Genomic DNA, 69,094 nt, shown 5'->3' with positions numbered 1-69,094 from the left:
CCATCCCCCATCTGACTGAGGCTGGACCTGACTCAGGCCCAAGAGGGCCATCGGGGGTCAGTGGGATCTGCTGCAGTGCCGGGGTGAGACCTGGCCTCTGGAGCCTGGACCACTTCTCGGCACACCCTGGGCGCAGTCAGGTGTCCAGTCTGGGTGCCGGGCTCTGAGGGCGGCGTGGGGCACCAGGGGTCTCCAGGAGAGACGCAGCACCCAGGGTCACCTCGAGCCTCACCCCACCGGGTGTCCTCCCCCACCTCTGCCCTCAGCTGAGTCCCGCCCCTCGGCCCTCCCCACCGGTGAGGGGACATTTCTGCACCCCTAGAGCGGGGAGGAGAGGCCCCCGCAGTGAGCCCAGCCACCCTGACCCCGCAATCTTCTTGCCAGAGAGGTGGATGGCGCTCCCAGACTTCCCTGACTACCACAAGTGGGGCTTCTCTCTGGCGGCGCTGAACAACGATGTCTACGTGACAGGTGGGCAGGCGGGCGCTCCCCGCCTTGAGCCAGGCTCCCAGCAGCTTAATCCACAGAGCAGGTCTGACCCCTGAACGCAATGGTCGTGAGAACAAACCCTCGCCCTGCTCTCAGTGGGATACCTGCCCGTTCAGTCAAGGCTCTTCCAGACCTTTCCATCTTGTGAAAGCAAGGACACTTACAGTCCACACGAGGGTGCAGGGAACGGTTCTGTGTTCTGTCCTACAGCCGGGGCCTCCCCAGAAGGAGCTGTGTGATGGAGGGTGCCGGGGTCAGTCTTCTGTTTTATGTCTTAGAAGTTGGGGGTCCTTGTAAGGTCTGATTGAGAAGAAAGCTTCCACTGGTGGAGGTTTGAAACCACTGATCATGTTCCGCTTGTTTCTGGGGTGTCCAAGTCACACGGCGAGACTGCGCCACCACGGCCACCCCCCGCCCAGTGTCCAGCAGGACGGAGGCCTGGGGTGGGGGGAAGGGGGCGGGGCCCTGGAGAGCCCAGGCTGGCGGGCGCCCGAGTGGACAGAGCCTCTCCCGGCAGGGGGCTCTCGGGGCACCAAGACGGACACCTGGTCCACGACGCAGACCTGGTGCTTCCCGCTGAGGGAGGCAGCCTGGAGGCCCGTGGCGCCCATGCTGAAGGCCCGCACCAACCACGCCAGCGCGGCGCTCAACGGGGAGATCTACGCCATCGGCGGTGAGGCCCCTCCCCTCGCCTCCTGCCTCCTTCCGGCCCCTCCTCGCCCTCTGCCGCCTGGTAGCCTCTCGCCCCCACACCTGGGCCACCTGCTCCCTGGGCATCCGGGGTGAGGCTCAGACGCGAGCCTTGGTATCTGGCCCCAGGGTGATTCAATGCTCTCCAGGGACGCAAGAACAGGACAACGAGTCAGTCCCCGAAAGGGACCCATGAGGAGCTGGGGCCTCGAGCTGCCAGCAGGGACGACCACTCCCATCCCAGAAACTTGGGCTCAGCCCTCAGCTTGGGGCCACCTCCTCGGTGACGTCCCTGGGGTGAGGGGACCCACCGTACCTCCTTTTGCTGTCACCTTTGCCCACACCACGCCCTCAGCCTGAGCCCAGGGCCCACCTTATCCCCCTTACACCCCAGAGCTGCTGCAAGGAGACGCTAACGGTTAGATAAGTATTGAGACATGAGATGCGTGTGGGAGTTTCCCAAGGCCTCTGGAGGTGACAAGCTGGCCCTGAGGCCGTCCTAGGTGCCCCACCTGTCCTGGCCGGCCCCCTTGCCCTCAGTGGCTGCCGTATCCCTGACCCAAGGGTAGAGGGCACGCGTAGGGCCCAGGGCAGCTCAGGGTCCCCAGGCTCTCAGAGCCCAAGGTGGGCTCCAGGGAGAGCAGGAAGCCCTCCCACCCACGGCTGGTCTATGTCACTGTCACATCCAGAGCGGAGGTGCTGCCTAAAGCTCCATCCACTGACCTCCTCTCTCCCACGGAAGGACCCCACCCCGTGAGGGGTCAGGGGGCGGTGGCCTCCTGGGGGCCCCGCGGGCACCTCTCCAAGCGCCCTGGGCTCTGAAATGTTCAGAGAGGCTGGGCTTCACCGTGAGGCCCCATTGCCCACTCTGGAGTCGGGCGGTCCTGGGTCCAGGTGCCCACCCTCATGCCACTGCTTGGAGGTGAGGCCTTGGGCAGACACCCTCACCTCTCCGAGCCCCAGCTTCGCTCTCTGTAAAATGAGGATAAGTCCCCTGCCTCTCAAGGCCGTGCCCTTCCCCTCCTGGGGCGCCCAGAGTGGTCCCTGCGGCCTCTACAGGGCCCCAGACCCTGCGTCTCCAGGAGCCTTCGCTCATCCTAGCCCCCTGCAGCCCTGACGCCTCCACGCCTTGCCCCTGCAGGCACCGCTCTGGATGCTGTAGAGGTGGAGAGCTACGACCCCTACACGGACACGTGGACGCCCGTCAGCCCAGCCCTCAAGTACGTCAGCAACTTCTCGGCGGCCGGCTGCCAGGGCAGGCTCTACCTGGTGGGCTCCAGCGCCTGCAAGTACAACGCCCTGGCTCTGCAGTGCTACAATCCCGTCACAGGTCGGGGGGAGGGGGCATGGGGCACGGGGAGGGGCCGGGGCCGGGCCACCAGTCCCTCCCAGTGTGGCCGAGGGGTAGGTGGGACCCAGGGGCAGGGCACAGGTGGGATCCCACCTCAGTGAGCGGGAGGGTGGAGGCCCCAGGGGTAGGTGAGGCCGAGGGGGGCAGGGCGCCGGCCGCCACAGCCCCATCAGCAGTGGATGGGACAGTCGAGGAAGGCAGGGGACCAAGGGGGTCACCAGCTCAGAGCCACAGCTCCATCCCAGCCTGGAGGTATAGGGGGCTGGGGGCAGAGTGCCCAGGGCGGGGGACAGGGAGGCCCAGCCCTGGGACTGAAAGCTGTGCGGCTGCTGCCTCTGCCTGGAACTGGTCTCCTGGGGACGAGCAGTGGCCCGGACCCCAAGGCACAGTGGGCGCCAGCGTGGGCTCTAGACTCTGTGCCAGGCTTTGGGCCCCCTCGGGAGCCCTGGCCGCACGGCCGCCTGGTGACGCGGGCTGGGGCGTGTCCCCGCAGACGTGTGGAGCGTGGTTGCCTCGCCCTTCCTCCCCAAGTACTTGTCCTCGCCGCGCTGCACCGCGCTGCACGGGGCGCTCTACCTGGTGGGGGACAATACCAAGAAGGTCTACGTGTACGACCCCGGGGCCAACCTGTGGCAGAAGGTGAGCCAGCCTCACCTCCCAGGGCGATCCCCACCTGGACCCCCGACCCTGCAGAGAGCAGGCCTGGGGACGGTGGGGTCTGGGGGTGTCGCCGCCAAGGGAGGTGGGGACAGTGAATGGAGACACGAGAGCCCAGAGCCCCCCTGAGGATGAGCGCGCCGAGAACCTCGGGCTGCTGGTCATGGAGGGTGCTCTGTCCCCAGCACACAGCGCCTGTCCTCCTCAGGGGGCAAAACCGGGCTCAGTACTCAGGGACCTGTGGACTCAGAGACAGCGCTTCCTTCTTGGTGTCGGCCGGGCCCGAGGGGGAGTGAGTCTCCCGGCCCTGGGGGTGGTCAAGCCAGGGAGGGGATTCCTGAGCTGTGGGGGCGGGTAGCAGCCATTCCTAGGCACCCCGTTCACCCCACCCCCATTGCCGCTACTCCCACCCTCCTCCATCAGGCCCAGGGGAGGGCGCGGTGGGTGGACCCCTGGGGGCAACGGAGCCCTGGCCTTTCCCCCTGTTTCTCCCCGAGAAGGGGGAGGGACAGTGCCCGGAGCCCGCGGTGGCCTCGGCACTAGCTGGGCCATCAGGGCAGCGCAAGGCCTCTGTGATCCTGCTGGCCGCAGCTGGCCCCTGGCGTCAGCGCTCAGCTGACCGGAGGCCCCCATTACAGCGGCGGAACAGGTGCAGGGAGGACCTGCCAGGCTGCCGCTTTCTTCCTGGGTCCCGTCGGCCGGGCCCGTCCCAGCCCACAGCGTGGTTCTGGGTTGGGTCCCAGCTGTGCGGGGCTCCACTTGGTCCTTCCCAGGCCTGGGGGGTTGCCGCCCAAGACCCCTCTCTTCCTGCCCTCCCAGGCTCTTCCAGAAGGGCCCACATCTTTAGCTCTCACCCCGCAGCCCCCATCCAGGGCACCCCTAGGCTACGGGCCGAGGCAAGGGGTGCAGGGGCAGAGCGATGGGTCCCATGGGGCACCAGTCAGGGCTGAGGCCACATCTGTTCCCTCCGAGAGAGAACCGCCGAGAACCAGAAGCGCAGCCCAGCCCTCACCCTGGGAGGGAGCCCTGGGGTCAGGCCTCCACATCTCCCACCCGCTTTGACTCCCCAGCTTCAGATGTGAGCAAATTCAGGCCTAAGAGAGAAAGAGGGGGCCGGAAACATCATCCTGGGAGACGTAGGGTGGAGAGGGGAGCAGTGGGGTGTCTCCACTGAAGGGAGAGTCTGAGGGGTCCTGGAGGGGCAGCCGGGGTGAGGTCCCAGGCAGCAGGTGTGCCGGTGCCCTGGATGGGGTGTGGGCCGTCCTCTCTGCATGTCCCCCTGTCCCACCCCGAGGGCACCGTCACCACCACCCTCCAGTCGCCCACTGGACGCTGACCGAGGACTGTCCACAGGTGCAGTCCCTGCACAGCCTGCATGAGAACGGGGCGCTGGTGTCGCTGGGGGATGAGCTGTACATGACGGGCGGCCGCTGGCAGGGCATGGACGGCGACTACCACGTGGAGATGGAGGCCTACGACCCCCGGCGCGACGCCTGGACCCGCCACGGCGCCCTGCCCCGCCTCTGGCTCTACCATGGGGCCTCCGCCGTCTTCCTGGATGTCTCCAAGTGGACCCAGCCCTTCGGGCCCACCCAGGAGCCCTAAGCCGCCCCTCGGCGCACCTGGAGCAGGCCCACTGAGCTCCCGCCCCGGGGGACGGCCCCCTTTCACTGTGGTTTGTGAACCAGTGTCGCCGTCCCCTCCAGGGCTTGGGCTGGGTTCGGGCTACCAGGGGACGTCAGAGGACACAGCCTTGGTCTCCGCAGCCACCACGCCAAACTCTGAGCTGACCTGCGGGAAGGGCTGGGCCTCTGGAAGCCTGTATGGATGGGAGAAGCAGCTCTACTGCCTGTGGTGTGTCTGAGACCTCAGAGGAAGGAGCCCAGGGCCGGGGGAGCCTTGAGAGAACTCCCGTGCTCTCTGAATACTGGCCGCTCCTGGCTGTGTGTCCCGCTGGTGGCTTTTGGAGGACCTGCACAGGTGAGGGTGACACGGAGGCCCAGGAAGCTGAGGCTGTTGCAGAGGGTGGGCAGCACAGAGCAAAGGGCCTGAGGTGGGGTCAGTGCCCAGCCCTGGGGGGCCTGCTTCTGCCTGTCCCACAGCTGTGTGACCACGGCCGGCAGCCGACCCTCTCTGGGCCTCGGGCACATGGGGCTGCCTCGGGTGGGCTGCCTGCTCTCCCTGCCCCCAGCCTTACGTTGGCACCTTGTTTCCAAAGACTGTTTCTGGGGGCAAAGGAGACCCAGCTTTTTCTGTGTCAGCCCCAGGAGGGCAGCACTCAGAGGCTCTGAGGGAAGGTGGTGGGACGTGGCGGGAGAGAGGGTCCTCCCACCCGCTTGGGCGCTGGGGGCAGAGGGGGCAGTAGGGCTTCCCAGGGAGGCGAGCAGCGAGAGCCAGGACCCCCCCTGTTTCTTGGGGAGATTTGCTTCTAAACAAAGGCTCTTCATCGAAATGCAGGTCCCCAGACGGGGGCCCACAGGGGCGGGGGTCCTGCAGGGACTTCGGGGGATGGCCCTTGGGCACTTTGGTGGCTTGCGCCCAGGCGGCCTCCTGAGTGAGGAAGACCAGCACTTGGGGTGACTCGGGTGGCTCGCGCCTGCCCAGAGCCCCCCGACTTGGACTGGGTCCCCTCGCGGGGCTGGCTCGGCCGCCCTGCTCCTTCCACCTCATCCTGAACAAGGCCAAGTCTGTAGCCAAGGGGATGATGAAGGACCCCCACTGGGTGCTCCGTGGGCCAGCCCCTTTGACACAGGCTCTGTCAGGGGACACAGGGCTCCAGATGGGGAGCTCTGGGTCCAGCCTGGCACCGAGCAGCTGAGGCCTCGGGTACCTCCCACCCCCTCAGGACCCGGGTTTCCTCTCCAGGACCAGCCCACAGGCTCCTCTGTGAAGGCATCAGGGACCCAAGGGACCCTTGACATCCCTGGTCCTGAGGAAGGAGCCCCCGGTCCCTCCAGCTTCTATGGATCCAGACCCACTTTGCTCCCAGACCTGAGCCCTCACAGCCATGTCTTACGGGAGAATTCAGTTGGCCCCAGGGCCCAGACAGAGCGGGGCCTGCTGGGTGTCTGCTCTCTGCACCTGAGGACACGTGGTGGGCTGGTGGCCTGGGCGAAAATGAGGATGAAGGTTTCTGGGATCCTTGAATCTTTCCTTAAGAAAATCTTCTGAATTTTCAATCCAGACAGTGATTGGAAGTGCTGTTTCAAAACAAAGACTGAACGTGTCAAAGTGGACTTATTTTGATGACAAATGGGTAGTTGAAAAGGTGGTGTTCTAGGAGAAGACCTGCTTTCTGCCCCACTTGCCCCCACGGCACTGGGGGGCAGTACTTGGGGTGGGGGAGCATAGCCCACCCCAGGGCCTTGTCCTCAACTTTGGGGCACCAAACCGCCCTTCGTCTGATCAGCAGAGCTGGAATCGGGCCCCTCCAGTAGAGTGATGGAGAATACTTTAGGGAGGAGCTATTTCCAAGGTGCGGGCAGGCTGAGGTGGACCCAGCAAGGGCTCGAGGAGCTCCCAGGGCTACCGACGGTGGGGAGCTGCCACCACCCCCCGGCCTCCAGGGCCGAGCAGAGGAGATGCAGACCCCAGAAAGGGAGCTAGAGGGAAAGGGCTGCTGAGGGGCTGGGGCCTTTGCTAGAGGAACGCAGCCACTGCCCCTGCCCCAGTGCCTCCCACTGGCCAAACCCAACCAGAATCAGAGGAAAGACAGGCCACGGACACAGTCTGTAGTGGCCAGCCTGCAGGGGCAGAGAGCAGGTGGAGAGGGGTGGACAGGGCACCAGGATGGGCACACAAGATCTCCAGCACACAAAGCAAACACAAGAGATTCTCGTGTAAGATGGACACTCATGTACTCATTCAAGCAAGGATGGTCGTGGAGAATCCAGGCCTCCACACCCCTTTTCAAAGCCCCCAGAAATCAAGGCTCATCAGAAGGCTTGGGGCTAGTGCGGAATCTAGAAAAGGGAACAGGTAACCCTGGAACACGTGCAGATGCCCATCACTCTCAGACCCACGGCAGGCGACCACCTGCCTCACTCCAGAACACTTGTATGTGCCGGGTGGGTGCATGCTGTCTTTCCCTCAGACCATGCTGGGTGGTAGACGGAGACACTTCCAGTGTCCTGCAGTGACAGACCCTGTCTGCAGTGACCACAGTGCTCTCAGCCGCCAGGCCCAGCACAGCTGAGCCGGGGGAAGCTCCCTTTGGTCCCCAGATGAGCCAGGGTCTGGGATGCTTCTAGCCATTTCCACTGGACTTGGATTTTCCAGTACCTCCTAGACAAGACCATTTCATTACTGGGCATCTTCCCTGTACCAGGCAGGGACAGGGATTGCTGGAATCAGCCAGCTGACATTTGTAATTAAATGGACGGGTCAAATGACAGTTCACTGTAGTCCATTTAGACCACCGCACCAGTTGGCTGGTTGACCAGGTGGCCCAGTGGAAAGTATGCGTATTGACCTGGACTCTGATAGTGGCTGAAGAACGGGGTAGTTTCAGCCACATACAGCATAAGGATGTCCGCTCCTCCAGGGCTATGTCATTCGTCTTTGATTCCCAGCGCTCAGCACAGCGCTGGACACTCAGGCTGAAGCGTAGCTGCCGTTGCTATGTGTGCAGGACCAGGTACACAGGAGAACAGCCGGGCATGAAGCGGATTAATTGAAGAATGGAATAGACTGTGATGAGACTCTTCATGGAGAAAGTAATTGCCTGTTTGGCACGAACACCCTAGGAGGCAACGTGATGTCCTCAAAGCTAACAGACTGTCCTAGGAATTACCTTGGTCACAATCACATTTAAGAATGTGCTTCTTCCCACAATGGCAAACGGAGCCATTGAGAGCCTACCATCTTGTAATAAGCTGAGAAGGGGGCTAAGGCCTAATTTTAAAATGAATCTCTTGAAAACATGGAAACAATTAGCAGAAAATAACCCAAGAGACCCTCTTAGTGAGAGGTGAGAAGGAATGCTTCCCCTGAGCATTAGACCTGAGGTTGCCCACGGTCCCATCCAGGAAGTACATGCGGGTTCCCAGCACTTGTCCCTGTGCTTGGCACGCAGCAGGAACTGAGTCAACATTCATTGAATTGAATTGAATCTGTGGGCTTCAGAGTTACTACCTCAAGTTGCGGGGCCTGGATCTAGACGAGTTTTCATTTGGTGGCTACGTGACCTCAGGCCGATCCCAAGACCTAGCCTCAGTTTCCTTGTCTGTGCAATTGGGACAATCACGTGACTTGAGAATTAGATGACGTCATGCTGGGAAGGCTCCAACGGACAGCAAAGGTTGCCCGCCTGTATACCGGGAGGCCACACAACAAGGTTCCCATTGTTTTGGGGGGCAGAGGGAGCTTTGATTCCCATGACTTCATCTGCAAAGGTCCTTCCTTTGGAGGAAGAGAGAAGAGTGGGAACAGCCTGACTGCAGCAGGCCGCTGGGAAGCCAGGGCTGAGGCCGTGACATGAAGGCCCAAGAATGAGGATTAGATTTCAGCCAGGCGTGAAGGCGCGTGGGGGAGGCCACCTCGAGCCCCGCCCGCCCCCTCCTGCGCCACTCCATCCAGTCCCTTCTCCCTGGGATCCGTGAACTCACCCTCAGATGCCACCCTCACTTCTGAGCCCACGGGATGCTGCTGCAGTGGAAGGGGCCCCCAGGGTCATCGGAACCTTGTTTGTGGTGGTCGTTGAGCTGCATGCTTTGCTAAGCTCCCCCCTCCTCTGAGTAGAGGCCGTTTCTGGAATGTGACCCCAGAAACCTGCAGGGAGCCCCACCTGAAGGTCCCAGCCCTCTGTGCTCTCCTGCCCCACGGCCAGGATGTGTCATCACCTCCGGAGAGGGTTACTGGAGGCTGCACAGCGCCAGAACGGATTTGATTTGGGCCCTCTGGCAGGCCTATGACATCATGAGGATTGTTCACTGTTTGGGAAAATAACTGTTTTTCACATAGCAACAGCTCCTGTCCTCAATGCTGGCCTTGTGAGGACTGGGGCTCCCTACTGTGAGTTGGAAATGGTGTCACAAGACTATCTGAAGGATCACGTGACGCAAATCTGGTCCCTCCCTCCCCACACGTCCTCACGTGACCCAAATCTGGTCCCTCCCTCCCCACACGTCGCCCTGTTGTTGTGCCCATTGTACAGAGCAGCAAACTGAGGCTCCGGGGGGATGAGTGCCTAAAGGCCCTGAGGTGTGCCTCCTCCAAAGCCTCAGGGGGCCGTGTGAGGACCAGGTTTGCTGAGCAGACCCGCGGCTGGGTGTGACCTGGGCTCTGACCAGGCTCTGCCATGGCCTCCATGGCCCAGGGCCTCTGTCTTCAGGTAGGTCTGAGGGCACCTACCCTCCGCGCCCCCGTGCTGTGATGTGATGACCCTCACTGCTCAGGCAGCCTGGAAGGCAAGAAGGCCTCGCTCGTGGCTCCGCACAGGACCTGCCATGGACTCAGCTCCTCCTAGAGCAGGCCCTGAGGACACGTGCATTAATCCCAGCTCTCAGCCAGGGAAACTGAGCCTCCAAGGAGCTCGAGGACAGGCTGGCCACCCTCAGGTGAGGGGCAGAGCCCAGGGGGAGCCCCTTTCCCACCACATCGGGCTGCTCCCCTGGACTTCCATCCCCCCAGGAAGGGAAAGCTCGTGATGAGCCCCCTGGTTCAAGAGTGGCAGGCGCACACGTTTCTCTGGGCTTCCCTCACAGCCAGACCCCCATAGGAAACCCCACACCTAAGGGGTTCCCGTCCTGGAAAAGACAGAGCTGTATTTTCAATAACCTTCAAGTTCATCAGCAAGAATAGGCAAGACCCTGATGGGCAAAACATGTGGCTGTGAAGATGTGACCATGCCCAGGGGGCCAGAGGGCCCAGCCCGGCCCCAGCCCCGAGCCCAGGCTGTGAGTCCCTAGCGAACCCTCATCTCGCTGGGCTGACCAGTGAGAAGTGAATGAGGTGCTGGATGTGGACAAGCTTTTTCAGAAACATGAAGGTACTGTTCACAGAGCTGCATCTCCCGAGGACAGAAGCCCCTCTCTGCCAGCGGACTGTGGGTTTCAACGATGAAAACACCCCACACTTGGCATCCCATGGTCCCAGATGAAGTCTCCCCCGCAAAATGAAAGTGAACAAAATTTTAATACCTAACGCTGAAGCACACGCCCAGCACACACACACACATGTCATTACAAAGTTCCAATGCCCGGCTTCCTAACAGATGTTCCTTGTGGGACCAGAAATGAGAAGCCACCCAAGAAGTCCTGAATTCTTTGAGAACCTTCTGGCAACACCATCTACAAATTTTGGAGCAAATGGCCTTATTTGTAGCAAATGGTTGCCGATGGAATAAGTTCATATAGTTTATTGAGTATGTATTATAAAAGCCAGTATTTCTCAAATATCTTCTTGGAGAGCTGCAATTTCTATAGGAATTTCAGTTTTTTCATTCCACTGATAATTTCCCCCCCAAATTGAATAAAGATAAAGACAGAATTCCTTTGCAGTTCTAATTTGCCTTTCAGTAAGTCTCATAGAGTAAGTCTGTAGGACACACCCTGGCGGCGACACATTCTCAGGGTGGGAAGGGTGTTTTTCTCTTTAAACCCCCCCCAAAACTACCACCATCCCCCCATCCTACAGGAAAAGAGGCAGAATCACAGGGAAAAATTAACATCTAATACCAGGCTTTTTCTAAAGTATTAAGTGTTTCCTGTCCCCTGGAAACAGTGCAGGGGTGGGGAAGACCGCAGGCGAGGCGGTGAGGCCCTGACTGAGGATGACCCCCAGCCCCTCCCCCAGGCCCCGGCTGCACTTGCTGAAATTGGCGGAGCCACGCTCTGAAACAGGACAGGGGGAGGTCCCCCCTCTTCTCAGAAGAGGTGGAAATCATCCCTTGTGAGGGTGGCAGGCCCTTGTAAGGTGCAATCCTCAGCTGTGCCCTTCCCTTGAACCCCCTGAATAAAATGCACTATTTACCCACCAGGTTCAGGCCCCTCGGGGAGGGACACAGGAGAGCCTGCAGTGCCAGCCTCGGCAGGCAGTCGGGGCGGGGTGTGGGCGGAGTGGACGGTAGGGGTGGAGAGGCGACGCGCAGGTGATAGAACAAACAGCCCAGGGAAGAGTGAAGGGGCTGCTCTTTTCCGGGAGGAGCCTGGACCCCAGGTCTGCAGGGCCTGGTCCACGTGTGCCCGCGGCGTGCCCTGCGCTGATCCTGGTGGGCTGCGGGTAATGTGGTCCCGGGTCGGATCGGCCCCCCCCCACCCCGGCCCCCAGGTCGAGATTGGGCTCAATCCTCCCAGTCCAGGCCTCAGGGCGCCCGCTTCAGTGCAGGGCGCCTGTCCCCGGCTGTAGATTTGCTCCGTGCCCCACCCCCGCCCCCGGAGGCCCCTGCAGGTGCGCCCTGCTGGGGAGGAAGAGCCCATCTCTGACCTCAGGGTGCCCCAGCCTTGGGGAGAAGGCTGCGTCGGAAGGAAGGGGCCGCCGCCTGGGAAAGGGGCTCCAAGGAGGGACCCTGACGGTCTTTGCCCTCCGATGTGCTCAATCTAACATGCAGGGCGCGGCCGGGAGAATGGGGAGGAGGCGTCTCGAGGTCCCCGCAGAAGACGCGCGGGATAGGGAGGAGAGAGGGATGCCCCGGGTCGGTAGAAGGGGCGTCCGGGCTCCCCGCCAAGCAGAAGCGCGGGACAGAGCGCAGGAGGGACCGGGAGTCCCGAGCTGGGGCGGAAACGAGCTCGACAGGAGGGGGCGCTCAGACCACCGCCAGCCAGCGCTCCCCGAGCCCCCTGCCTCCCCTGTACTGCCTTCCTCGACCCCGCGCCCCCTTTCCTAACTCGTGCCCCGCCCCGCAGCGCCCCCTTCCCTCCCCGCACCGGCCCCCCGCCCCCGCGGCTGCAGCGCGCGCGGGAGCCGGGAGGGGGCGCCGGCGGTGATGCGCGCTCTCCGGGCGACGCGGGGGATTCAAGCGCGTTATAAGGCGCGGAGCCAGAGGGCGAGTCCCAGACGTAGCGCTCGTAGGAGAGAGGGACCCGCCGCCCTCATGGCCCCCGCCTGCTGCCCTGCCGGAGCCTTGATGCTCGCGTACGCGGGCCTGCTGGCCGCCGCCGCGGGCCTCGGCTCCCCGGAGCCCGGCGCGCCTTCGGGGAGCCGCGCCCGCGAAGAGCCGCCGCCCGGGAACGAGCTGCCCGCAGGGTCGGCCGCCAGCCCGCAGGTAAGACGCCGCCCGACTACTCGCCCGGGCCCCAGCGCCCCAGAGACCTCCGGGCCTCAGCTTCCCCACCCGGAGCCCGCACCTCCTGAGCTCCAGGGCGCCCCGGAGGCGGAGGGCGCTTGCTTCCGGGGCGGTGGGGAGCGCGGCGCCGCGAACGGGGACCTGGGCTGGCTTGGGTGTCCTCCTTTGTAAAGTGGGCAGAAAAACGCTTAGCTTGCGGGGGAGGCCCAGGAGGTCTGGACGCCTCCTCACTGCACCTCCCCACGGGCGCCTTAAGGCCAGCCGTGACCTTGGCTTTTGGGGTAGTTCTTTGGCATTGAAGCAAAGTTCTACCAGACCGGGGGAAATGCCTTTTCTTTGGTGACTTCTGCGTTGGGAAGTGAGTAAAGTGTAAATAACTTCATTCTCCTGAAATTGGGAAGAACGTATTTGTAAAAGTGTGAGCAAGTTACTGACCACCACCGCACCCCACCCCTGCCCCCAATCTGTTTGGTGCAAGTCTCTCTGGAAAACAAAAACTGCCATGCTGCTGGTTGGGGAGGGTGCAGGGGAGAAAGGGGTGGGGTGCCGGGCCCCCAGTGACGTGTGATTTCTGGTCGAGGCCGGTGATGCTTAGCTCAGCCTGCTTCTTCCTTCCCTTGCTACACAAGAGGGTGCTCAGGTTGGAGGAGGCTGGGGAATTGGGGCCTTCAGAGGGGCCCTCAGTGTGGGTGGGGCCTTTCAGACAGGGAGGTGAGGGACGTTGGGGAAGGAGCTTTGAGTTTCTTTTTTCTGAAGATGCCTGTGGGCAGTGCAAAGGGCAGAGCCTTGCTGGGGCCTCAAGCCTGCACCTCTGCTCTCAGCATCACTCTGGGAACCATGATGCCCCCGCTAAAGGACACCCCCATTAAAGACAGGTGGAGGTGGCGGCCAGCCCTGCCTGCCCCCTGGGAGGGGCCTCCCCAAAGCCCTCGTTCCCATCACCTCCGGCCGCTTCCCATGGACTGAAGGCAAACCCTACCCAGCCAGCCAACCACAACCCCTGGGGGGCAGGGGTGCCAGATGTTGGGCTGTGGTGGCCAGGAAGCAGAGGGGGCTTCACGTGCTTCCAGGTGGGGTTCTGGCCTGGGACCTTCCTTGGGTCCACAGAGGCTCCTTTCTGAGAGCCCCTGGAGGGTGGAGACGTCAGTCGGCCAGGGCAGTTGCCAGATACCCACCCATACTGCCGCAGGCCCATCTCCCAGACCCCCAGACCAACGTGGTCCCACCTGTTTCAGTTCCCCAAACCAAACTGGGGTCTGAGTCCTTCCACAGGCTACTGGTCCAGCTGGAGGGCCAGCGTGGCACACCGTCCAGCCCACGTAGAATCCTCCTGCCACGTGTTTCTACTGAGGGCAGCGTGAGGCCGTGAAGTGAGGCCACAGGTCCTGGTGTCCGTGGAGAGGAAGCAGTCGGGGGGCGCCTCGCGGGGCCCAGCACCCAGGGAGATGTGGGGAAGCCCCAGGCACCCTGAGGCCTTTCCGAGGCTTCCCAGGCTCCTCCATCACAGAAGCCCGTCCCCATCACAGCACACTGGCTCCTGATGGGAAGCCCCAGATCCTTGCAGAGGGGCTGCCAGACCACTGAGTCTGCCTCTGACGAAAGGGCCTGGTGGCTCCAAAACCCCAGGGTCCTTCCATCAGTCACCGGAGTCGGCACCCATGACCTCATCTAAGCCCTCTGGAGCCAATTTCCGTCCCAGCTGGCAGCCCTGCCTGGAGCTCAGACTGTGCGAGGCCCACTGCCCAGAGGGCCAAGGGCCTCTCCCTGCAAGGTACCTCCTGGAACTCTCCTCCGTGTCAGGACTAGTCAGAACGCACTGTGAAGGGGAATGGACATTTCTGGAACCATCACTGTCCTTGCTTAGGTCACGCGTCTCAGAAGTCCTGAGGCAGACGAGTGGTGTCACATGCCGTACAGGCGCCTGGAGTCATATCTCAGTGCTGGACACCCCCCTACCCCGGTCCCCCTAACCGCACTGGACTGTAGGCTTATCATCGCTGAGGGCTGAAATTGGCCTCCCTGGAACTTCGGACCATCGGGCTTGGTCGGGGGGCCTGCTGGTAGTCGGGGGCCCCTGCCTGAGCACCCGTGGAGCCGGTGGTCTGATTCTCCGACTCCCAGGAAGGTGCATTCACTGCAGCTCCCGGGACGGAAGCTGGAACAGGCCTGGTGGCCCAGCAGAGCCCGATTCCCACGTGCTCTGATTCCCACGCACCCATGCCCAGGGGCCTCTTCTCCCGCAAGTCCAGGCTGTGGAGTGGCCTGTTCCCCGGGGGTCGTCCTCCGCGGGGCTGGGGGCCGGGGCTGTGCTGTCTTGGAGGGCGCAGTGACAGGGGCCCGAGGGTGCCGGAGGCCAGTCCTGCACAGTGACCTCCTGCAAAGCGTCCAGGGGAGGCAGACCGGCTGATGGCCGCCATGTTCCAGGAGCCCCCCGTGGAGCAAGTGCGCGGCATCGATCCGCGAGATGCCTGGATGCTCTTCGTTAGGCAGAGTGACAAGGGCGCCAACAGCAAGAAGGGGAGCAGAGGCAAAGCCAAGAAGTTGAAGGTGAGCCCCGGAGCCCCAGCCAGTGTTGCGTGTGCGTGTGTGTGTGTGTGTGTGTGTCCTGGGTGTGTGTGTGTGTGTCCTGGGTGTGTGTGTGTGTGTGTGTCCTGGGGTGTGTGTGTCCTCGGGGGTGTGTGTGTATGTGTGTGTCCTGGGTGTGTGTGTGTCCTGGGTGTGTGTGTGTCCTGGGTGTGTGTGTCTTGGGTGTGTGTGTGTGGGGGGTGTGGGTGTGTGTGTGTGAGCCCCCACCCACGGGCCTTTCCCCAAACCCCCAGTCCACCACCACCACCCCACACCCCTCACTGGCTCCCCCTGGACACCCTGAGCAGTTCCAACGAGCAGAGACCCTCACCCTCGGGCCAGAGGGCACAGAACTGTCAAGCTGGGGCCTAGTGACCCTGAGTTTGGGGCCTGTTCCAACCGTTTACCCTGCACCCCTGGAATGCCAGGCAGCCTCACTGGCTCCCCGCTTTCTCTCCCCTCTGCATCCTGGCACGGGAGGCCTGGGCTGGCCTGGTAGGACAGTCAGGGAGCAAGCTGGAGGGGCCTACGGGCGGGCTGGGGTGACACGGTCTGGTTCCTAGTGGCTGGGGGACGTGGGGGCCCTGGCAGCTGCCGGCCCCCACTCTCATTCAGCCTGGCAGGGACCTGGCACCTGGTCCTGACGGCTGACTCTTGCCTTGAGCCCCAAGGAGGGCTGTGTCCCCTGGGGTGAGCGCTCTGGTCACGGCTGTGCTGCCCATGCTGAGTTTGGGCCTCACCCTGCCCCAGATCTGACCCAGTGACCGAGTGCCGGGTTCTGAGCCTGAGGCAGCCGGGCTGCTGGGCTGTCACCATGGCCTGACCCGTCACCCCCGACGCTGAGCTGGGGGCTCCCCCAGGCTCCTCCTTGCAGGGGACTTCCTTGCTCCTGGGTGGGTACCAGCCCAGCCCAGTGAGTGCTCCTTGAGGACCCCAGGCCCCGGTGCTGGGCCAGGCACAGGGAGAGCTTGCCAACTGCTGCTGAGACGACCTTGAGAGTGGAAAGCAGCCTGGCGTGTCCCTCCCTCCCCTTTTCCCTGCATCAGGAAATCCAGCCCCGGGGCTGGGCTGCAGCCCTCTGCTTCCCCGCTCGTGCACTTTCCTCCCCCCAGCCCTGCCCCCAGGGGCCCCACCACCCTGAGGCCCTGTGCCTGCAGCTTTCACTGCCTCCTCAGGGGAATCGGAGGCCCTGGAGGCTGACCTCCACCCCAGGGGTCAAAGCAGGACCCCACCCCCTTGCCAGGCTCGGTGGCAAGAGCTTGCAGAGGGGGTGCCCGCGGTCCCCAGCCTGTCTGTTCAGATGTCTTCACCGTCAAGCTTCTCTTTCAGCTCGGCCTGCCAGGTCCCCCAGGGCCCCCCGGCCCCCAGGGCCCCCCGGGCCCCATCACCCCACCTGAGGTCCTGCTGAAAGAGTTCCAGCTGCTGCTGAAAGGTAGGGCGGGGCCCCCACCCCACCCCCGGTGTGAGCGGGGCCGGGGAGGGCATCCTGGAGGAGCTGAGGTGGGCTAGACCTTTGTCTGTTGACCCGTATCCCAAGGAGGCTTCTGCTCCGGTGCTGGCCTGGGTCAAGGCCGTGGGTCGGGAGCTTGCGGGGGAGGTGGGAGGAGCGTGGTGAGGAGGTGGCTTCCAGAGGAAGGTGGACTTGGCCCCTCGGTGTTCAGCAGGGGCCTGGGGACCAGCATCCACGCCCCACTTGCGAGTCCGGTGAGCCTAGCAAAGGCCGAGAGATCTAAGCCCGTGGGGACTGTCAGAGGGGGCTCAGGGCCCCGTAAGCTTGTAAAGTGCTCCTCTGATCCCCGCAGTGACACCAGGGAGATCGGAGGCTCAGCCCAGTAACACAGGCCCCCTTCTACCCCCTGATCACCTGTGCCCCCGCCTCTTCTCCTGACAGATCTCTGCCGCTGGCCTCAGAGCCGCATGGGAGGGCACCAGGAGGCCGCCCTCACGGGGCAAGGAGGATGGTGTCTGGGGGCAGCACAGGGAGGAGGATGGGGCAGCCGCTGGAGGCCGCAGGCGGAGAGAGAAGCGCTGAGCGGGGCTCCGGCACCGAGGGCGGTGTCCCTGCACTGTGGCCAGCTGCTGAGTCGCAGCTCACGCTATTGACTAGATAATGTCATTGTGAAGAGCTACTGAGTCTTTTTCCCCCTTCAATTTAATGTACTGTTCATTTAAATAGACCAGCTTCAGCGGCTGAAGAACCTCCATATTATGTGCAATATAGCTGCAAAATTATTTATTTATACCCAGCTTCTTTTCAAAAATGACCAGTCTGGCTTAAACTATTGCATTCCCTGATACAACAAAAATGTAAACAGAGAAGAAACAGCAGCGGGAAGGGGGAAGAAGCGGTAGGATAGGCAGGTGAAGCAGGAGAACGAGGGTCCTGGGTGAATCAGCCCTGAGCTTCCCAGTAGCCAAAGCGTGAAAGGAAACAGGTGCAGCCGCAGGATCAGGAGGCAGTTTCCGAAGACCCGCCAGGCCCGACTGCGTGCGCCCGGCGCGCGGTTCCGGGGTAACCGGTAATGGCCCCCCGCGCTCTCAGCAGCGCCCGGGTTTGGGGAAGGGGTCCGGGCGGGACACGGAAGGGCGAGCGAGGTGGTCCCGGCGCGGCCACCGCTCGCTCTGTGCCAGGCGCGGTGCGCACACGCGAGTGCTTGGAGCCTGAGCCCCGCCCGCGCGGCCCCGCCGCGGTGCCGGCCGTCCCCGCGGAGGACGAGGAGGACGAGGAGGAGGAGGCGGCGGCGGCGGGGGGCGCGGGCGTGCTGGCGCTGCTGGCTGCGCCCCTGGCCCCGGGTCCGCGGGCGCCGCGCATCGAGGCCGCCTTCCACTGCCGCCTGCGCCGGGACGCGTCGGTGGAGCGGCGCGCGCTGCACGAGCTCGGCGTCTACTACGTGGTGAGTCCGGGCCGGGGCGGCCGGGGCGGGGCGGGCGCGGTGGGCCCGGGGTGACCGTCCGTGCGCCCGCAGCCCAACGCCGAGGGCGCCTTCCGCCGCGGCCCGGGCCTGAACCTGACCAGCGGCCAGTACACGGCGCCCGTCGCCGGTTTCTACGCGCTCGCCGCCACGCTGCACGTGGGTGAGGCCCGGGGCTGGGGCGGGGCCTGGGGGGCGCCCCGCCGCGCTTGGTTCCTGCCGCCCGGTGACCGCCCCCGTGCCTCCCCCGCAGCGCTGGCGGAGCAGACGAGACGGGCGCCGCCGCGCCCCCGGGACCGCCTGCGCCTACGCATCTGCATCCAGTCCCGGTGCCAGCACCACGCGTGAGTGGGCGCCCGCCTCCTCCCTCGGGGCTTCCCCCGGCCACCGTCAGGCGTTCCTCCCGCCCCGGCGCGCGCTGCCCGAACCCCGACCCGGGACGTGGGGGCCCGGCCCGCCCCAGCCCCTGCTCTGCCCGCCCCCCACAGGGGACTGACTCCCCTCCGGCGACCCGAGGCGCCAGCGTCGCGTCCCCAGGCCTGTCCTGACCAGTCTGTGCGGACCCTCCCCAGGCTCTCTCCCAGCCCTTCTCCGTGAACTTGTCCAGCTTCCCATCTCTTGCTGGTCCGGGAGGGCAGGGCTGCTCCTTCGGTGTCCCCAGCACCCAGAACAGCCCAGGCAGAGAGCAGGTGCTCCACAGCGGTTGCAGAAGGCATGCATGGGTGAAGTTCAAATCTTCTCACTCTGGTTTGGAAAGCCCTGCACCCATTGGCCTGAACCCAGCCTCACTGCTGCCAGCCCCGCACCTCCAGCTGCACCGGCCAGTGTCTCGCTTCCCATCAGAGCCAGGATTTGCTGCCCGGCCCTCACGGCACACCTTCAGCCCTGTGGAGCCTGTCCTTACTCCTCTTGGGGACCCAGTTCAGATGCCACCTCCACCGGAAGCCCCGGCTAAGACAGCCGTTCTCATGGCACTTTGCTGGTGTCGGGCGCTGCGGTGATTGTGAGCACATTGTGGGTGAAGTTGGTGGTTCTGGGGCAGGGGTCTCAGGCCCACCCTCTTTCTGTTTTGGCCGCAGCTCCCTGGAGGCTGTCATGGGGCTGGAGAGCAGCAGCGAGTTCTTCACCATCTCGGTCAACGGCGTTCTGTATCTGCAGGTGTGTGGGGCAGGCTCAGCTATGGGGGGGCCACCACCCGGACACAGCCGTGGGGGTGACTGGGCAGGGAGGGGTGCTGGTGGGTGCTCAGAGCTCTGGGTGCAGTGCCCTCAGCCTCCAGGTCCGGGCAAGGGTCAGGGCGGCACAGAGCACTCCCGCTAGCCCAGGCAGAGCCAGGCCAAGACCGGGGCTCCTTTCCCCAGACCTGGCCCCCCCATATTGAGGACTGGTGCTTCTGGCTGTAACGAGCCCTTCGGAAGGGACTCAGTGGGCAAGGGGGCGGGGGGCAGTGACAGAGGTCAGCTCTTTGCCCAGGATGACATCACGACCCCCTGGCCCATTGGGACTTCGGGAAGCAGATGCTTCCTACACAAAACCCCAACTGACAGTCTCTTTCTAGAACTGTGGGGATTTGGGCAAGGGCTTGAGAAACTGATGAAAAGATGAGATTTCCTAAGAAAGAAAAATTTAGGTACAGATGTGCGGAATAAAGCTCACATGTAAATAGCACTAACTAGGCCAGGCCCGTTCTGAGCACTTAACATAAATTACCCATTACTCACAGCACTTTGAGGTAGAAAATATTATTCCCCTGTTTACAAATGAGGGAACGAGGGCACAGAAGTGTTAAGTAATTTGCCCAAGCTCGCACAGCAAAGCCAGGATCGGAGGCCAGGCTGTGGCTGCAGGCGGCTCTGGTTGCTGGAAGGCGTTTAGAGGTCTGGTCCCCGGCACTGCTGCGTGAGCTCAGATGGCACACAGCGTGCCTGGGGTCTTAAGATGCAAATGCCCAGATTCTGCATCTCTGGGAGTTCCCAGCTCACATCTGGGGATGTGACCCTGCTGATGCCTGGACCACATTCGGAGTAGCCAGGCAGAGTACCAGTCCGACCGTGGCTCTACCAGATGGGTCAGTGGCCGGGCCTGTGGGGGGAAGGGGCACCGTCACACGTGAGTTCAGCACGCTTTCAGGCTTCGAGTGCAGCAGAGGGAACTGTTTGACGCTCGAGCCCCGCTCTGGCCCTGAGCAGAGGCTTGCTCCCCTGCACATGCACTACAGGGAGCTCATTGGTGCCGGGGCTGATGGAGCTGGGGAGGAGGCACTAGACCAGGCGTCAGGGGTGCTGGGTTTGAGGGCAAGGCCTGCCTGCCGGCCCTCGCTCCTGTCCTTGGGCAGGCTGGGGCGGGGCGGGGCGGGCATGGTGTGTGGTGGGCGCACCTGCAGGCCGGCGGCATCCAGGCTGACGCTGACCTTCCCCGCAGGCGGGGCAGTACACCTCCGTCTTCCTGGACAATGCCAGCAGCTCCTCCCTCACAGTGCGCGGTGGCTCCCACTTCAGTGCTGTCCTCCTCGGTGTATGAACGGCCACCCCAGGCTCTCCCTCTTGCCGGGCAAACGGAGCAGGAGTGCGAACAATCTCGGGGCCGTGGAGGAGTGGCGGGGGCCACACGCAGGAGGGAGCCCGCCGAACTGCCCACACTGGCCACCGCAGTTCAACCCAGAGATGCCACTACAGGCAGCCTGGGGAGGTGACACGCAAACTGGCAGTCCCAGACTGGGAATGATTTCAGGATGCCAGCTTAAGTTAAAGGGGAGACGTTTCAGTGTGCCCAGGAGCACGTGCTTTGTCCCTCCCCAGCTGCAGACCTGGGCCCCTCCTGGCCCCAGTGGCCCCGGCAGCCTCAGCTTCGTTGCTGTGGCCCAGCCCCACCTTTTCCATCTTTCTTAGTGTTCTCACGGGCTGCCTGCTGGGAGTGCCAGGACGGAGGGCAGAGGCCGCCCAGCCTGCCTGGTCCCCACCTGCCCCTCTCCCAGCCCTGCCTTTAGCCTGCAGGGGCCACGGGGCCCAAGCCTCTCCTTGTGGCCCCGGGGCATAGCAGCCTCAGGCACCAGAGAGACACTGGATGGGGGCTGACGGGGACAGTGACAGTCTGGAGCTGTTTTCACTTGTGACACGTGCAAGGTCACTTGCACGCTCACCCAGCCTTTCCACATAGGAGCTGCACCTTCCTCCTCCGTCACAGACCCTCTCGTGGATGAGGGCCCCTTGCCCACCCCCTTGCGGCCCTGGCTCACTGCTGGGATCCACCCACCAGATGAAAGAGCTAGAACAACCCTGCAGGTCAGGGGCGGCCAGGCCCTGCCTGCCCATCTGCACGGATGAAGCGGACGCTTCCCACAAGCTGACAGGCTCTCGGTGCCCAACCGCAGCCTAGCCTCGCTGGGTCTGTCCAGCTCTGGGGCTCTTGAAAGAATCTTCCCCACGGGGGTGGGACTATGGCCCCAAGCTCAGATGGGTGTCCTGAGAAGACCAGGTCCCAAGTCCTTCTGTGCTGCTGCAGCAGTGGTGGGATGCGGGTAGCAGTGGTGATGGGGGTCTGGGAGTTGCTGCAATTTCTTTCAAGGTGCAGGGCCCCCGCTGCCTGCTGAGGAAGTTACCCAACCCCTGTACCTACACACAAAACAGGCTACAGGAACGGGGTACCATAAGATGTCCTGGGGGCCAAGCTGGTCTGGTAAGCCATTGCCCCCTTCTCAGGCCTGGGAGAGAAGTGGGCAATGGCTGCAGTCACCTCTCACCGTAACCTTCTAGCTGGCCTTGGGATGAGCAGGTGACTGTGGCCAGGCCTAGCTGATGCCCCGGAGCCCTAAGCTTCCAGCGCCACAGTCAGGCTCAGACCTTTCCCTCCCAGCCAGGGGACCCCAGGCGCGATGCACACAAACCACCACTCTGTGCCCTTTGGCAGTCCTGGCACAGTTCTCAGTAGGACTCGTACCCGCCCTACCAGGAAGTACCAGCTGGCCGGGTCCTGCCTGCCCACGCGCTCTGATAAGGGATGGTGTGGCCACGCCCTTTCCTGGATTTCACTTTGTATCCAGATATTTTAGAGAAGCTATCTTTTACCCTTGAAAAACCCACAGATCTCTTTCATTTTCTCAATATGAGCGTGTCACACAGCAATTTATTGAAGTATTTATTGTATAATATTGTCAGGTGGAATATATATATATATATATATACACACACACATATATATATAAACTGACTTTTGAGAATTATTTTATGTGATTATACGAAATTACAGAAACAAAGGGCTGACCTTAAAATATAGAGTCTTAGTCATTTAGGCCAGGCTCACCAAGGACGGAGGAGTGAGCTCTGGGAGGGGAGGCGGAAGGATGTTTCCAGCCCATGGGGGCCCTCAGACCCATGGAGAAGGTGGCAGGGACAGCCCGTCCAGGGAAGACCAGCGCCAAGCCTCTCCCAGCTCTAGGACACTAGCGGTCTGGGGATTAGGGATACATGGTCAAAGACTGGTGCCTTGTTTGCTGTAAGAAAATGTTCATTGAATAAATTGTCCCACTTCCCAATTCTGAGACGCTGAGGTTCTTTCCTTCCGCGACGCCACACCGCGTCGTCCCAGTCCTCAGCAGGAGTGAAACCTGGCTCTTAACACTCTGGGGAAGGGTGTGCTGGAAACGCTCCCGAGGTACTTGTAGGGAGGCCGGTCCCACTGACAGAACTGACGAGGTGATAAGGCCATGTGCGCAGGCTGGGCAGGGCCAGCAAACATGACAAAACAGCTTCAAAAGCAAATTTTCAGAATCTTACATCATCCTGAGGCAGCATTTACACAGACCTAAAAGCTGCTTTACTAAGTAATTACAGCAATACCAATGGCCTGCTTTACATATAAATAAGGGCTTGAAAAGAATTTTAAAGTTTGTTTTTCTGAGTAGGCTCATCATGCATTTGTAACATCTCTGACGGAAGTGTGATCGTGACCATCAGCCCCAGCCCAGCACAGAACCAACTGAATGCACGTTCCTAAGACTAAGACGGGAGGCTGGACCCGGCCACAGGGAACAGCAGCTTGGCTGCTCAAACCTGGAAAAGTACGCACTTTGCACCCAGGGGACCCAGACGGGAGACCCAGTAAACCCAGCCCTTCTTAGAGTCCCTCAGCCAGACTGCATCTGTCATCACAGAACTGGAAATAAGCAGAATCCCGTGGTGTTTCTGGAGGGCCCGTTGGGGGCACGCTGCTCCACAGAGTGACCACCTCACCTTGTTCCCCTGGCTGAGCCTGGGATCATGCCGCATAACGTTTTGTAACCTTATTTTTGTATAGAAAGCTGAAAGCAGCAGAGTGCTCCAGCAGCCCTGGGCTCTAGTCGTGGCCTGTCCAATGCAGTCATTACCTCGATTTCCTCATTGTAAAATGCCACTTCCCCAGGCAGTTATCAGGAGGGTGAAACAGCACAGGAAAGGTGCGCGTAAACCACAGAGCACTGCACAACGAGCAGCTTACTAAGGATGGGCCGTTACCACTGGCCAACCCAAGATGCCTATAAGGGTTTTAACGAGGAGAGACCCAAAGCATGTTCGAAAGCAAACACAACCTCTGAAAGGTCAAGAGCTGCTCAAAATGTAATAAGATAACTCCAAAGTCTAGAAAAAAAAAACAAAACCTTTATTTACAACCATGGGAATCCCACAGGAGTACACGAAACACATAATGTGCACAACACACAAAATGAACATTGGAAGTCAACACCACGCCGCGCCCCGGCCCGCAGCACCTCAGTGCCCTATCCGCACCACCATCACGGTGACGTTGTCCGCCGAGCCCCGCTGCACCGCCTTGTTGGCCAGCCTGTTGCAGGCGGCTTCATAGCGGGCGTCCACGGCGGGCTTCCCTTCTCGGCTCTGGATCTTCTCATCCTACCGGGCAGGAAAGGGGCACTGGTGAGTGGGGACCCTGCACCCCATCACTCTCCTGAGACACCACTGCCACAAGGAAGAACTGCTCCCCAGTCCCCATCAGGGCGGGCAGGACAAACTGACCGGTGAGTCCCCGGGCTGGAGTTCCCACTCCCAACTACAGGGAACATGGGGGAGGAAGGGGGCTTCGGGACTCCTCCTCTAAAGCCCAAGTGCAGCTGGGACGACTGGCACCCTCTCCCTTGTGAGACTTCTTACCTCAAGGCAGGACAAGATGAAGTTCACGGCTTCTTCTGGGTTAAAGACCTTGAAGAGGCCATCACAGGCCAGCAAAATAAACCTACAACACAGAGAAAAAATATAAATGGGTTTTAGCAGCAAACTTTATTAAATGGCCTGGCAGTGGAGGTAAAAATATTTGTCCAACTACTCAAAGGCTAAACATTTTTTAAAACCAATTTAACTTCTATGAGACAAAGGTTAAAACTACTTAAAAATATTTGTAGGTGAAATGTTATACATCAAAACTGGGACTACTCTCTGTTCACCAAAAATTATGGATTAACCTAAACCCACTTCTTAGACAAACTCTAGGAAAATCACCGAATAAAATCCATCAGGTGTTATGATAAATACATGCTAAATTTCTATCACCACACGCCTCGAGCCATTTCCCAAACATAATGCGTGGGCCAAAAGGTTCGTTCAGTTTTTTTCTGTAAGATGGCTCTAGTAGCACTCAGTTGTCTTTAACTTCATTCGAAACAATTTTGTTAGATTGTATGTGACAGCTGTCATATCAGCGTACATTTAAAAAAAAGACTTATTGGGCTTCCCCGATGGCGCAGTGGTTGAGAGTCCGCCTGCCGATGCAGGGACACGGGTTCGTGCCCCGGTCCGGGAAGATCCCACATGCCGCAGAGCGGCTAGGCCCGTGAGCCATGGCCGCTAAGCCTGCGCGTCCGGAACCTGTGCTCCGCAACGGGAGAGGCCACAACAGTGAGAGGCCCGCGTACCGCAAAAAAAAAAAAAAAAAAAAAAAAAAAAAGACATCAAAATTGGTGAATTTTTGTGTAGCCGTTTTAATATTGAAGATGGGAGGAAAAAAGCAACATTTTCGGCATATTATGATTATTTCAAGAAAGGTAAAAACGCAACTGAAATGCAAAAAAAGATTTGTGCAGTGTATGGAGAAGGTGCTGTGACTGATCGAATGTGTCAAGAGTGGTCTGTGAAGTTTTGTGCTGGAGATTTCTCACTGGACGCCGCTCCATGGTCAGGTAGACCAGTTGAAGTAGACAGTGATCAAATCGAGACATTAGTTGAGAACAATCAACGTTATACCACGCTGGAGACAGCCGACACACTCGAAATATCCAAATCAAGCGCTGAAAGTCACCTGCACCAGCTTGGTTATGTTCATCGCTTTGATGTTTCGGTTCCACGTAAGTTAAGCGAAAAAAACTTTCTTAACCACATTTCCGCATGTGATTCTCTACTGAAATGTAATGAAAATGTTCTGTTTTTAAAACAAATCATGATGGGCAATGAAAAGTGACAATAATGTGGAACGGAAGAGATCGTGGGGTAAGCTAAATGAACCACCACCAACCACACCAAAGGCCGGTCTTCATCCAAAGAAGGTGATGTTGTGTATATGGTGGGATTGGAAGGGAGTCCTCTATTATGAGCTCCTTCTGGAAAACCAAACGATTAATTCCAACAAGTACTGCTCCCAATTCCACCAACTGAAAGCAGCACTCGACGAAAAGTGTCCAGAATTAGTCAAGAGAAAACGCATAATCTTCCAGCAGGATAACGCAAAACTGCATGTTTCTTTGATGACCAGGCACAAACTGTTACAGCTTGGCTGGGAAGTTTGATTCATCCACCATATTCACCAGACATTGCACCTTCGGATTTCCATTTATTTCAGTCTTTACAAAATTCTCTCAATGGAAAACAATGTCGATTCCCTGGAGGACTGTAAAAGGCCCCTGGAACAGTTCTTTGCTCAAAAAGATAAAAAGTTTGGGGAAGATGGGATTGTGAAGTTGGCTGAAAAATGGCAGAAGGTAGTGGAACAAAAGGGTGAATACGTTCTTCAATAAAGTTCTTGGTGAAAATGAAAAATGTGTCTTTTATTTTTACTTAAAAAAACCAAAGGCACTTTTTGGCCAACCCAATAAAACTGACAGTTTGTGGACTTAAGGAATGTTCTCAAGCACTCACTCCCCACGTGAAGGGAGAACCACCTTCCACTTTCACCATCTGAGAACAGGACTACCTCCCTTTCAAAGCCCCCTCTAGACTTCCCAAGGAAAGTCTTTCTGAACAATGATGGATGAGACGAGACAGTTCTGGTTCTCCTAGGACAGTTTCCCCACAGATCTAACACCCATTTCTCCTCATTTTAATACCCAGGTCCTGGTTTTCCTCTTTTGACTGGGCATTCATTCAACACGTATCTACCAGGGCACAGGTCCAAGCAGGTGCCGGCCCCTTCCACTGACCTGACAGACCCTAAGCAACTGGCCATGATCCAAAGCAGAGGGAGCTCGAGCAGTACATACAACAGGGGGCCTGATCTAATGTGGGGACAGACGAGACTCCCCTGAGGCATCATCTAGAAAACCAGAGGAGCTGGTGGAACCGTGTCCCGAGACGCTCACTCAGCAGGCAGGGGGCCGGGGTAAGCCTCCTCCCTCGCAGCACTGGCCTCCCCGGTCTCCTTCCACTGCTGCCTTAGTTCACCTCCCCCATCCCCACCCGCAGCGAGGGCCAGTGCATCAGTTCCTCACTGGCCGCTGGGCTCCGTCCTACTCCAGCCTCTAACACTGACTTGCTGAGGGCTTCTGGCACTAGGCATGGGGCCTCACCTTCAAGCAGCTCAGAATTAGGGGCTGGACAATTAAACAAGGGGTCTCTTTCTCAACCTAACTTGACTCTGCTTAAAAACCTCCCAGGATTCTCCACCAATTATGAGCTAAAATTCAAGCTCCTCAGCAAAGAATCCAGGGCCTTTACAATCTGTCCCCAGGTACCCTGCCATCACTTTCCTGACTCCCTATTATGGCATCTGCCTGGCCACATCTTCATCCTGTCCCTGTGTCCGCTCTGCCAAAAAGCCCTTCTCTTTTCTCCAGCAAGGATGCCTCTCTCCCCCCACAGCCAAAGTCTCCCAGAGCACCCCACACTCTTAAGACACACTAGACTGGAACCGCCCATTCACAGGTGCTCCCCCCGGCAGACTGTGGACCCCACGAGAGCAGAAACGGTATTTTATTTATCCCTGCACCTCTAGGGCCTAGCACAGTGCCCGAGACATGGCTGCCCACCCCAGGTTCACTACACAAACTGGAAGAAATCAGAAGAGAAACAAAACCATGTGCGTGCACACCTGTGCCTCTGGGAGGTTTTACCTGTCGTTGGGGGTCAGCTGGCAGCGTCTGATATCTGGCACAGAAGTGACCCCACAGCGCTTGTACTGCCCATCCCCAATGGAGCGGGACACCTCCAGCACACCCAGGACACGCCCGTCCCTAAAATGAGGGGAAAAGCAAATTCAGATTCCATCTGACAGATCACGGGTCACAGTACTCAGAATCCGATCTTAAAAGCAGAAAAATGGGATAGAGTAAAAGATGTAACCTGTGGAATCCGCATCTCCTAGCCTCTAATACATAGCAACGTCTGAGCATTTCTGTGCTGAGTCTTCTTTGTTTTAGGTCGTTCACACTCCTGCTGCCCCTGGCTCCTCAGCCCAACAGCACACTGATGGGGACAGCGCCCCCTCTAGCTGGCATACGGCAGCCCTGGGCCTAATCCATTGATTTGCCCACAGTCCATGGTCAAACTTGATTGGATGGGGACCTGGCTTTGTTTTTATCTTAAAGCTTCTCACGTGATCAACCATGTCACCAGAGTTAAGAATAGCTGGAACAGAGGGATATTTTGCATTTCACTCTAATCAGATTCGGAAAATACCTGAAAATGACTATTCCCAGATTTGGAAGCGAGTTTTCTTTACACTGGGTATGAATAAGATTTAATATGACTTAAATACAAATGGCAGTGTTCTGCACAGCATTATACTTCCACCCATTCTATTTTTAGATGAGGGATAGGGAGATGGGAAGGTGACCTATAAAAAGACTCCACATTGTAAGACAGAGTTCTGTCAGCAGGAGAAACAGTCCCTAGCCTGACACTCCCAAGGACAATCCGGGCGGTGTACTTGCTGTGTGACCTCGGGCAGCTGCAACCTCCCAAGCATCTAGACCCTCATGTGTAAAACCAGAACCCACGCTCGACAAGGTGCGTCAGAGCACTCAGCAAACAGCAGCTGTGCGTGCGTGGAGGTGTACTGTCACCACGGGGCTCCCAAACGACAGAACAAGCTCTGGAGATGCTGTGTGATGGACACACATGGCCAGAAGCTGCTCGCCTGGGTCTGGGCTGCTGTCTCATAGAGTCAGAGCTCAGCCTGGCCCCTGGCCCTTCACTGTGCCCACAAAGTCGCCCTCACCCTCCCAGTGGTCAGAGCTGAATCACCAGCAACGAAGACTTCTGCTGGTGTCTGTGAAGAGCTGAGCAGTCTTCTCAAGTGCAAACAGTAAAACGCGCAGCAAGAGGGGCCGAAGTGCACAGGGGCCGAGCTGAAGAGTGAGGTGGGGCGGGGGGCGGGATCCCTCAGCCTCAAGAGCGCCTTTGAGGAAGCAGCTCAAAGCACGAGCACCGTGAGAAGCCAACAAAGCGCTTCTTCAGGATCGAGGAACTGGGTGCCTGGTGCGCACCCAACCCCACCCCCAAGTCATAAACCCAGCTTGTTTCAGTGAGATTGTGTGCAATGGCAGGTCCCAAAGCCCCAGTTACTACCAGCACAACTCAGTACACAAAACGTGGAACAATTCTTGAGTCTAATGAAGAAAAATGTGTGTGCCACAACACAGAAGCTGCCATTTCCATTCTTGTTTACTGAGCAAAGTTCTACACAGAGTGGAATTCTTACACTCACTCAACTACTGGAGTGACAGGAGAAAGCAACAACGGACAGAATCGCAGACCCAGGAAAAGCCACTTACACTTCAGAAACGGACACCGCAAGCTGGCTGTCACTCTGCCTGCACTCAGTGTCACGGGCTATCTAAGACGTGTGTGTGCAAACGCCAGTCAGCTCCAGAGGCCAGTGCCAACTCTAAGGCTGTGCATCACAAGAGCACGAAGCCACACCACCTGCCTTCATGGTCAGTGACAACTGGAACAGGACCACACCCGACGAGGCCTGTCCGGAACCAGCCACGTGGATGTGTGGGCTTGCACTTCCCGGCGCGCTCCAATCCCCCTCAGCAGAGCTCCTCCACACGCACCCTATACGATACGCGGCCAGCTTCCTAAACGCACAATAGGAAGCTGCGTGCTCTGCAGCGGGTTCTCCCTCAACAAACGGCTGAAAACCCACTCTCCTCCCGCTACCCTCCAAGTTCTCCCCCAAGACCACCATGCTGAGGAGGGAGTGGGCTTTGAGGTCCACACTCACGACCCACGTGCCTTCCCTCGGTACCAATCGTCCACAGGCCTGGCCTCCCACCCTCAAGCGACTTTTGCTCCACATTGCTTTGTCCCTCATCTCCTTCCCATCTGCCCAGCCGTCAGAGAACTGCTGTTTTATTGGTGGGAAAGTCGTTCAACAGAGTCCCCTGATCGTAGCTCTTTTTGCTGCCATTTTCTGTTCCAGTTCTCCCTTCGCAATCGGAGAGGGAGGCACTGGGACAGCCAATCTGGCTGTGAGGACAAGCCAGACCCTGCTTGGACTTCAGCAACTCTGGCAGGTGAGCAAATGCAGGGACTCAGTGGTCTTGCCAGGCTCGGAAAGCTGAGGCTGGGAGGTGGACGCTCCATCCTCTTCTGACCATCCCAGGATTGCAGATGCCAAGATCCGGTGTATTAATACGATGCGTGCTACAGAGAAGACTGCAGGTATGATTCCAGAAGTGTTTCTTTTTGCCATCAGAGACCTGTACCAGCACAAGTACTGCAAATCTGACACTAAATGCTACATGTGCAAGCTTCCCTTCAGCTGTTCAGTTGCCTTCCTTGTAAAATAAACATAAAACTGTTTTCACCTTCTCCGAGGAAGTCACCTGAAGGAGTGTAACGCACTGCTGCATACAGTATACTACCTTCAGTGTAAGCAAGTAGGAAAATAAAAATACATACGTGGATTTGCTTATTTTTGTAAAAAGAAACACTGAAAAGAATCAGGAAATAAGGGTGAAGGGAACAGAGACAAAAGCATGTCTAACTGTGCCTTTTATTTAACTTAGATAATTAACCACGTAAATGTGGGGGGGGTTTCATTTTTAAAATTGTGGTAAAAATACATGTAACATAAAATTTACCATCTTAACTACTTTTTTTTAAAAAAATAAATTTATTTATTTATTTTTGGCTGTGTTGGGTCTTCGTTTCTGTGCGAGGGCTTTCTCTAGTTGCGGTGAGCGTGGGCCTCTCACTATTGCAGCCTCTCTTGTTGTGGAGCACAGGCTCCAGACGCACAGGCTCAGTAGTTATGGCTCACGGGCCGAGTTGCTCCGTGGCATGTGGGATCTTCCCAGACCAGGTCTCGAACCCGTGTCCCCTGCTTTGGCAGGCAGATTATCAACCACTGCGCCACCAGGGAAGTCCCTTAAGACCTTTTTTTTTTTTTTTTTTTGCGGTACGCGGGCCTCTCACTGTTGTGGCCTCTCCCATTGCGGAGCACAGGCTCCGGACACATAGGCTCAGCGGCCATGGCTCACGGGCCCGGCTGCTCCGCGGCATGTGGGATCTCCCCGGACCGGGGCACGAACCCGTGTCCCCTACATTGGTAGGCGGACTCTCAACCACTGCGCCACCAGGGAAGCCCTTAACTACTTTTACACGTACAGTTGAGTGGCATTAAGTACATTCACGTTGTTGTGCAACCGTCACCACAATCCATCTCCAAAAACCTTCCCATCTTCCCAAACTGAACTCTGAGGCCATTAAACACCAACTCCCCCTCCCCCTCCCCCGACAACTCCCACCCTACTTTCTGTCCCGGTGATGATTCTGACCACTCAGGGACCTCATATAAGTGAAACCATACAGCAGTCACTCTTCTGTGACTAGCTTATTCTAACACTTAGCAAAATGTCCTCAAGGTTCATCCATGCGACAGGATTTCCTTCCTTGTTAAGGCTGAATAGTATTTCCATTGTATGGAGAAACCGTATTTTGTTCACGACTTCATCTATGGATGGACACTTGGGTTGCTTCCACCTTTTGGTTCTTGTGAAAAATGCTGCTATGAACATGGGTGCACGCCTATCTCTTCTAATCCACTGCTTTGAATTTTGGGGGGTATATACCCAGGAGTGGAATTGCTAGATCATATGGTAGATCTATTTATTTTTTATTTTTAAATTTATTTTTCATTGAAGTACACTTGATTTACAATGTTGTGTGATAGATCTATTTTTAATTTGTGAGGAACTGCCAAACTAGTTTCCACAGCAGATGCACCATTTTACATTCCCACCAGCAGGAAAAGCCCTGAAGTTGAAAGCAAAATGAAACTAATGATCATAATAACCAGAGTGTAACAAAACCGCAGTGAAAATAATTATCCCATGTTTACACACAGTACTCCGTACATCCTCAGTGAAGCACAGACTAAGGATAAGAGAACCACAGGAACTCAAATTCATTAATAGTGATACTGTTGATACTATGATTTCCAAGCTATTTTGGCAAATAAATATACTAATGTTGTCAGGAACCAAGATTTTCAGCATAAAAGAAGACACTACAAGTACTGAATCAAAGAATTTAAGAGAAAGCCCTATAAGTGTCCAATATGAATGAGAAATAGCAATCTAAGCTCACAGCTTAAAGAGAGAGAGAGAGAGAGAGAGAGAGAGAGAGAGAGAGAGTGTGTGTGTGTGTTTCCTGGCTCTGTCCTAGAACAGACGCAGAATTGATGACGCTGCAGTTGAAACAAGCATCCCCAGCATATGGAGCTCAGCTTTAAGACAAAGGCAGAAGTGTCTGAAGCAAGCCGAAGCTCCCGCCCACTGGCCACAGATGAGGTCATGTGAGCAGCAAGAGCACCCTGCCTCTACAGCTAGAATCAGCGCCTCCAATACATAAAGCCACCTGCAGTGACTCATGGAGCAAGGAAAAGGGGATGGAGAGAAGCAGAGAAGGGAAAGAAAACACTAGTTTCCACAACTGTGGGTGGCTCTCACTCTGCAAATGGTGATTAAAGAATTCAACATTTACCCTGCTTTCAGGGAGAAACTATGGTTCTTCCCCTATTGATGAAGGAAAGCCTTTCTTTATAGGATGCCTGTCAATACACGTAGAAGGAAGCACAGAAGTAGATGATCATCTTTGCCATCCCTGTGAAATAAATGATTCATGCAAGGCTCACTAAGGGATGCTAAAACCGTCAGCTGAAAGGCTGGTGGGCCACAATGTTCACAAGGTGCTCAAGTGTATCTCCCCGGATCATGGGCTGATAACACAGAAACACGTCCTTTCACTCTGGAGCCATCTGTTGTCACCACATGGTAGCCATGGTAGCCAGCATGGAATCAGTATCACACCAGTGACCTTACATGGCTACTGAAGTGAGGGACTATCAAAAGTACATAGCATCCCCCGTCAAATATTTTTGCTGAAAATGTCTTATCTGAATTTAAAGAAGCCTTTAGACCTAACTTCTAGTTCACAAGAAATACACACAAGCGACTTAAACAATACTATGAAAAAACAGCACTGGTGACCCTATACAAGTGCTGACTAGTGATGATCCAAGCCTAGTACAAGTGGAGATGATTCTACATGGAAAGATGTGAGTTCAAGGTAGATGCGAACACTGACCAGACCCTGGTTTCAAACAGAGACACTGTGGGGACAACTGGGGAAATACGAGTACAGACGGGATATTAGATAACCTAACACAACCTAAGGAATTATTATTTTCTTAGGTGTTATGTCTGCAACTAACTTTTAAATAGTTCAGCCAAACACACACATAAACAGACAAAGCAAAATGGCAAAATGTTAACTACTGAATCTAGGTGGTAGGTATTGAAATGTTTACTCTTTTAAAATGTTTTCTGCATGTTTGAAAATTTTAATAATAAAAGGAGGAGGGGGTGGTGGACAAGAAAAAGCATGCCACCCCTGGCCTCAGGCAAGAGATGGGCCACAGCCTGGCCCTGCTGCTCAGGAACAGAAAGCCCCTGCTGTCTCTGAGCCTCCCACCCCGTTTCTCTAAATTGAGGGGCTCACCCTAAGCCCACACTGTTCTTAGCAAGTAGGGACTGGGAAACAGGAAGTAAATGCAATGCAGCTAATCTTACTTTCAGCCATAGGACTGCCAATGTCAAAATCTTTTCAAGGAGTTCAGGCAAAAGCAGCATTTTAAAGTTATAATAAAGGGCAGAAAAGGTGATGCTGACACTAACACTGGGGTCACATTCTCGGGCATTAACTTCCACAGCAGTCATGGGGGAGAAGTCAGGCACAGAGCACTGGCCAAGGTCTGAACCCAGCCTGCAGTTCTGTCGACACTCATGTAGCAGCCACAACCAAGACCCAAATCACCTTTGACTAACCCAGGAGTTTTTTTAACCAACCCTAAGAATTCTAACTGCTCTCCAGAGACCTCCCTGCACCCCTGGCTAGAAACAGCCTGAAGCAATAATAAAAACTGCCCCAAATAAACAACAAGAGAAACTACACATCCAAGGACAAATAACTGCACTCATACACTGATATATTACTTCTCCCTTATCTCCAACAGGAGACAAAATCCTCATGGGGTCAAACTGTAAGATGAACCAGAAAACACCTCTGATCAAATTCATAGTGCAATGTCCTTAAAGTATAATTCTCCTAAAGTGCAGAAAAGACTTAAGCCCTCCTTTAACTACCTGAGAGATGGCAGATGATAAACTAGAGCCGGCACACACCCTTCAAAGGTGTAAAGAGAGATGAACTGGAATTGCCACGGACGCAGCCAGGTAAGAGCGGCCCTCTGGGCTAGATAAGTTGTTCTCCAGGAAGACCAGAGGTGATCAGCACACACTACTGTCTTACATTTACTGTCTTAACCACTTTAGATTTTCTCTCTGGAGAATTTGCCGAAAACTGTAGCTTACCGGGTTGTGACAAATGACAGCTTTTATGAGAGTTACCAGGACCAGAGACAATGCTGCAAACGGTGAACTTGAATTTGAGACAGGTCTCCTGTTGCAAACGTAGGGAAGCATGTTTCTTGCATACATTTTTTGCTCCCACTTGGACACAGGTGAAATCCTACAACACTCGTTCACCTACTTCGACTTCACCAGGTTAGACCTCATACAGAGTCTCATTACGCTGAAGACTGCATGACACAGAACGTTCCACCCTCAGAGGTCTCAAGGCTGCTTTTACGTAAGTGAACCCTCCTTCCCGAGTTCCCGTCACTCCCGGTTACCTGACATTCCCTCCAGCCTTCTGTATTCTCATTCGTTCCTCATACTGGGTTGGATTATGCTCCTTGCTGAGGCTTAAGGCTGCATGTTTTTGACTCTCCTCATTGTAACGACACAGGATTGCCTGGGAAGATGGAGAGTACACTGACTGTGAAATTTAATGAGCCCAGCACCTAAAGTTGACAGCTGAAGAGAAAGGCTAACAATGGAGTTTCAGATTCAGCCTCCTGCTGACAAACTTGAGGTCAGTGGATCCAGCATCAAAAGTACAAGCAGCAAAGTGGTGTCACAAAAAAAATTCAGGGAGAGAAGCCCCGGGCTTGGGTCTCAACTCTGGTGCAAACTCTGCTGGATGACCACAGCTCACTGCTCACCCTCACTAGGCCATCATCTTCTCATCTGTGACGTGAAAGGGAGGACCTAACAGGTACCAAGGCCCCTTTAGGCGTTACCATTCCAAGAGTTTACAATGGCAAAGACGAGGGCAGTTTGGTGGGCTGACCAAGTACCTCTCCGTGGGTTCCCGCCACCATGTTTACTGTGTGGTAACTTCCGGACAAACCTCTTATACTACAGAGGAGGAAGCCTGAGGCCCAGGGGATAAGCATCGTGCCTAGAGTCAGAGAGCAAGGCCAGGACTCAAACTTGGGCCTGGCTCCAAAGTCTCTCTTTTTTTGGCCAATTTTACTCATGTTGTTTTTTTAAGTCCTTTGATCTAAACACCTATGTACAAGAGACAGTCCACTAGACAGACCTACTAAAACATCACCAGAACATGAACTCCACTAGGGCAGGGCTGTCATCTGTGATGCTACAGCTCCTAGCGCTCCATATTTATAGATCACCCTAAAAGCAACAGGGGTGGGAGCAGCTATTTCCACGTCTGAAGGTGCTAGTAAGAGTGGGAAGGTCACTTTGTCCAGTGACTGCTGAACAAGCATGGAGAATGGCTGAAAAGCAAGCGGCAATGGAGGTGAACATCCGCTCCTGGCAGGGGAGGTGGGAGGGACTGCAGAGACCTTGCAGAGCACTGCCCTCCAGCTCTGTCATTCCCCACAACTGGGACTGGGACACAGGATGTCACCAGTGGGAAATCATCGCGTTTCTCCCTCAGCCAGGTGTACTGGGCTCAACGGATATATGTCACATCTTCTAGCACTTTCTAGCTACAGCTTTTGAGTTATTCATTCATTATGGCCTGAGGTCAGAAAAATGAAGATGAATATTTAAGGTACTTGCAGGCCAATTAAATTCCAACTCACAGCTCTGTATCTGACAGACAGGGTATAAGCCTTCTCAGAGAACAAACAGCCTCAAGCTTAGCTGCTGTTCCCTGACCCAGAACTTAAACCCTGCAGCAGAACCCCCTGCAGCAACCCCAATAGAAGATTCCAACCCAGCCATCATCACTGTAATCTTATTCAGCAAGTGCTTCTACAGCTCTTCTCCCATGTGACATGCTGTTATCTAAATAGGTGCCTCCAGAGTCACGTACCCGACTATCTCCGAGGTTGGCAATATAAAGAATGTTGTCTACAGCCAGAACACAGGTAGCAGTGGACCCATCTTTCCAGGCAGGCTTCCTGGGGGGAAACACATCAGAAATACAGTCACCACCAACATGCTAGCACTTTGAGGCTAATTTCCCGAGTTGAATGGGGAGTCTTATACTTTTTAAATGGATGGTTTGATACGTGCTTTTTTCTGTTCCAGATTTCGTTAAGTTGTGAGAGATTACTTGGTGCTAGGAACTTTTCAGACAGTGAGCATCAGCATTAAACTGCATTAGCAGGCCTGGAATGTGTTTAGGAAAACAACACGCGTGCTCCACTCATGTGTCTTCATGTGGTTATTACACTTACTGGCTTGAAGCTTGCTTCAGGAATTCTTCATCAGTATGCTTGAAAGTGTCCAAGAGGCATCTTTTCACGGTTTTCTCTACACTGATTACATCTCCTATTACAGAAGGAACAAAAGAAAACAAACTCTTAAGGAGGGAAGATTATCCTCCCGCCACTGTCATTTTGTTTCTGTATTACAACCAAGAACAGCCTGTACTTCCTCACCTCTAAGTGCCACCTGCATTTGGTTTTAGTAGTCTCCCAAATACAAAGGCAAGACACTCACTTGTACCCAAAGACATTCCACGAGAGGGGCCAATCACTCAGAGACACGAGAAGTTCCATACTAGACACACCTGCACGGCCACCGTACCTGCTCACCTCGGAGCCGCCTCCTCTCAGCCCTGCTCTTTTATTTTTTTTTATTTTTATTTCTTGCAGTACGCGGGCCTCTTACTGTTGTGGCCTCTCCCGTTGTGTAGCACAGGCTCCGGATGCACAGGCTCAGCGGCCATGGCTCACGGGCCCAGCCGCTCCGCGGCATGTGGGATCTTCCCGGACCAGGGCATGAACCCGTGTCCCCTGCATCGGCAGGCGGACTCTCAACCACTGCGCCACCAGGGAAGCCCATCCCTGCTCTTTTAGAGTCACCAAGGACTCTGCTAAAGCCAGTGACATGTCACTGATCAGCACAAACAGCCAACACCAAGATGAACATGAACCGATTTAGCTCTCAGTCTCACCTTTAGGAAATTTCCTGATTAAGTTCTGATGCAAATTCTGTGCAGCAAATTTTGAGGCTCGAATTCCTCCATGTCCATCGAAAACAGCAAAATATGAAACCCGGGTACTGGAACAATGAACTGAGAGTCAGAGAGATTCTCACAGCAAAGACTACTCCTCTCCATAAAAGCTGTTAACTCTTAGACAGCGAACATTAACATTACCTGAGACAAACATTTAAGTAACTTCCGTGACATTTTTAAATTAAGAATTAAAAACTCACACTTGTTTTTAAAAATCAAGATCTATTAACCCTGATTTTTCACTAAACTAAAATTCAGAACTTTTTTCTATTTAAAGCAGATTTAGTTTCAAACACTAACACACAGATAAACAGTTACTGATCCAAGACGGTCAAAAATATCTGTAAGAGTTATAGCTGATTCACTTTGTTGTATGGCAGAAACTAACACAATATTGTAAAGCAATTATACTCCAATAAAGATATTAAAAAATTATTTTAAAAAATCTATGAGAGACAGAATAGGGAATTTCAGGATTCTTGCTCAAACTCCGACCAATATAGAATTCTTAAAGCCTATCTTACTATATAGTCTTATTCCTATTCCCCTTTCAAGTTTTGCCAAAAAACATAAATAGAATAAATGTCATTAAAAAACTGTTTCAAGAAGGATAGAACAAAAATGCCTATGAGAAATGACATTTATTCTGCAGAGCTGCTCTTTTTTCAAACATTTTTGAAATTCCTTTTCAATCTGGGACATCACAAGCCATGAAAAAATAAATTTCATGTGGTTGATAACTCAGAATCTTACAGCGTAGTATTTGCTAGTTATGGCTTAGTGTTCCTCAATTAAATCTATCCCGAAAATATCTACCCCCGTGGGGCTCTCCAGAAGCCCCTTTCCTGGGTTCGAAAGCAACTCCAAAGCATATTCTTGCTCTTGGTGAGCAATGGCTTTTCCTCCATGCCTTTTCCTTCATTTTAGTTTGTACAACTGCAGGAAATCTTCTTGATGCCATTTCTGCTTTTTTGTTCTTTCTGGGCCCTCGCTATATGCACTAGCTCTCCCGATCACCATTCACCTCTGTAATTAGCAGCTTCTACCTCTATCTCCTGGGTCAAAGAATAAGAATACTATCTGTCAGAACCTCTTCAGGTACTGGTGGAAAGCACACACCCCAAGACCCAAAATAGGGAGAGTCATTTCCCAATTAGCAGGGTTTCTCAAGTTCAGCAGGACAATTGTTGTAGGGCTAACCCGTGCACTATAGGATAACATCCTGGCCTCCACTCACTATATGCCAGTAGTACATCCCCCACTGTGACAACCAAAAATGTCCCTGGGGGGCAAAACCAACCCCAGCTGAGAACTACTGATGTTGAACCAAGCAGCTCAAGAAATATGTCTTTCTAATAAACACAAACTGGATACAGCCCAAAGTTCCCATCAGAACAGAGACTTTTATGCCATCAGGCTGCTAGAGCACAGACACTCACATGAGGGAGGAGGGGGGCCTACACTCCTCGGTGATGTCATTCAGGATGACATGGGCGTCCTGCATCTCCTCCCGCTCGCCCTTCCGCTCAGCTACATAGCCTTTCAAACCAAAGATCACCGAAGAGCCTAAGAAAAAGAGAACAAAAAGCCAATACAAAACTGTGCCCTTCTCTCCAGAAGCCCTAGTCCCAGAGCAAATGAGAGGGAACTATGGCTGTTCTACTCAGCAATGCCCTAATGCTGCAAACAAATAAGCTATACCCCTCAAGGCATCTCCCGGACTGCAAGTCTGTTACAAGATTCAGACCACTGTTGGACAGGGCCGGTCTCTGCAAGGCTGAGCAGTGGAAAGGAGACAGCAGACGACAGCAAGTTAGTACAGAATGGCTTCTCTTGCGAGGGCATTAAGTCAAAGCACCAGAGCAAGGAATGTGCTGTCATCCCACAGAAGTGGGACTTGAACTGGGGCAAGGAATTCTGTGCAAATCTAGTCTGTCAATAATTTAATAAGGACAAAAAAATTTCTAGTTTAGAGGAATGCAAGCAAGTAGAGTTTATCCCTAATACCCTGCTGGATACACTGGAAATATATATTTCCATGCTTGAGGCTGGAAGAATTTGAACAAATGGTAAGATCAGCTGCTTTTACTTTAACTGAGGAAGGAAAGGAAAAAGGAGTTCACTGGAGGCGCAGAAATTTCTCTTTAATGGCTGGTTTAAGCTTTTTCTGACACCTAGATCCATAGAAGTGATAGAATGAGCGCTTTCTGAAGAGTGGCTGGTGGCAGGCACAGTGCTCTCCAGGCTCAAGGCAGTGACAAGCCAAGCTGAGCGCACGTCTTCACAGCAGAGGTGGAGCAGGTCCTCTCACACCTGCACTGCAGCCTACAGCCTCTGCCTTGAGATCACTTATGGCACAAGACAAAGTGGCCAGTGCGATAAGTGAAAATCCACAGTTTTTCTCTTTAGCTGATACTTTTCATTTCTTCCCCACTCACTGTGACATGCTACAAAGCTGACTACAAATTTCAATTGCTTTTTCCAGCCTCAGGCTGTCTCTTGGGACCTGTCTACTGAGCTATTCACAGAATTCCAAGTGCTAACCAACAGGCTGGGGACAAGGAACTGGGGGGCCAATAAGCTAAACACTCACTGCCGAAGGCTAAGTAAGAACTACCTGTGGTTTTTAACCCTTGAAGGACAAATGCAGGTTTCCTATCTGACCAAAGGTAACAGATGTACATGGAGAGCAAGGAGAGAGGAAGCAAAAGTAAACTTGGAAATCCGTTTGCAAATAAGAAACCCTATCCACTTCTTAAATACAGACATTAAAAGGAAGTATTGGGTTGGCCAAAAAGGTCATTCAGTTAATGAATACATTATTCAATGAACTTCTTGGTGAAAATGAAAAATGTCTTTTATTTTTACTTAAAACCGAACGAACTTTTTGGCCAATCCAATATTGTCGGAAAGCTGAGCTTGCTTTTTGCTCTGGGTTGTTTTACAATATGAAGTCTAATACATTTGTTTTCAAACTGTCTGAAAACCTTTACAAACTTTCTTTTCCACAAGCTCTTCACTGCCATTCTTCTCTTCTTCAGAGGCTTTTCTCTTTGCTCCTTTCCCTTCATTCTTTACCACCTGGGATATCGAAGTGTCAAGAGAACCTGGAAATATAAAGTCAAAGCCAGACAGAAACACAGCTGTAGATGATAAGAGTCCCTAGCAGACCAGGCTCCCTCCCAGCCCTCAGAGACAAAAGACATTTGAGAGAGGCCTGGCAGAGAGAGAGGCACAGCAGTCACGGCTATGACTTTGAGGGGTGGGGCAGTGCCTGGGCACCCACAGTGGGAGACCACAAATTAAGATCCAGGCCCTGCTCAGACTGGCATAAGACGACATGCAAGAGAGGCTTCTCAGTGGTAAAAATACACATTCATATCTTGGGGCTATGGCACATATATGATGTTTTACATCCACAAGCCCTTACTTATAAATAAGTTTCCAAAATCTGCAAAGTGAAATGTCCTGAACCAGTTCAAAAGAGTAACAAGTGTAGGGCTTCCCTGGTGGCGCAGTGGTTGAGAGTCCGCCTGCCGATGCAGGGGACACGGGTTCATGCCCCAGTCCGGGAAGATCCCACATGCCGCGGAGCGGCTGGGCCCGTGAGCCATGGCCGCTGAGCCTGCGCGTCCGGAGCCTGTGCTCCGCAACAGGAGAGGCCACAACAGTGAGAGGCCCGCGTACCGCAAAAAAAAAAAAAAGAGTAACAAGTGCCAAAAAAGGCTTAAAATAAACATCAGACTTTAAGAACTGTATGTATCCTGAAAGGCAAAATAGGACTGCTGAAGCCATTCCCACTTGCAAAGGGACGAATTTGTATTCAAAGCCAGAGCTAAGAGCACCTGCAGTGTGTATGCATTTTGGAACAACAGAAGTCTAGTTTCAAATCTCAGTTCTGCCACTTCCAAGGGGTGTGCCCTTAAGGCAAGTTACTTAACCTTCTAGCCTCAGTTTCTTCACCCGTAATAGGGCGAATACTGTCCTCTCAGGGGCTTGTTTGAAAACTGCTGGGGAGAAGGTATGTAAAGCATTCATCACGGTGCCTGGTCCATCAAGTATCCAATAAATGGCCCTAAGTATTCTCTGCATTTAGGTATAAAAGCATGCAACCATTTATTATTTATTCAACTATTCTTTGCCAGACATTTCTGAGTACTGAGAAAAAAAAGGAAAGAAATGTCCCTGCCTGCAAGAAGGGTCAATTACTTGCAAAGGACAGATTTCTGCAACAGTATAACACACACATCCCACCCCACATAGTAAGGCAAACTGGGACAATGTCACGGATTTCCCAAAGGTCTCTTCATTAGCCTCCTGTCACTTACTGTTTGTGTTCCAGTTTTCCCAATGTGTATGTAAAAGAATCTTCCTTTCTTTTAAATTGAAAAACAGAGAAATGTTTTAAACTGTTATTGACTTCTCAGTGAATCACATTGTCATCAGAGAATGCGGTCTACGTATGAAGCTGATTCTTTACTGGGACTTACTTTATGGGCTAGAATGCAGTCAATTTTTGTAAATGGCTCTTGCCTGCTTGAGAAGAAAGATATGTCTTCTCAAGAAAGCCTAAATACTGCATACAAGATTGGATTCTATATCCAAAAAAAAAAAAAAATCAAGCTTGTTAACAATGGGTTGAGGTCTTCTAAGTCGCTACTAGTTTATTGCCTTTTGCCCTGTGGATAACTAAGATGTAACTATGCTGAATCTTCCTTTTTTAAATTAAATCTGTTAAGAGCCCTAGTTGCACACATTAACTTTCATTTTAACTAAGTGCACTGTCTTTATTGGGAAGGTTTTAGGGTAAATTGTATGAGAATGCTGTAATTTTTGGTATGGATACATAGCCTGAAAACCTGAGACTTCTTATGTAAGACGATTGTGATACTTTTTCTAAATATAGGAATGATACCTAATTTAATCCGTACTTTCTAGACTAATTCCAATGAATTTATGGTAAAGAATTAATAATACAAAAAATATACCTGAAAAGCAGCAAGTGTTCTATTTGACAACATAAGGAAGGTTTTTTACACTAGAGGATAAAACTGCACGTGAAAAAGGACAGCCTGCATCCCCACTGTCCCCCACCATTGCCCTACCTTCCCCCTCCCTTTGGGGGAATTCCATGTGAGAAGTTCTCAGTTAGTGGAATAATACATTCGTCATATATGACAACCTAGAAGAATCGGCTCTATTTTCCCCTTCTGTGTAATTGGGACATAAAAGGAAAAGTTAAACATTTACAGGCTCAGGTAGAGCCAATGTTAATAGGCTTGACAAAAATGAAATCAAATCAATAAAAAGAATCTTGAGAACATAAAAGGACTGACTGGAAAATAATTAACTAAGGTCTTGAATTTTAAGAATTCAAATTCCTGCACATGGTCTGTACCAGTCAGTAAAGCAGTGTCATTCTGACTTCATTTTCTTAAAATCAAAATTCTTTTTAATGTAAGTGGCATAAAACAAATGACTTATTTATCAGGAAACTGAAAATATTTTAACTGTACTTCATATATTCAGACACTTCTGCTGGATACATTTGGGCCTGTCAGGAATATAACAAGGCAAAACCAGAATGACAGACTGAGATTTTCTTTTAAACGTTAATAACAGGGACTTCCCTGGTGGTGCAGTGGTTGAGAATCTGCCTGCTAATACAGGGGACATGGGTTCGAGCTCTGGTCTGGGAAGATCCCACATGCCGCGGAGCAACTAGGCCCGTGAGCCACAACTACTGAGCCTGTGCGTCTGGAGCCTGTGCTCCGCAACAGAGAGGCTGCAATAGTGAGAGGCCTGCGCACCGCGATGAAGAGTGGCCCCCGCTTGCCACAACTAAAGAAAGCCCTTGCACAGAAACGAAGACCCAACACAGCAAAAATAAATAAATAAATAAATAAATTAAGAAAAACACGTTAATAACAAAGATCAAAGTAAATTACTGGACTCTTTACTTCTTAAAAGTCAGTTGCAAGAAGTAAAAAATAATCACCAAAAAGTGATGTAGCATTTAAGTGTCTTTTTGCTCCCACCTAATGGTATCTATTTAGGGTTTTTTTTGCGGGAACTTAGTTCCCCAACCAGGGATCAAACCTTGGCCCCAGCAGTGAAAGCACTGAGTCCTAACCACTGGACTGCCAAGAAATCCAGGTATCTATTCAGTTTTAATAAACCTTATGTTGTATTATGATTTAATATCATCCTAAGGCTTGTTACAAGCTATAAATAAATAAATTTTACGTAAGGGTAAAATAGTGCATATTATTTCCACCAGCACGTTGGACATTTTTCCCTACCACTTACCTGAATCACCACTGCTGGCTGGTGGGAGATCATCAAAAAGCAAAGGTCCCCCCGATCCTGAAACACAGCAGAACACTGAGTGAGCCCACAAAACCAGGAGGAGGCTTAAGTTTCAGAATCCATCCCACCAGGACACCTACACAGGTCATTGAAATAAACTCAAAACTCTTGTGTCAATCCAGTGGCAACTCATACAGTGCTAAATAATGTCTTGAACCTATTTTATTTTAAAGTCCTATCATTTCAAAGGAAACAAAAAAATCTGCCTTAAAGAGTTAAATCTTATTCCAGCTAGTATATTAAACACTCAAATGAACCAGAGAAAACTGCTCAACACTTTTATGCAGTTTCTCAGGGCTAGCGACTAGCGGATTTTTCTGCCTTACCTGATGCCATGGATTCAAAACTTAAGACAGTCCAACACCTAAAACATCTGTGTGTTGAAAATGGGGGAAAGGGAAAAAGATTGAGACAACTACAATCCCAGGATGACATGTTGACACACACCTGGGAGAGCCTGAAGACTGTACCTGAGTCAGTACTGCTGGCTGGAGGGAGATCATCAAAGAGCAGAGATCCTTTCTGAGCTTCTTTCCCTAGAACACGGAACACCTGCTTAGAGAGCATTTGGTCATTGGCCAGATGGGATTCAAAGGGGGACATCTTTAAGTTTACCATTAAATTCAAATCTTCTCCCCGCTGCTGGACAAAGCTTATTTTTAAAAAATATTTTCTTGACAGCCATTTAATAGGGACATTTGTTTCCAAAAAGTTACAGTCAACACATAATACAAGCAATGAAAGATGACCCAACAGGCGTTTTAAGGGCTATTGCGTGTTTTGAGGGAAACAAGTTTTTTTTTTGATAATTTCACTATTGAACAAATATTTTAAAATCTTTCTTTAAAAGTGAATCCTGGGAAGAAAAAACTGACTCTAGAGCAAAACAATAATTCTATCTTGGTACCTCAATACAGAACTTCAGAAATAAAGGGACTCTTCAAAGATCTACAGGTCTTAAAAATCCTATTTCAGTACCATTCTGAATTAACCACCAGGGAGAATCTTAAACACACGGAGCACAGAGATGGTGAGAGGCCTGAGGGAAGCCAATCTGCCTTAACAGCACAGTGCCCAATTCAATAAATATCTATGAAGAAAATGAGGGATTTCAGATACTCCAAGGTAAACTCAGGAGAAAGCCAGGAAACTTTCTAAAAACCTAAAGATTGGGCTTCCCTGGTGGCGCAATGGTTGAGAGTCCGCCTGCCGATGTAGGGGACACGGGTTCGTGCCCCAGTCCGGGAAGATCCCACATGCCGAGGAGCGGCTGGGCCCGTGAGACATGGCTGCTGAGCCTGCACGTCTGGAGCCTGTGCTCCGCAACGGGAGAGGCCACAACAGTGAGAGGCCCGCGTACCGGAAAAAAAAAAAAAAAAAAACAAAAAAACCTAAAGATTTACCTACCAAAAGTACTTATCTGAAATGTTTTATACTCAATTATCCCTTTCCACATAAAATGTAACCATTATTCCTTCTCCAGCTTTCCCCAAAATTTCTATTGAAGCTATGAAATACATGAACTGGCCCACAGGAACATGGGGGAAACAGAGGGCTAAAGATGAAGGTGTGGACATCCACGTCCTATGAAGTTCAACACATTGATCTTTCTCCTCTGAGTTCAAGTACAGAAATGTACTCATTTAAAAACCAATTCAGAGATACGTTCGGTAGATTACTCCTTTCTGCTCATGGACCCCGCAGAGTAAGCATCGTTGACATCTCCCCTCCGCCCCTCCACTGCCATCGTGTCTAAGTCAGAGTCACCCAAAGAGCCCGAACAGCTGCAGAAGCTCTTCATCAGAGGTTTGAGCTTTGAAACAACCGATGACAGTCTGAGGAGCCATTGTGAGCAGCGGGGAGCGCTCACAGACTGTGTGGTAATGAGGGATCCAAACACCAAACGCTCCAGAGGCTTCGGGTTTGTCACATACGCCACTGTGGAGGAGGTGGATGCGGCCACGAATGCAAGGCCACACGAGGTGGATGGAAGAGTTGGGGAACCAAAGAGGGCCGTCTCAAGAGAAGATTCTCAAAGACCTGGTGCCCACTTAACTGTGAAAAGGATTTTTGTTGGTGGCATTAAAGAAGACACTGAAGAACATCATCTAAGAGATTATTTTGAACAGTACGGGAAAACTGAAGTGTTTGAAATCATGACTGATGGAGGCAGTGTAAAAAGAGAGGCTCTGCTTTCGTAACCTTTGATGACCATGACTCTGTAGACAAGATTGTCATTAAGAAATACCACACTGTGAATGGCCACAACTGTGAAGTAAGGAAAGCCCTATCTAAGCAAGAGATGGCTAGTTCCTCATCCAGCCAAAGAGGTCGAAGTGCTTCTGGAAACTTTGGTGGTGGTCATGGAGGTGGTTTTGGTGGGAATGACAACTTTGGTCGTGGAGGAGACTTCAGTGGTCGAGGTGGCTTTGGTGGCAGCCGTGGTGGTGGTGGATATGGTGGCAGTGGGGATGGCTATAATGGATTTGGTAATGATGGAAGCAATTTTGGAGGTGGTGGAAGCTACAATGATTTTGGCAGTTACAACAATCAATCTTCAAATTTTGGACCCATGAAAGGAGGAAACTTTGGAGGCAGAAGTTCTGGCCCCTAGGGCGGTGGAGGCCAATACTTTGCCAAACCCCGAAACCAAGGTGGCTGTGGTGGTTCCAGCAGCAGCAGTAGCTGTGGCAGTGGCAGAAGGTTTCGATTACTGCCAGGAAACAAAGCTTAGGAGGAGAGGAGAGCCAGAGAAGTGACGGGGAAGCTCCAGGCTACAACAGATTTGTGAGCTCAGCCAAGCACAGTGGTGGCAGGGCCTAGCTGCTACAAAGAAGACATGTGTATGGGCAAAAAAACTCAAGGACTGTATTTGTGACTAACTGTATAACAGGTTATTTTAGTTTCTGTTCTGTGGAAAGTGTAAAGCATTCCATCAAAGGGTTTTAATGTAGTTTTTTTTTTTTTTGCACCCATGCTGTTGATTGCTAAACGTAATAGTCTGATCATGACGCTGAATAAATGTGTCCTTTTTTTAAATGTACTGTGTAAAGTTAGTCTACTCTGAAGCCATTTTGGTAAACTACGCCAACAGTGTGAAGTTAGTATTCCTTCAAGGTGATGCCAGGTTCCATTCAAAATTTACTTACAACCTGCTTTGGTGGAGAAGCTACTGTCTTCCGAAACCTTGGTGTAGTTGAACTGACAGTTACTGCGTTGTGACCTGGAGTTCACCGTGAAAAGGGTCACCCAAGCCAAGTCATGGAGTTTTTTGATTATTAATATATGATTGTTGGCACATCCTATGCAATATATCTAAATTGGATTATGGTACCAGATATAGATGGGAATGAAGCTTGTGTATCATGCATTATCATGTGTAATAAATAAACAATTTAATACCCTCTTAAAAAAATAAAAGTAAAAACCAATTCAATGTGTACGCTCTAAAAGTTTCATCCATATTGTCTTTTTGCCTAGAAATGAGCTCGGTATCAATTTTACTTTTTTAAAAAAGTAAAAATTTTAATTAAAATTTATAAACTCCAAGAAAGGAAATTTCTTCAGGAGTCTTTAGGTCAGAAGTACATTAAATACCTGGTAATTCCTAATTTAACAAAAAGTAACTCTTCTGCTTTATACCCCTAATGCAAATGGGAAATGTCGACTCCATAAATTACATTTTTATCCCTTAGGATTACCCTAAAGACATTAAGTAATTACAAATACTTTCATTTTTCTCACAAGTGACATAAAGACTCTGTGGGGAGTATCCAAAAAAACAGCATTAGGAGGACACTAAGAGGTATTTAGGATAACCATTTACTCACTGTATTAATCCTCCTACAAGAATTGCTAATATTCTAGCAAGCCACTTCCAAGGGAAACTCAAACTGTATTGGTCTAAGCATCAACATGCCCATTCCAACAGACTCAAAACTGAATGGGATGACCCAGAACAATCACACTGGATTCAGCGGGGCCAGAGCACCAGGCATCTTGGGAGAGGGGGACATTATAGGGAGGAGGCCAACCTGAAGACAATCAACCCTTCTACTTACGCAGGGTCCGATTTTAATTTCTGAATTAAACTACCCATCTAAGTCAGGTCTTTCCAAATCCAATGTCCAATGGGGCAAAGTCCTCTTTTACCCAGGTATTAATACATTTTCGGTCCTGGCAAGCATTCCTCATAATAGAGTTTCCAGCTTAGCACTAGCCTGGCCTCTCTCCTTTGGCGACAACTCAGTTTAAGTCGGTTCCTCAAACCTACCACCAGCCCCAGAGAAGGGCTTATCTTCCCATGCTGAACAGAATGAGCCTCTCCTCTCCTCTGTCACTCTGGAATACTGTGAGTGGTATTTCAATTAAACACAATGAGATCATCTCATATTTTTGTTGGCCACAACTGAAGATGGCTTATATAAATGATAATTAACATTCGCTGCCTGCCAGGAACGATTCTAGTGCTCTACAAATTTTAATGGATTTAATCCTTACAATAATCTTATGAGGTGGGTACTATTATTATTGTAATTTACTGATAAGAAAACTGAGGCGCTTAGGTTAAATAACTGTCCGAGAGAGAGCCAGTGAGGAGTGGAGATCCAAACCCAGGCAGCCTGCTTTCCCAGCCCATGCTCCTGGCGACGTGCTACACTGCCCCCACCCCACACTGTTCTAGGAACTTCACAAGGATCATCTCATTTAACCCTTACACAACCCCACAAGGAGAATCCCGAGGCTCTCTAAGATCTCTGGGACACCTTTATGCACCATCAAAAGGGTCAGAGTTAGAGTAGCTTGCATCTGGATTCTGTAACAACAATCTGTAGGTCACAGATGCTATAAAGGGAACTTCTGGTTAGCCAGAACCTTACATTCTGTTTTGGATAAATAGTAATTCAAAGTATTTGGAGCTGCAATCATTGGACCAAGTGTGACCTTGACCCTAAACTTTGGAAGAGGCCCCTGATCTAAATATAAGAACTCTCATAAAGAAAGAAACAAGACAGAAAACAAGTTTTTCACTACAGATAATCTTATCTAGATTGTTGGTTTTTTTTTTTAAGTTACCTACATTCTGAAGCTAAGTCTACTGAAAGTTACATACTATGCTGAGAAAAATACTCTTGGGCTGATTATATTCAGATTAGCTATAAGTTGCTACGTACAGTAAAGCAACAACAAGCTTTTAAATAGTTTGCCTAAACTGCTTCTTATACCTAGATTTTCTCTTCAACTACAAATGTGACACAGCTGACCTCCTCATCCGAGGATGTGGAACCTGTGGATACGGAGGGCATTGTACTAGGCCATTTTATTGATATATAAGGGACTTGAGCATCCTCGGATTTTGGTATCCGAAGGGGATCCTGGAACCAATCCCCCACAGATACTGAGGGACTACTGTACATGTTTTCCAAATACCACAGACGTATTAGAAAAAGGCCCCGCCTCCCCGCCACCGTAACAGTTTATTGTATACTTTCCACTTTCCTTTATGCTCGTGAACTTGTGTATGTGCATTTTAATTTTTAAAAGGTAGAAGTATACTATATACACAACACTCTACATATATCATTATTCATGTAAGCCATCACACTGGGTCTAACGATTCACTTCAACAGCCGCACACTATTCTCTATGGAAAGCACTGCCACTCACTTGGTCTGGTTCCCTTACTGACGGGCATGCAGCATGATTCTGGTTTTTTACATGACAAATAATGCCACAATAAACAACCCTAGGCTTATATCCTTATTTTATCTGCTAACTGCTGGTCAAAGGGTAAATTAATAAATCTGACAAATGCCAAAATTTGTTCCAAAAAAAGTTGTGGTAACTTTCACCCCCAACACGCTTTATGAGAATATCCATTTCTCTACACCCTCATTACCATCTTGCCAATTTTTAAATCTGATGGGTGAAAAATATGGCACATCAGTGATCTGCTATTCCTTTCCAGTGACGGAGGAAGCTCTGGTTGATGGGTCATTTGCATTTCTTCCTCTATAAACTGTCAGGACACATCCTTTGACCATTTTTCTAACGCGTCATCTCTTTTTCTTATTAATTTATCTGCGCCTTTCCCTTACTAGGGATAGTAACCTTTAGTATTGTGTACCACAACCACTTTCTCTCAGTCTGTCTTTTGCCTTTGTGCTATTTTGCCTGCAGAAACTTTTTATTTTTACATAGCTATATCCATTCTAATTTTTATGACTTGAGTTTTTTCTTATTAACCCTGAAGTTTTACAATTAGTCCAAGTTTTTTCTAATATCTCAGCCTTTATTTTATATGTAGATCTCCAATTTTCTAAAAGGAAATATTTTGAAGATGGCCTGCCAAGCAAATATTTACTTAGTCCCTGACAGCTGACCATCAGCTTTAAAGTGTACTGGTGTAGTGAAAGAACCACCCTATAAAACTGAAACCAGGTTACTGCCCAAACAACTTTAAACCAGGACACCTTTAACTTGTTTGGACTGCCAAATATAAGCTGTCAATCTTTAAAGACATCAAGTCAGCACTTTTATGAGTATAATGTACCAGAGAAATTCCATTTCTATCTAATAACAAACATACTCCCTTTTTTAGGTAAGCTATGTATACTGTATATAAAAAACCTGATTTCACTCAGCAGTCAAAACATGTTAGGGGCTGGTATGAAAACTCCTAATTTAGCACAAAATCTGAAAACATTTAATGCGTTCTTTCCACATTTTTCTTCAGACCATAAAAATTAAGAGGCTTGGGGTAGGAACATTAGATGTAATGTTTAAAACAAAAAATCAAACAACTAAATAAAATACACTTGATGTGATCTGAGGAGTGTGATACTTCCTCCCTTTGGACACTTAGTGTTTTCACAAAATCCATTTAAGAGTGCATTTTTTTCCCCTTCTGAATGGCTGTGAAAGTTAACTCATAGAATAGCACCTACTAGGCACTAGCATCTAGTAAGCGCAGACCTCGTGCTCTACCTGTGCTACATACTGTACACACAGCGCCCTGTCTAACCTGTGGGCTAACAGGAGGAGGCGACATTCATGTTTCCCAGAAGCAGGAACTGCCACAGAAGACAGCAAGAGCAGAGTTGGGATCAGAAACCACACAGTCTGATAACATGTCTGGAACAACTCTTTCTGGGGACTGTGAAAGTGTCTAGGTCTTTTATTGTTCCCTGAATTAGCTCAGAAATTGGTGTCACCTGCACATCCTTTGTGAGGGTCATGATGGTGCGATTCAGCCTCATCTCTCCATCCACTTCATGAAACCAACTCTATTTTCCTTTCATTCTCTCTACGTTCAATTTTGTCAATCAATATGATCAATTTTTCGGAAACAAAAAGTATGACGTTTTGAATTAAGTTTTCAAAAATCAAAGCATTTCCACAAAATTGTGAAATCAGATTCTGTTCTTGTTCAAATGATTTTGTTTAACCTGTTAAGACTCACCTTGTTGGTTTGAACTAAATGCCTGTCAAGATAACTTTGGGTCCCGATTCTGTCACTCACTTTAGTACTTATCCCTCTCAGCTTTCTGTCAGCTACAAATTCAGAAAGCATGCCTTCTTTGTTTTCAAAGCTGTTTAAAAACATACACCCAGCCAAGCAGGACCGTGTCAGTGCCCTCCCCACAGGCAGGGAGCAGCTCACGAATCCACGCTTCAGGGAAGGGGGCGTTTAAACTTCACGCAGCACCCCTGCCACCCTGTCATCTCAGCCAGGGCTGGATACGCCCTCCCAAGCACCAACATGTAAGAGTTGTCAAGTTTTGTATCGTTTCAAGGGTCCCTTTGCGATTCAAGAAAATGACAGGCCCACAGGCACATCTGCGAGTCCAAACGCTGCCCCAAACATATTCAGATAGAGGTTATACTCCATCAACAGAGTAAGGAAGAGTGCATACACAAGCCAGAGTTTTCACCCGTACCTAGAACAATCTAGAAAACAAATCTCAGAAACAATCCACAAGATGAATGTTTGGTAGGGAAAAGTCACGGCACCGTTACTGGGAATAATGGTCCGACAAAGACTGGCCAGCCTGGTGGTCCACGTGTGACAAGCCAGAATCCAGGCCCCATGGAGGGCACAACACCCCCTTCTCCGGGGGCCTTTCTTTTAGGGCCCCATGTCACAGTAGCCCTCCACGCTGGTACGCCCAGGCCAACTAGAGAACGAAACGTTCCCCAAAAAGCACACCGTTCCCTTGCCTAGAGTCTCTGCAAGTCCCAAGTCTACCCATCTTCCGAGAGGCCAGACTCCAGCACCACCTCCTTCCCCGCTCTCTGTCCACGGACTACAAACGTCGCTCCTCTGGACACTCAGCGTTTCCCACAGGCATTAACCTTAGCCATGTTCAATCTTCATCACTTGCGTGCAGAATTAGGCTCCTGGAGAGCAAAGGCTGGCCATCAGTCACCCTCCCCTTCCCCTTCCCCTACTACAACGGCAGCTCCCGAACCAGGCTCTGCAGACCCGCGCCGGGCGGTCCCAGATCGCCCGCGGATCCCCTACCGCAGACGCGGGCCCCCGCCCCCCGCAGGCTTTCAGACTGAGACCCGGCGCTGAGCTGAGCCTGGAGTCTGAATGCGTTTTTAGAGTTTTCCATGTTTTCTGCCACCAAGCTGGGCTCGTAAAGAAAGCCCTAAACCACAGCACCCAGCTGCGTACCTAGCCGTGAACACATTCGCAGGTCTTGCCAACCTCAACCTGGCGTGGCCGTCACCCGCTGGACACACAGGACCAACCGTGCGGCCCCCGCGCTGCTGCCGTGGGCGGCTCCAACCCCAGCCTCCAGGAAGGACCTGGCACAGCGGCCGAGGTCGGGGGCCGGCAGGGGAGCGGGCCCTTCCCGGGGCCCCGGAAAGCACAAAAACTACCATGAATCGTTAGATCCAACGAGAGGAGCAGAGAGAATGAATTCTCTCTTCTGGGCCTCACAACCCCAAGGACTGAGTCGGCGATGACTTCCATCTCCGGGGTAGAGACGAAAAACAAAGCCGAAGAAAACGCAGAACTGGGAGCGCGCCCGGAACGACGCGGCCCACACGGCGAGCTGTTCGGACGCAGGCCGGCGACCCGGCGCGCGGCTCCCGTGAGCGGACGGCGGCGGCTGTGCACGGGCCGCGGCGGCCACACGTGTGGGCCGCACACAAAGGTCCCCGAGCCGCGGTCCCCTCCTCCTGCGCAGCGAACATGGCGGAGACCGCGAACTCCCCGCGCCGGTGTAGGCCGCGCTCACCCTCCCGCGTCCCCGCCGCCGCCTCAGGCGCCGCGGCCTCAAGGCCGCCGCCCGCCCTCCTCCTCACCGTCCGGGCGGCCACCCGCTTACCCGCAGCCGGGCGCGGCGAGCGCTCGGGCTCCGGCAGGTCCCCGAACAGGTCCATGGCGGAGGCTGGGAGGCGGAGGCTGGGAGGCGGAGGCGTCGGCGGCGGCGGCAGCGGCGGCGGCGGCGGCGGCGGCAGACGCGCAGCCCGCGAGCGGCGGCGGGCTCCACACCCTGCGGCTGAGGCGGAGGCGGAGGCAGCGCCGGCGGTGGCTGTTGCGGCGGCTGGGCGGTGGCGGCCCGGGAGCCGTCAATCACCCGAAGGCGGGCCCGGAACGCCACCAATCGGCGCGCGGCGTGGCCCGGCCGCCCCAGCGGCCTGCGCGCCGGCGGGGGGGGGGGGGCGGGGCGGTGAGAGGGCGGGGGGGCGGGGCGGTGAGGGGGCGGGGCGGAGGCGCGCACGCGCACAGATCTACTCCTCGCCGGCTGCGCGAGCGGATACCTGGGCGCCGCGCCGCGGACTGTGCGATGTTTCTCTCGGACGCCCGTCCCGGGCCCCTCCTGCTCTTCCTGGGCACGGCCGTCCGATACCAAGAAGGCCCTTCCAGATAGACATGTCTGAGCTCGAGGGCAGCTGTAGTGAGCCCTGGTGGCCCGGAAGGCTTTATGGGGTTTTCACATCGGTTCCGTCCCTTCATCCTCACACCGCCACGGTAGGCCTCCATCCTTGGCCAATTTGAGATTGAGAAGCCGAAGCCTCATAGAGCGGTCCCTTAAGATGCAGTGTGGAGAGGAGGCATGTCTCGACTGCCGCCATCCGGGCACGTGGCGGGGAGGGGAAAGGGAGCGTCCATGGCAGGTTCCAGAGAGCAGTGACGTTAGGGAGCTGGCCTGGCACACAGCTGGGCCTCGGTGTTCTGTTGAATATACACAGGTTCATAAAACGTCGACATCAGGCTCTGATGACTGATCAAGCCAAAACCGAGGCGCCTCTCTTCATGTCTGAACACAGACGAAAAGACGAGCGTTGGCCAAGCCACAAAAGTGACCAAACATCCTTCTGTCTTGGCCAATAAGAGTGACTGCTGCTTCTTTACCAATGACAAGTTTAGGATTTCTCTAGTCTTCCTACCTTTGAGATACGATTTATTAAGACATCCAGTCAAGGAATTGCCTCCTTTTCCTGGCATAATCCAATCCAGAGCAAAGCCCTGCTTCCTTAAATGTTTCCCCAAATCAACTAACACAGACCCAAATGTAAGTCCTCTGCACGTCCCTTTACTGAGGTTGCCCGTGGTAATAGTCTCCCTGGCTGGGATGAGTAATAACCCAATTCCGACGACTGCAGGTGTGTTTCTGGTGATCTCTGGCTGAGGACACTGTGGGGCCCAGTGGGCCTTCATGCCTCTCATCTACTTGCCCGCTCACTCACCACTATTTGAAACCCTCACTGCTCTCTGCTCTCCCTTTAACAGATGAACTGCCTCATCCCTGCAGAAATGCTCTAAAGTAGCAATACAGTCCCATTTCCTCACCTCTCATCCATTTCTCAGCCCACCCCAACCTAGCTTCACCTCATCACTTCCCCAAAACAGTTCCTGCTAAGCTCACCAGTCATTTCCCACTCTGTGGCTAAATGGAGGTGATGTTTTTAGTCGTCCCCATACATGAATCCCAGCAGTATGACACGGTCAGTGTCTCTTTCCCTTTGGTTTGTGGAACACATCGCTCTCCTGGTTTGACGCCTGTTCTCTGTCTGCTTTGCAGGCCCACGTCTTCTGCCCGGCGATTAACTGATGGCATTCTTTAAGACTTGATCCTGGGTCCTCCTCATGCCACACTCCCTCCTTCGGCAAATCTCATCCACACTTGGCTTGAATTACCACTCATCTAAACGTGGTTCATTAATTTATGTTTCCTACCAGCTCTAGATCCACATGTTCAAATATCACTCATGTGACATCTATTGGATGTCTCAAAGGTACCTCAAGGGTTTCCCTGGTGGCACAGTGGTTGAGAGTCCGCCTGCCGATGCAGGGGACACGGGTTCGTGCCCCGGTCCGGGAAGATCCCACATGCCGCGGAGCGGCTGGGCCCGTGAGCCATGGCCATTGAGCCTGGGCGTCCCGAGCCTGTGCTCCGCAACGGGAGGGGCCACAACAGTGAGAGGCCCGCGTACAGCAAAAAAAAAAAAACAAAAAAAAAAGTACCTCAAACTCAACATGTCCCAACCAAAATCATTTTCTCGACTCCTCACCGTATCCCCTTCGATATCTCCTTCCAGGATTGACACCTCCCTGTGTCCCTACCCCAGAATCCCTCTTGGGAAGATAGCCTCCAAGGTGGCTTCCACAATCCCCGTCTCCTCATATTCAGCTCTTGTGTGGTCACCTTCTTTTGAACGTGGCTGGTGTGACTTGCTCTGGTCAATAGAGTCCAGCAAAAATGTCAGGAGGTATGTGGTTACGTGGATGTAATTCCTTCACACAGGTTAGTGACACCCATCCTGCTAGTGTGACCCAGCAGGATCCTATGAGGCCTTCTCAGAACAGACTCCCACCCATGTCCTCCACCTGCCTTTTGTCTGTAGAAAAACTTTAGTCAAAGAAGTAATTTAATCAGAGAAGTGAGAAAATGCAGAAAGAAAGGAAAACAGTCAAACAGGACAAAATAATAATACTTTAGTCATTAAACAAAGTCAAGGACATTTAGTTCTTCCTCAAGGACTCTAGATAATATTCTGAACCACATCCTTTGAGCTGTTTTGCAGATACTGAAACCCACACCAAGTGGAAGAAGTTAACTGTATGCTGCCCACAAGCACGTAGACCCCAAACCAGTTGGAACCAGAAGGTTGATGATGCTGATTCCCAATTACCTCACCACCAACCAATCAGAAGAATGTCCATGAGCTGACCACGCCCTGTTCCTTGAACTCCGTAAGACTCCTCACTCCCCCCTCCAGGGAGGGACACACAGTCTTGAGGGAAGTAGCCCGCTGTGGCCCCCTTCGCCTGGCAAAGCAATAAAGCTATTTCTTTCTATTTCACCCAAAACTGTCTCCGAGATTTAATCCGGCGCCGGTGTACAGAGGCCAAGTTTCAGCAACACTAAGAGGCTCTCTCTTGCTGACTTTGAAGAAGCAAGACACCATGCTGTGAGCTGCAGAATGGAGAGGGCCACAGCGAGGACCCGAGGGTGGCTTCCGGCTGACGGAAGCGGAGGGCTTCAATCCAGGAGCACACAAGGAAGTGAGTGCTGCAACAGCCTGTGAGCTTGGAAGCTGGTCCTTCCTAGTCGAGCCTCAGATAGACTCCTGTCCAGGCCCACACCTTGACTGCAGCCTTGCAGAGGACTCTATCGTACCTGGACTCCTGAACCGTGGAAACTGTGCCATAACAGTGGATGTGGTTTTAAGCTGCTCGATCATGGTAATTTGTTATGCAACAATAGATAACAAATACACCCTCCATCACCAAGTCCTATCAGTTTTATCCCCTGACTGCCTTTTGAATCCACCCCCTGACCCCTGCGCCCACCAAGTCTGTGTCACCGAATCATGGCCTCCTTTCGAGCTTCTCCCTGAGGCCTTTTCTCAACCCCTGTACTAGTTTTTCTCTCTCTGGTCCCGGCATATTTTCTCATGTGGGTCCTTTGGCTTGGGATGTTCTTCTAGGTCCTCCACTCCAGGAAAATTTCATTTGTTCCTCGGATTTCAGTCATCGATTCCTCAGGAAAACCATTCTTGAGTGACCTAAGTACGATCCCCCTTTATGGCTTTTGTCATAGTTGCCGTTTTACAGTTATTTATGTGATTATGTCATTAACGACTGGATCTCCTAACAAAATGTGGGCTGTAGGAGGTCAGGAGCTATGTTTGGTTTTGCACATTACTGCATCTGGTACACAGTAGGTGCTCACGCACACAGGCTAGATGAATGATGAGTGAATGAATGAACGAATGGATGAACGAGTGAACGGATGAATATGTCCATTTTTGATGCTCAAAGTTCATGACACAAGCCTTCCTACCTCAGGAATGTCAGGAAGTTTGGAGCCAATTTCGTGCTTGCTCAGGGCTGCCCAGACTAAGTTCACTGTTGTGCTCTTAGAAAAAGATCATAGATTTCTGATTTTGAGAGCTTAAACTGTCTAGAGATAAGGAAGGTACCGGATGTCCTAGGACATTATCAGCTGCCTGAGTGGCAGACGGTATTTTCCAAAGTTTGCTGCAACAGTGTTTCCCATCCCCTGTGCTCTTCTAAATGGGTCCTTGCCACTCCCCCCATCAACAGGTAGGTTCTGAGTCTCCTCCCCTTCAACCTGGGTGAGCTGCGACTACTTGGACGGATAGAGAGTGGAAGATGCGCCATTATGTGACTTCCAAGGCTAGGTCGTAAAAGGCCCCTCAGCTTCTGCCTGGTTCTCTGGAGGTGCTTGCTCTCGAGGAAGTCAGTCACCAAGTAAGAAGTCCAACTACTCTGAGGCTGCCGTGATGGAAAAGCCTCACGTAGGCACTGTATCCAACAACCCTGCCGAGGTGCCAGCCAGCAGCCGGCAGTGAGCGCCAGCCGAGTCGAATGAGTCATCTTGGACATCCATTCGAGGGAAGGAAACACTCAGACTAGGGTTCTGAGCCCCAGCCAGCAGCTGACTGCAACCTCATGAGAGACCCCGAGCAAGGACTGCCCAGCTAAGCCCTTTATGAAATCCTGACCCACAAAACCACAAGCAAAATAAAATAAGGTTTCTTTTTTAAAATGGAAGTATAGTTGATTGACTATATTGTGTTAGTTTCATGTCTACAACAAAGTGATTCAGTTACATATATATATATATATATATATATATATTTTTTTTTTTTTTTTTTTTTTTGCGGTATGTGGGCCTCTCACTGTTGTGGTCTCTCCCGTTGTGGAGCACAGGCTCCGGATGCGCAGGCTCAGCGGCCATGGCTCACGGGCTTAGCCGCTCCGCGGCACGTGGGATCTTCCCGGACCGGGGCACGAACCCGTGTCCCCTGCATCGGCAGGCGGACTCTCAACCACTGCACCACCAGGGAAGCCCTATATTTTTTTAAAATACATCTTTATTGGAGTATAATTGCTCCACAATACTGCTAGTTTCTGTTGTACACCAAAGTGAATCAGCTATATGCACACATATGTCCCCTTATCCCCTCCCTCTTGAGCCTCCCTCCCACCCTCCCTATCCTACCCCGCTAGGTCATCGCAAAGCACCGAGCTGATCTCCCTGTGCTATGCAGCTGCTTCCCACTAGCTATCTATTTTACATTCTGTAGTGCATATATGTCGATGCTACTCTCACTTCTCCCCAGCTTCCCCCTCCCACCCCGTGTCCTCAAGTCCATTCTCTATGTCTACATCTTTATTCCTGCCCTGCCACTAGGTTCAACAGTACCACTTTTTTTTAGATTCCGTATATATGTGTTAGCATACGGTGTTTGTTTTTCTCTTTCTGACTTACTTCACTCTGTATGACAGACTCTAGGTCCATCCACCTCACTACAAATAACTCGATTTCGTTTCTTTTTATGGCTGAGTAATATTCCATTGTGTGTATGCACCACATCTTCTTTATCCATTTAACTGTCAGTGGACATTTAGGTTGGTTCCATGTCCCGGCTATTGTAAATAGTGCTGCAATGAACATTGTGGTACATGTCTCTTTTTGAATTATGGTTTTCTCAGGGTATATGCCCAGTAGTGGGATTGCTGGGTTATATGGTAGTTCTATTTTTAGTTTTTTAAGGAACCTCCATACTGTTCTCTATAGTGGCTGTATCAATTTACATTCCCACTAATAGTGCACCACACCCTTTCCAGCATTTATTGTTTCTAGATTTTTTGATAATGGCCAATCTCACTGGTGTGAGGTGATACCTCACTGTGGTTTTGATTTGCATTGCTCTAATAATTAGTGATGTTGAGCATCTTTTCCTGTGCCTCTTGGCCATCTGTACGTCTTCCTCAGTGAAATGTCTATTTAGGTATTCCACCCAGTTTTTAACTGGATTGTTTGTTTTTTTGATATTGAGCTCCATGGGCTGTTTGTATATTTTGGAGATTAATCCTTTGTCTGTTGTTTCATTTGCAAATATTTTCTCCCATTCTGAGGGTTGTGTTTTTGTCTTGTTTATGGTTTCCTTTGCTGTGCAAAAGCTTTTAAGTTTAATTATGTCCCATTTTGTTTATTTTTGTTTTTATTTCCGTTACTCTAGGAGGTGGGTCAAAAAAGATCTTGCTGTGGTTTATGTCAAAGGGTGTTTTTTCCTATGTTTTCCTCTAAGAGTTTTGTAGTGTCTGGTCTTACATTTAAGTCTTTAATCCATTTGGAGTTTATTTTTGTGTATGGTGTAGGGTAGTGTTCTAATTTCATTCTTTTACATGTAGCTGTCCAGTTTTCCCAGCACCACTTATTGAAGAGGCTGTCTTTTCTCCATTTTATGTTCTTGCCTCCTTTGTTGTAAATTAGGTGCCCATATGTGCATGGGTTTATCTCTGGGCTTTCTATCCTGTACCACCGATCTATATTTCTGTTTTTGGGCCAATACCATACTGTCTTGATTAGCTTTGTGGTATAGTTTGAAGTCAGGGAGCCTGATTCCTCCAACTCCGTTTTTCTTTCTCAAGATTGCTTTGGCTATTCGGAGTCTTTTGTGATTCCATACGAATTGTAAAATTTTTTGTTCTAATTCTGTGAAGAATGCTACTGGTAGTTTGATAGGGATTGCATTGAATCTGTAGATTGCTTTGGGTAGTATAGTCATTTTCACAGTGTTGATTCTTCCAATCCAAGAACATGGTATATTTCTCCATCTGTTTATGTCATCTTTGATTTCTTTCATTAGTGTTTTATAGTTTTCTGAGTGCAAGTCTTTCGCCTCCTTAGGCAGGTTTATTCCTAGGCATTTAATTCTTTTTGTTGCAGTGGTAAATGGGAGTGTTTCCTTAATTTCTGATTTTTCATTGTTGGTGTATAAGAATGCCAGAGATTTCTGTGCATTAATGTTGTATCCTGCAACCTTGCCAAATTTATTGATTGGTTCTAGTAGTTTTCTGGTGGCATCTTTAGGATTTTCTATGTATAGTATCATGTCATCTGCAAAGAGCAACAGGTTTACTTCTTCTTTTCCAATTTGTATTCCTTTTATTTCTTTTTCTTCTCTGATTGCCGTGGCTAGAACTTCCAAAACTATGTTGAATAAGAGTTGCGAGAGTGAACATCCTTGTCTTTTTCCTGATCTTAGTGGAAATGCTTTTAGGTTTTCACCATTGAGTATGATGCTTGCTGTGGGTTTGTCACATGTGACTTTTATGATGTTGAGGTAGGTTCCCTCTATGCCCATTTTCTGGAGAGTTTTTATCATAAATCGGTGTTGAATTTTGTCAAAAGCTTTTTCTGCATCTATTGAGATGATCATATGGTTTTTATTCCTTAATTTGTTAATATTCTGTATCACATTGATTGATTTGCTTATATTGAAGAATCCTTGCATTCCTGGGATAAATCCCACTTGATCATGGTGTATGATCCTTTTAATGTGCTGTTGGATTCTGTTTGCTAGTATTTTGTTCAGGGTTTTTGCATCTATGTTCATCAGTGATATTGGTCTATAATTTTCTTTTTTGTGTGTGATATCTTATTCTGGTTTTGGTATCAGGGTGATGGTGGCTTCGTAGAATGAATTTGGGAGTGTTTCTCCCTCTGCAGTTTTTTGGAAGAGTTTCAGAAGCATCAGTGTTAGTTCTTCTCTAAATGTTTGATAGAATTCACCTGTGAAGCCCTCTGGTCCTGGACTTTTGTTTGTTGGAAGATTTTTAATCACAGTTTCAATTTCATTGCTTGTGATAGGTCTGTTTATATTTTCTAATTCTTCCCGGTTCAGCCATGGAAAATTGTACCTTTCCAAGAATTTGTCCATTTCATCATGGTTGTCCATTTTATTGGCATATAGCTGTTTGTAGTAGTCTCTTATAATCCTTTGTATTTCTGCCGTGTCAGTTGTGATTTCTCTTTTTTCCTTTCTAATTTTATTGATTTGCATCCTCTCCCTTTTTTTCTTGATGCGTCTGGCTAAGGGTTTATCAATTTTGTTTATCTTCTCAAAGAACCAGTTTTTAGTTTTATTGATCGTTGCTACTGTTTTCTTCATTTCTATTTCATTCATTTCTGCTCTGATCTTTATGATTTCTTTCCTTCTGCTGACTTTGGATTTTCTTTGTTCTTCTTTCTCTAGTTGTTTTAAGTGTAGGGTTAGATCGTTTATTTGAGATTTTTCTTGTTTCTTGAGGTGAGATTGAATTGCTATAAACTTCCCTCTTAGAACTGCTTTTGCTGCATCCCATAGGTTTTGGGTCGTCATGTTTTTGCTGTCATTTGTTTCTGTGCATTTTTTAATTTCTTCTCTGATTTCTTCAGCGATCTCTTGGTTATTTAGTAGTGCACTGTTTAGCCTCCATGTATATGTGTTTCTTACAATTTTTTTTGCTGTAATTGATTTCCAATCTCACAATGTTGTGGTCAGAAAACATGCTTGATACGATTTCAATTTTCTTAAATTTTCCATGGCTTGATTTGTGACCCAAGATGTGATCTACCCTGGAGAATGTTCTGTGTGCACTTGAGAAGAAAGTGTACCCTGCCACTTTTTGGTGGAATGGTCTATAAATATCAATTAAATCCATCTGGTCTATTGTGTCACTTAAAGCTTGTGTTTCCTTATTTATTTTCTGGTTGGATGATCTGTCCATTGGTGTAAGTGGGGTGTTAAACTCCCCTACTATTTTTGCGTTACTGTCAATTTCTCCTTTCATGGTTGTTAGCATTTGCCTTATGTATTGAGGTGCTCCTATGTTGGGTGCATAAACATTTATAATTGTTATATCTTCTTCTTGGATTGATCCTTTGATCATTATGTAGTGTCCCTCCTTATCTCTTGTAACAGTCTTTATTTTAAAGTCTATTTTGTCTGATATGAGTATTGCAACTCCAGCTTTCTTTTGATTTCCATTTGCATGGAATATCTTTTTCCATCCCTTCACTTTCAGTCTGTATGTGTCCCTAGGTCTGAAGTGGGTCTCTTGTAGACAGCATATATATGGGTCTTGTTTTTGTATCCATTCAGCCAGTCTGTGTCTTTTGGTTGGGGCATTTAATCCATTTACATTCAAGGTTATTGTCGATATGTATGTTCCTATTACCATTTTCTTAATTGTTTTGGGTTTGTTTTTGTGGGTCTTTTTCTTCTCCTGTGTTTCCCACCTAGAGAAGTTTCTTTAGCATTTGTTGTAAAGCTGGTTTGGTGGTGCTTATTTGTCTTAGGTTTTGCTTGTCTGAAAAGCTTTTGATTTCTCCATTGAATCTGAATGAGATCCTTGCTGGGTAGAGTAATCTTCATTGTAGGTTTTTCTTTTTCATCACTTTAAGCATATCCAGCCACTCCCTTCTGGCCTGCAGTGTTTCTGCTGAAAAATCAGCTGATAATCTTATGAGGATTCCTTTGTATGTTATTTTTTGTTTTTCCCTTGCTGGTTTTTACATTTTTTCTTTGAATTTAATTTTTGTTAGTTTGATTTATATGTGTCTTTGTGTGTTTTTACTAGGGTTTATCCTGTATGGGACTCTCTGTGCTTCCTGGACTTGAGGGACTATTTCTTTTCCCATGTTAGGGAAGTTTTCAACTATAATCTCTTCAAATATCCCCTCAGTCCCTTTCTTTTCCCCTTCTTCTTCTGGGATCCCTATAATTTGAATGTTGGTGCATTTAGTGTTGTCCCAGAGGTCTCTGAGATTGTCTTCTTTTCATTCTTTTTCCTTTATTCTGCTCCTCAGCAGTTATTTCCACCATTTTGTCTTCCAGCTCACTTATTCGTTCTTCTGCCTCAGTTATTCTGTTATTGATTCCTTTTAGTGTATTTTTCATTTCAGTTATTGTGTTACTCATCTCTGTTTGTTTGTTCTTTAGTTCTATAAATTTATTTATTTATTTATTTTTGGCTGCATTGTGTCTTCGTTACTGCACGCGGGGTTTCTCTAGTTGCGGCGAGTGGGGGCTACTCTTCACTGTGGTGTGCAGGCTTCTCATTGCGGTGGCTTCTCTTGTTATAGAGCATGGGCTGTATGTGCACAGACTTCAGTAGTTGTGGCTTGCAGGCTCAGTAGTTGTGGCTCGCAGGCTCTAGAGCACAGGCTCAGTAGTTGTGGTGCACGGGATTTGTTGCTCCACGGCATGTGGGATCTTCCTGGACCAGGGCTCGAACCCATGTCTCCTGCATTGGCAGGTGGATTCTTAACCACTGTGCCACTGGGGAAGCCCCGAATTCTTCTAGATCTTTGTTATACCTTTCTTGTATTTTCTCAATCCGTGCCTCCATTCTATTTCCGAGATTCCGGATCATCTTTACTGTCATTACTTTTTCAGGTAGACTGACAATTTCCTCTCCATTTATTTGTTCTTGTAGGTTTTTACCTTGCTCCTTCAACTGTGACATATTTTTTTGTTGTCTCATTTAAAAAATTTTTTTTAATGAGTGGGATTGTGTTCCTGTCTTACTGGTTGTTTGGTCTGAGGCTTCCAACACTGCAGTTTGTAGGCTGTTTGGTAGAGCTGGGTCTTGGTGCTGAGATGAGGACCTCCGTGAGATCTCACGCCAATGGATATTCCCTGGGGTCTGAGGTTCTCTGTTAGTCCAGTGGTTTGGACTTGGAGCTCCCAATGCAGGAGTTTCGCCTGACCCCCGGCTCGTGAAACAAGATCCCGCAAGCCGCGTGGGGTAGCAAAAACAAACAAAGAACAATAACAAAGTAAAGAATAAAATTAGACTAGGAAACTAACAGATATGTTAGAAAGAATATAAAAATAAAAATATAGATGAATCAACAACTGGGATGTACAACAGTACCACAATAGTAAAAAAGAGATTTCCAGGAAAAATGTCGGAAGTGTCAACTGCAACCAAGCAAAGGGTCTGAAGCAAGGAGTGCCAGGCCAAGCACAAATGAAGGCGTTGCCATAAACTGCCAAGTTTGGGGTCTGTAAAATACAGCAGTAATGATTGAACAACCTGTCATTCAGGCATGTTTTGTGCACTGCGAGAAAGGACTGAAAAAGGAAGAAAATGACAACTGTTCTATTTTCCGTGGTAATGGGGAAAGAAACTTTACAGCAACACTGGTTTGGGGAAATTGGAGTAAATGTCAGAAAATCTCTCACACTGTGCAAAATTAATTGGCGGTGCTATTTTTATTGTGAAACGTGTCCTTTAAGGAAGGGGTAGAGGGGCTTCCCTGGTGGCGCAGTGGTTGAGAGTCCGCCTGCCGATGCAGGGGACACGGGGTTGTGCCCCGGTCCGGGAAGATCCCACGTGCCGCGGAGCAGCTGGGCCCGTGAGCCATGGCCGCTGAGCCTGCGCGTCCGGAGCCTGTGCTCCCCAACGGGAGAGGCCACAACAGTGAGAGGCCCGCGTACCGCAAAAAAAAAAAAAAAAAAAGTCCTGCACAACATTCCGGAAAAGGCAAAAGTACGGAGACTGGAAAAGATGAGTGATTGTCGGGGGTGGGGAAGGAGGGATGATGGGGGAGCACAGAGGGTTTTGAAGGCAGTGAAACTATTCTGCATGATTGACAATGGTGGCTACATGTTATACATTTGTCCAAATCCATAGTGTGTACCACAGACACCGAGAGTGAACCCTAGTGTAAACTGTAAACTTTGGGGGACAATGACGTGTCACAGCATCTGGCAAGGGATGTTGATGATGGGGGAGGTCATGCACGTGTGGGGCCAGGGACTATATGGAAACACCTGTATCTTCTGCTCCATGTTTCTGTGAACCTAAAACTGTTCTAACAAATAAAATCTAGTCTAAAACATCCTACACAAAATTATATACAAACCGAGTTCCGCAGGACCTTGATCCCACCATTACCATTGGGGCTCATAAAAAAAACACAAACATTGCTCATTCTCCGTGAATCCCAATCACAAAATACCTCATGTCCATAGGCCAGAGGACGCACACAAGAAAACACATGATTACCTCAAACGATGCCGAGAGGCAACCCCCCAATTTCATCGCCTTCCCTTAAAAGAAGTTTTAACAGTAGTAAATCAGGGAACTAGGAATGCCCACTCTGAACAAGAGTGTAGAAAACCGCCACACTCATCTGCCGAAGGTGGGAGTGTAAATCGAGACAGTTTTTCAGGGCCGCCATCTGACAAGATTTACACTTTTCAATGACTTACCATTTGCCCAGCCATTTTAATTCCAGAAATTTATACGGTATGTTACAAAGTACCCAGGTTGTTCGCTGAGTACTGATCTTAGCAAAACCTTGGCGGGGCAGGACACCTGCAGGGTTAAGATGCGCGAGGAGGGTCTGCGTGTACGGGTGTGGTGGGCCAGGAGGTCCCGTGAAGGAGGGGCTTCTCCCTCCTCACCCATGTCCCCAGCACCTAGGACAGTGCTCGGCACACAGCAGATGCACAGTCTACACTGTTGAATAAACGATTCTATTGTTGGGTTAAAAAACCCTGCAGAATCGTATGTACAAACGGGCCCATCTGCATAAGAAGAGAAAGACATTTATCCTATCCCATTATATGATTCTGGATTCATGGAAAGCCTCGTAAAAGACACCCAGGAAATTGTTAAGCCTGGAGACTCCTGGAGAGAGGGATGAAGGTGCAGAATAAGAGGGAAGACCTTGGACCTTCCACTGCAGGCCTTCGTGGTGCCCGACTTTTCCTGGGAGTGTGTATTCCTCTTACAACAAAAATCTAGTTGAAGAAAAGGTTACTTGACCTATCTGAGCCTCAGTTTCCTCATTTGTGAAATTAAGAATAGTAATGCCTGCCTTAGAGGGTTACTGTGACACGTAAGGAACTGATAAGGTCACATGAATAGAGCGCTTGACATACTGTCCCTTGGTACCCGGTGCGTGTCAATAAGTACAGAAAACATGAGTATTTTTTAAGAGACTCAGGGACCCAGCAGCACAGTCCCTTGAACAGGCCCTGCGACGTCTTGCCTCCAGGCCTTTGCACTTATTTCCTCTGCCTGGACCACCCCTTCCCAGGACAGCGGCTTGCTTGTTCCCCCATATCATCTGTTTTCCGCTCAGACAAAACCTACAGTCACCTCTATCATCAACCTGCACCCTGCTTCCACACCATCACTCCCTGTCCCCTTGACCTGACTGATTTTTCTTCTTGGCACGTAAACACCGTCTGCCACAGCATGTATTTCTTGTCCCTTTCCCTCATTACAGTATAAGCTTGAGAAGAAACTTTATCTCCAGCAACTAGAATAACGCCTGACAAAGAGGAGGCATGCAAGAAACATTGTGGAATGAATAAATACCCATTGTTTGAAACGTACCATCACGGAAATGCAAGGGAGAAACCTTGGAAGCTACATAAAACCAAGGGGACCAGGAAATGCTTCCCACAGGTGATATCTGAGCCAACCTTGAAGGCAAGCGGTGAGCCAGCAGCGCAACAAGACGAACACCTGGCAGGGGAATGGGACAGGAGCGGGGCACAGGGGCGGAGCTATGAAGTTCCGAGCCGACCCACGGGAGCGGTGGGCCTACTACACCTGCTAATCTGCGGAGTGCTGGGCTTTTGACGGACTTAAGTTCAGGAGGTAATACTAGATGTAGAGACTTAATGGCCACTGTCATTCTCCAGGTGAGTGATAAGGACGTGAATCAAGAAGGCAGCAGCAGGAACAGAGGAAAAGGGATAAAAGGTATAAGATGCAAACTCATTCATTCATTCCTTCACTCTGCCCGTTAAAGATGTAGAACTGACACTTCCTGGACGCCGCTCGCAGGGTGGGACTGAAGGAAAACTGGGTGTCTCGCCGAGTGTCCGGTTTCTGCCCTGAGTGGCTGATGATGGCCGTGCTGCTCTCAGGGTTCCAGAACATGAAAGAAAGGGCAGGCTTTGCAGGAAAGCCGAGCTCAGGTTTGAGCTGAGTTTGAAGAACCTGTGGGATGTCTGAGAGGTGACAACCCGGGCATTTGGACCAACCCGACTACAGCTCCAGAGAGGACTGGGCTGGAGGTCCTTTTTGGAGTCAGTGACGCAGTAGGTGAAGCCACGGAGATCATACAGGTCATGGTTTAGAGATAACAGGTCCGAGGAAGACGTGGGACATGGTGATATTTACAGGGTGGGCTGAGGAGAAGAGCCCTGTCTCGAACTTGAGAAGGAATGGTTGAAGATGAAGCAAGAAAGCTAGAGGGAGAAGCAAGAAGTTACTGACAGTGTCAGATGCTGTAACACTTAGGGAAGATGGAAATGAAGGGTCTACCTGGCAACTAGGTCTTTGCCAGAGACTGCCAGAAGTTTTCAGTAGAATGGTGGGAAATGGAAAATGGTCAAATTTTGTGACGAGCAAGCAGGCAAGGGAATGAAGAAAGTAAGAATAGAGACTATTCTCAAGAAACCTGACTGTGAAGGAAACGGCAGGACAGTAACTAGGAGACCCCGATGACGTCTAAACAAGTTTCCTGGGACGGAGGGGATGGAAGGCAGGAGCTTAGGGTTTTGCAGCTAGTTCAGCTGTAAGGGGTGACAAAGCCCGTGGCATGGTTATTGACTGAGAAGTCTACTGCAGTACATACATTGACTGAGAAGCACCTACACGACTTTCCCAGATTAAGGTGGGGCGGGATCTGGAGGGGAGAGGAAGATGGTGCCCCAAGTGCCACCTGTTGACAGTGGATGGACAGCATGACAACTAGGGGCAGAACAGACACGGACAGCAGGAGTACGCGATCTTCAGGGCAGGGCAGTGTCTTGTATGCGGGTGGAAGAGCAAAAAGCCTGCGTGCCCCCATGAGGAGCTAGAAGGCCTCTGGGTCACAGGTTTAAAACCTTATCCCTCCTCCTTTCAGATCCATTTAAACCCAAGGACTGTCTTTAATAACCTGATGAGCTCTGGGCTTCTCTGGCTACTCTCCACCAAGCAACGCCTTTGTCTACCTCTGGGCAGTATGTGGGTGGCTTGCAGCTCTCTGTGGGCTCTTGCCCATCTCAAGAGAATGCAAGTTCCTCGACAGCAAAGGTCTGGACACTCTCGTCTCTGTGTTCCCTGCACGTAACAGGTGCTCAAAGCACCTGTAGAATGAATGCTGGACAAAGCTGAGGCTTGGTCTCCCGAAGGGTCAGTAAGGCTTGTGTTCCCTCCTCGAGAAACCTGCTTCCATTGCCACAGCCTGAAACGACTCCCTCTTTCCTCGACACCAGTCGCTGTGAGCTTTGGCTGCACTTTTGAACCCTCTGGGGCGCTTTTAATATTCCCGACGTCCAGGCCTCCTGGCGACCGGAGGCGGTCAGCGGTCCTGGGCTGGAGCCGCAGGAGGAGGGCCCGAGCTGCGGGGCGCCGACGCCTTCATCGCTTCCTCTCCTAGTCCCAGGGACGTTGGAGGGACCGCAGCCTATCCTCTGCCGGCCGCAGAGCCGCTTATCCGACTGAGCAAGGGCCCCGACCGCCATTGGCCTCCTCTGGGCTCCCTTGGGCCCCGGGCTCGGAGCGCGAGGCGGCGAAAGGAGGGGCCTCTGGGCCGGAAGGCCTCTGGGAGTCGTAGTTCCGGCTCGGCCTGCAGGGACCTCGGGGAAAGGAAGACGAAAGGGCTGGAACTACACTTCCCAGAAGTCATCGCGGCACCCCCTTGGGCGTGGGGGCGGAGGGGGCGCGGCCAAGGCCTCGGCACCTCCAAACACCCCGAGAGCCTCCGAGCGCTCCGAGCACCTCCGAGCGCGCTCGAGTGCTGGGCGCCTCCAAACGCCTTTCGGGTGAGAATCAGTTGTGTTTTGGCTGTGGTTTGTGATGCCCATCTCACATGTCAGTGGAAACATTGAGTAGACAGGAGGATATAGGGAAGCCAACAGAATGGAGATGGACTTTAGCTCAAGGGCACGTGGATGTAACAAACCAAATGGACCAGATGGGCTTCCTGGGCAGGGGTGATAGGGAAGAGCTGGGCACAGAGCCTTGGACGTGCATGCCCACATTCAGAAGTTGGCAGGAGGCCGAGGACGGCCAGTAAGATAGGACAGCCCGGAAAGCGAGTGTTCCTGAGGTTGAGAGGGGAGAGCCTTTGAGGAGGGAGTGATAACACCTAAGGAGTGCTTCACTGGAAGGGTGAGTAAATTGAAACAGAGATACAGCCACTGGATTTGGAAACATGGACGTCACTGAAGCTCTTGACAAGGGCAGGGGTGGGAGCAATAGCCTGACTGGAGAGGAAGAAGAGAAGTGAAAGGTGCCAAAGCAGTAAGTGTAGACAATGCTTTCAAGGAATTTTGCTTTAAAGCAGAGAAATGAAGCAGAGGTTAATAGGGTACGTCGGGCCCGGGAGGTTTTAGCTCTTCTTTTTCTATTTATTTTTTATTTTATTTTTTTTACTTTTTGGCCCTGCCGCGTGGCCTGTGGGATCTTAGTTCCCCGACCAGGGATGGAACCCGCGCCCCCTGCATTGGAAGA

General features: G+C 51.4%; 3 protein-coding genes, 1 long non-coding RNA gene and 1 pseudogene across 12 annotated transcripts in view; 4 read left to right on the top strand and 1 right to left on the bottom strand.

Annotated features, from left to right (window-relative positions):
- Nucleotides 1-6,402, top strand: part of KLHL30 (kelch like family member 30) — a 12,047-nt gene extending 5,645 nt beyond the window's left edge. The window contains exons 4-9 of one of the 2 annotated variants that reach the window (XR_009541004.1): nucleotides 385-471; nucleotides 1,007-1,162; nucleotides 2,321-2,509; nucleotides 3,024-3,169; nucleotides 4,541-5,167; nucleotides 6,053-6,402. Coding sequence is in view for 1 of the 2 variants with exons in the window: in XM_060151696.1 (XP_060007679.1) it covers nucleotides 385-471; nucleotides 1,007-1,162; nucleotides 2,321-2,509; nucleotides 3,024-3,169; nucleotides 4,541-4,792 (830 nt within the window). In the remaining variant the exon portion in view is untranslated. Of the gene's footprint in view, nucleotides 1-384; nucleotides 472-1,006; nucleotides 1,163-2,320; nucleotides 2,510-3,023; nucleotides 3,170-4,540 lie in introns of both variants that reach the window. The other variant, XM_060151696.1, reaches the window with a different exon arrangement.
- A 5,816-nt stretch (nucleotides 6,403-12,218) lies between these two features.
- Nucleotides 12,219-22,410, top strand: ERFE (erythroferrone). Its single transcript, XM_060151695.1, has 9 exons — nucleotides 12,219-12,389; nucleotides 12,947-12,967; nucleotides 14,835-14,957; nucleotides 16,305-16,407; nucleotides 17,607-17,869; nucleotides 17,942-18,050; nucleotides 18,141-18,231; nucleotides 18,967-19,045; nucleotides 20,309-22,410. Exons 1-9 carry the CDS (start codon nucleotides 12,219-12,221, stop codon nucleotides 20,405-20,407), a joined length of 1,059 nt encoding a protein of 352 aa, XP_060007678.1. The 3' UTR covers nucleotides 20,408-22,410.
- A 1,093-nt stretch (nucleotides 22,411-23,503) lies between these two features.
- On the bottom strand, nucleotides 23,504-52,795 carry ILKAP (ILK associated serine/threonine phosphatase). 8 transcript variants are annotated; one of them, XM_060151687.1, is made up of 13 exons: nucleotides 52,641-52,790; nucleotides 43,770-43,835; nucleotides 43,240-43,296; nucleotides 41,259-41,306; nucleotides 39,918-40,037; nucleotides 38,370-38,496; nucleotides 36,868-36,974; nucleotides 36,146-36,239; nucleotides 35,779-35,866; nucleotides 34,286-34,407; nucleotides 27,195-27,314; nucleotides 24,031-24,112; nucleotides 23,504-23,772 (listed from the first exon to the last, which is right to left on the bottom strand). In XM_060151687.1, exons 1-13 carry the CDS (start codon nucleotides 52,693-52,695, stop codon nucleotides 23,632-23,634), a joined length of 1,227 nt encoding a protein of 408 aa, XP_060007670.1. In that variant the 5' UTR covers nucleotides 52,696-52,790; the 3' UTR covers nucleotides 23,504-23,631. The 8 variants fall into 8 exon arrangements, 7 of the variants coding, with proteins under 7 accessions (XP_060007670.1, XP_060007673.1, XP_060007671.1 ...); XR_009541002.1 differs by having other exon boundaries at nucleotides 23,716-23,772; nucleotides 27,173-27,314; nucleotides 52,641-52,795; XM_060151690.1 differs by lacking the exon at nucleotides 27,195-27,314 and having other exon boundaries at nucleotides 52,641-52,792.
- On the top strand, nucleotides 44,861-46,130 carry LOC132521569 (heterogeneous nuclear ribonucleoprotein A1-like; annotated as a pseudogene).
- Nucleotides 52,796-53,071: 276 nt separating the features above from the next.
- LOC132521979 (uncharacterized) lies at nucleotides 53,072-55,630 on the top strand. Its single transcript, XR_009541003.1, has 2 exons — nucleotides 53,072-53,287; nucleotides 54,342-55,630. It is a non-coding gene; the product is annotated as an uncharacterized LOC132521979 (long non-coding RNA).
- Nucleotides 55,631-69,094: the final 13,464 nt, after the last annotated feature.

This window comes from Lagenorhynchus albirostris, chromosome 6 (assembly GCF_949774975.1).
Source record: "Lagenorhynchus albirostris chromosome 6, mLagAlb1.1, whole genome shotgun sequence".
Taxonomy (NCBI): domain Eukaryota; kingdom Metazoa; phylum Chordata; class Mammalia; order Artiodactyla; family Delphinidae; genus Lagenorhynchus; species Lagenorhynchus albirostris.
This window is presented reverse-complemented; position numbering and strand designations above follow the sequence as displayed.

Coding starts and splice junctions, on each gene's coding strand:
- ILKAP (XM_060151687.1), bottom strand. CDS start 52,695: ATGGACCTGTTCGGGGACCTGCCGGAGCCCGAGCGCTCGCCGCGCCCG. Junction 41,307..43,239: donor AGCCAGCAGTGGTGATTCAG/GTAAGTGGTAGG, acceptor TCAATTTAAAAG/AAAGGAAGATTCTTTTACAT. Junction 27,315..34,285: donor AAGGCTGGAGGGAATGTCAG/GTAACCGGGAGT, acceptor CCCTCATTTTAG/GGACGGGCGTGTCCTGGGTG.
- ERFE (XM_060151695.1), top strand. CDS start 12,219: ATGGCCCCCGCCTGCTGCCCTGCCGGAGCCTTGATGCTCGCGTACGCG. Junction 14,958..16,304: donor GCAAAGCCAAGAAGTTGAAG/GTGAGCCCCGGA, acceptor CTTCTCTTTCAG/CTCGGCCTGCCAGGTCCCCC. Junction 18,051..18,140: donor CGCCGCCACGCTGCACGTGG/GTGAGGCCCGGG, acceptor CCTCCCCCGCAG/CGCTGGCGGAGCAGACGAGA.